Consider the following 57,682-nt stretch of genomic DNA (forward strand, 5'->3'; position numbering starts at 1 on the left):
AGCTGACTTTGGTGGTTTATGGAGCTGTGTTCCAGTTACAAAGTATTACACTCCTCAGCCTACTTGAGAAATATTACAGTAAGAAAAGTATGCCAAGTCAAGTGTTTTTTCTTTCTCAGATGTTTGAGGTTTGGGGAGTTTGGCAATCTAGTCTACATATACTTTGTAAACTTTGAGAAAGCTCATGAACATGTACCTCATAGTCTTTTGGAAGGAAGAATATAAGTTTATGAGACTGCTTCTGCTATGTGGCATTCAGCATGTGTATTTACAGAGCAAGAAGGGTATTCATTCAATTTGGCAGCTGTGCTCTGCCAAGGGAAACAATCTCCACTGTTTGTGATTTTCACGGATACAATAACAAGTCTTGTAGAGTATATGTTTTGTAATGTATGGGTTGCATCTCTGTTGTTTGCAAATGCTGATGTCCTCTTGGCCCCATCATACTATATCAACCACACAATAGCACAAGTAGTTTGCTGCCAACTTTGATGCTTTCAGGGTGCCCATTAGAACCTCTAAATTTGAGGTCATAGTCCTCTTCCAGAAACGACTGGGCTTTCTTCCAGGTAGGGGTTGTCCCATTTAGTGGAATTCAAGTAGCTCATGATCTTATTTATAAGTCAATATAGAAGTGCCTGTGAGATAGACCTATGAGTAAAAGCAGAAATACATTTTGTGAAAGGCATACTGAAGTGTGTTGTTAAAGTGGACAAAGTTTTTAATTTACTGCTCAGTCTGCATCTTCACCCTCACAATGGTCTCAAGTTCTGAGTCATGACAAAAGGAATGAGATTGAAAATTCAAGTTTTGAAATTAGGTTCTTGTAATGTGTTGCAGTGCCCTCTGTCTGTGGTAATGTTAAGGAGCTCTGTAATACAGGAGTAGCTAGAAGTGAAACCACCATTTCTGCAGATCACACGGTGTTGACTGAGTTAGTGTGGGCATGCATTTAGGATGCTCCTTGTGTGCTTCCAACAGAAGGTGTGCCAAACACAATCCACTGGCAAAAGACCCATGACATACTGGAAGGATTCTATGTCTTACTTGGCCACAGCGAATGATGGGAAGCTCAGAGGGGATCTGGGATAGGGTGGCCTTTTCTATTCAGCTTGACGTGTAACCACGACTATAACTCAAACCAGGAAGGTGGATTGTATATGTGTACGTATTTTTCTGACAGTTATTTTAAAGTGCTACACTATAGCAAATGGAGTATTGCACTACTGAATAGGTAAGGTGACCTGATAAAGCAATATAAAATTTCAGAACACCAGCCTAGCCTGTCTCCACCTAGCAGGACTGGCGTATCCTCATGTGCTATTCCTGAGGTGCGCGGTGTCCTCTCTAAAGTACATCTGAATGAGTTCTTTCAGTTCACTAATGCAATACAGGTCAGCTTACTTCTCCTTAAATTTAGGGACTTTGATCTCTAGATAGATAACAATTTAATTTGATCACAGTACTACAGTAAGCTTTAATAGAGTATTTTTCTATCATGGCAATCTTGTAACATGCTTGGATACTTATTTGGAAAGGAATAGAAAAAATTTTTATGTCTGTTAACCAGACCATCTTAAACATTATACATTTAATTTTCCCTAACCCCATCCAAATTATCAAGGAAAAATGTTGCAAAAATTACTGCTGATATCATCTTTGTTATTCCATCCTTCACTAATCATTACAATTAGCTGTCAATGCGCGTAAAGTGCAATTTAGTTCTTGGGTTATTATAACAAAAACTATCAACCTAAAAAACCCAGATAAAATACATTTTTCAGATTTTGCCTTTTGTTTCACAAGTATGAAATTTATTTTTATCTCATGAAAAATCAACTCACTCTTTAAGAAATAATGATGTCATCAGAAAAAAAAACATAGAGGGTTTAGGTTTGTCCATTTAAAGAGCCATAATGATATAAACTGCCCACTAATTCTAACAGACAATATATATTTAGAGCAGTATCACCCTCAGCCTACAGATGGGGGTTCTCTTTAAGTTTTCATTTCAATAACGTCATTCTTTTCAATGTGTACAAATCTGTAAAATGGGACATTCGTGTGTAATGGGTAAACCCAGGGCAACCTATAGGGGCAAGTAAGACAGTGATGCTATTGACAAAGTATTAACAGGCACATTCCTGTATAAGAGGCTCTGGTTTCAGACAGATTACTTAGCTTACATTTCACGCCATTCAGTTCATCCCATGTCTACACTTTAACTGTGAACCCTCTTTGAACTCATACTGCAAGCCGAAGGCTTTCTTTTTTGTAGCATGTATGCTGTATGTAGCAGGGAAAAAAATTACAAGGTACTTCAAAGCCAAAAAGATAAAACAATGAAAGTGTAATCAATAGTAAGGATGGGAAGAAACTGGTTGATCACATACAAGCCCAGTAATACTTAGCCACCAGAGCTGTCCGGTAAGTCTCCAAGTGTGAAATAATTAAAACGTGGTGAATGCTGGCAAATAAATACAGTAGCACACCATGAAAAAACAGGAAGCATTTGTGAAATGTATGTTCTATGACATTTCAAAAGAAACATGATTCCACCTATGTTGCTTATTTTTTCTGTGGTGGTCTTTTGGCTCATGAACCTTGTTTTGCTGCCACATGCAACATTTCCTTGGTTTTCGTCTGACTTTGTTGTTATAAAAATGTGTACAGCAGACTGCATGGCAATCTTTATAGTCCATAAACTCCAATTTGATTTCAAATTGAGAAATGTTCGGAGTTTTCATGTTCTCCTCCTGTTCAGGGGCATCCAGTTTTCCCCTCTAGTTCATACACACCGGGCAGTTCCAAATTGCCTCACTGTAACTGAGTGTGGGTGAATGTGTGAGTAGACTCTGAAAATGGACTGGTATTCCCCCTCTGGTCAGGTTCGTACCTTATGCTATTTTCGCAGGAATAGGCATGAGTGCTAAAAGGAAAAGTAGAATAATTACCAACAAACAATGCCATTTTGACAAAATTGTTGTATAAGAAAAATACAAGAAGAGCTATGCTGGTAGTAAACCCCTAAGGAAAGGAGAAGAAAAAATGAAAAGAAACTAGGCAATACCCCCCTGTGAGCCAGACTGCAGTCTAGATCATGCTGTAAGGACATCCATTCTGATATGAGATATGGCAGAAGACCAGTTCATAATATTTGTTTTGGAGGATTCATTGATTCTCATAGCTGAAGTCTAAATATTTATAAATAAAGAGTCATCCTTTCTCCAGCAAGATGCAAGAGCCAATTTGGCAACTAAAGCATCCAAAGAAAAAACTTCCTTGTGGAGAAAGTTGAAAGGAACAGAAGAAAGGTCCAGTAGGAGATAAATAGGAGGCGAAAAGGAAATGTTTGTAGCCAGCATTGAGCAAGCAAAATTGTTTTTTTTTAACGTGACATGCTGCATATGCTACCAAAACGCACCATTGTGCACATTTTTTCACAGGAAAATTTACTAAATGGGAAACTGATTGCCTAGTTACCGTCCTTTCCTGTTTCTTGATCCCTACAGATTCCTGTTAATTTCTTATTTTATTTCTACCTCCAACGCACCTTTCGGATTCCCAAGGTCATCATCATAATTGGAAAAGTGGGCATTCTCTTACCAGTACAAACACAACACACATATGATGGCTCAACAAAATGTCTATATATGACAGAAAATTGTTCTCACGCAAGACCTTTATTTAAATGCTAAATTATAGGTAGACGCACGTAGAAGCAATGTGTGAAAGCACTTCCAGACAGAAAACATCTCTTTTTTTTTGTCAATAATGCAAATTTCACTGGAAAAAAAACAGTATTTGTTTTGTGTTTTTTTTTTTTTTTTTTTGCATGAAGTGAAACACTGAGTTTCACTGTAAATTCAATTTTGCACTTGTTTTGCAAAGCACCTGTGGAGGGTAATATACGTACTCAGTGGACAATTTGAAACTTGGATTATTGATAATTCGGATTTCTAGATGTTATTGTTCTAAGTGTTATTTTTTTTTAAATGGCCTTCCAAGACAGAGTTAAATTGGGAGGAAGATCTCCCTGCCTTAATGAATTTAAAGGAATTAGTCTCAAGGAGTCTTTGCATAGCACAGCATATAGAGAAGAGGCTGGATTTTTGAAAGGAGAGAGGGAAATAGGGAAAATAACTTAAGAGGATGATAGCAAAGAGGAGAGAAGTATTGAAAATAATAACAGATGAAGCAGTGATTGTTTCTGCTGCCTCATAGATCTGTCATCCTGGTTTTACATCCTACAGCCTCCATTTGCCAGTATTACATTTACATGGAGTTCTCCTCATGCTTATGTGGGTGTTCTATCATTTACTCTGATTTTCCTCTCAGATCCTCAAAAGCACATAGATTGGTTTAATCTTAGGCTCATTTCAATTAATTGGGCCAGTGTTACTTTTAGGGATATGCTCACAATTCTTTTGTCAGTTATGTCACTTTAGGAATATCACACTAAGTATGGTATTTTCTAATAATGGACAGAGAACACTTCACAGTTGTGCTGGTTTACTTCCCACATCCCAAATATGTGCAGGACAGGAAAACTCTAAATGAATCCAGTGTAAATGAGAATGTATCTGAATGTACCCTATAATGGAATGGTGCTTCATCTACTGCTGGTTACTGGTTTATGCACCACACTGACAGCATAGGTTCTGACCAATGGCCCTGAACTTATTTAAGTAGACGTTAAGACTCCAAACTAGGCAAACTAGGCAGTCACACAGGGTGGCAAAGTTTTTTTGGATGGGGAGCTTTATTTAGTCATCTCTAGTAGACTTAGTCAGTGTCAATGCAAGGGGGGTATTTAAGTGATCTTTGATGCACAGCACATAATTTTCCCAGCTGCAACCCAAAAACACATCACCGATTTGTTGTGGCATCTGTGTATGATTCACACGCAATGCCATGAGGAACCCCGCTCTTCGATTTGAGAAGAGTGGGGCGAAACACATCCATATACAATTCACATTAAATTCTAAAGGGGAACATCCATCACCACCCACTCTTCAATCTGCAGTAATATGTGTAGAAACTGTAATGTTAGTTAAATTCGCTAATCATGGCACCACAGAGTGACAACATGTTGTATATTGATTGGTATATGTAAGAATTTCACTGTACTCTGTAGATATGATAAGGAACCTACAAACTTATAATCCTTTAAAAATGTATAGTACTTTCTTCAATTACAGTTCTGGACTGTACATAACTAAAGCTTGTGCTGAGGAGAACCTGCTCTGGATGGGGCATTAGTTAAATTTAGGGCACTCTCACAAGCACACAAGCTTGCTGGACGAGTTTATAGTCATCAGTCTTCTTGTCTCGCTGAAGCAATGCATAATATACACAACTGGAGACTACGATGAGTTAATGTTGCTAAAAAACTGGGTGGGAACAAATAGATGGCTCACTGAGTGTCACATTTCTAAACCAATCCAACGCTTCATTAAGGGGTGCTCAAAGTAGGGGCAGTGATTTTGAACTGCAAAGAGCAGCATTGTTCTTGTTAACCTGCTCTGACATAGAGCAAGTTTTTGTTTAAGTTGAACCGTCTGCAATCGAAAAGACATATGTGTGAGAGCACACTGCACATTGTAAAAATAAACATGACTTGTTACAAGGGAAAAAAACATTCTGTTGCATACTGAAGAGCCACAGGAGATGCAGATTTCAGTACTCAAAATACCGAAATCAGCACATCTGAATAACAACACCAGTAGAAGCAGAGATGTGGTTGCACAACATCCACCTTCTCACTGAATGTCTAAACGAATAACTAAAGAAATTTAACATTACTATCTAATTGGAAATGCAAACATGCTATGACAAAATAGCCACAGCATTTTAAAATGTGTATCCATAGACCACAATGCTGATCCAAGCTCTATTTACTGATGTTATAGTGATGCAGTAGTTAAAATGACAGAAAGATACCATAGCAGACAGAGGCAAACGTGTTGAGTCCAGTAGCTACTGTGGCCTATAGGTGTGTGTGTGTCTGTCTCCTCTGCGCTCATTACAACATGTAAATGCATTATTAAGCTTCACTTACCTTGTGCTACTGAGCTTCTGAATTGATAACAGCAAATTTTATTTTTTTTTATTTCTCTCTCTGTCAAGTCTTTTGTTATTTTTGTTCTTTGGCGCTTTCCCTGAAACTCTAGCAGTGGTTTAAAATGCATGAACTCAAGAAACTGGGGATGGGTGTTTTAGAACAAAGCCCTGTGGGCGTAGTGTTTGCAGCATCAGATTTTGTCGCTTTCACTACGTACTTGTTAAGGAGTTATCCGCAGACATGAATTCTTGTTTGAAAATCATGTCTGGTCCCATGAGACTACCAACCATCTGACACTTTTGTCCAACAAAACAGAAAATAAAGAGAAATATAGAGAGACAGCTAAAAAATCATACTGAAGACACAATAATGTGAAGTGGCAGTTATACTCAGTATAGCATTGTTGTGTACACTTTATAGTTTACATATTGTCTATCAAGGGGGAGGTCATGGAAGGGTAGCAAAGACTTTTATTACATTTACAAACTTTTTTGAACCATACTCACCTATGAGCTCGTGATCAAACGAAATGGGAGTTAGACATTACTGATACATTGCACTCTATATATGGCACCCCCATAAAACAGTTTGTACTTAACGGAGCTCACTTTCCTGGTTGAGGGTGTATTTTCGGTGGAGTATGAAAATTTTTCCAGTGTTCAAGGAATTCTGATCACCTTCTCTATTCCAGACATATGAGCAGCAGCTCTCACTTAAGGAGTTGGGGTTTAAAAATGCACTCAGAGCAGTTCACACCTCATCACCTTAAACGAAAGAATCTGTGCAGTGGCTCACTAGGAAAAGGGCTATATAAAGTAAAACATCGTTCACTTTCAAGTTAGGTATGAGAGTGCAAATAAACGTGTCCAACATCCCCAATTTATTAAAGCCCATATGGAGGCCAGGCCAGCGAAAAGCACACGCATCTGCTTTGGCCGGGCGTCGCTCCGCTTACTCCACTATTTGCACACACACTATGATTTGAGGCACTACTTCTCGCGAAGACCAGAAAGGGGAGTCCTTTCTTAAATAAGCACATAGATGTGTGAATCTGTCAGACTTCACGTTTCCAGGCCATTACGTGAACAAACAGCAGAGGTTCATGCCTCTGCCAGAAGGGCTTGTGTAACTTTGCTACTCCGCCAGGAACTTTAAGAATTCATATCCTCCGCCTTTTTCCACTCCAGACACCAGCCAAGCAAGAGGAAGATGTGAGACGGCTTCACCATCTCTCGTCCGTGCAAGCTTTTATTTAATCTAGCTTGATTTCTTTCTTTTCTTTACTCTATTTCCCTCTCTTCTCACCCACCTTTTGATATTTAGTTTTCCACTTTTTTATTTACCGCCTGATCCGCACTCATGCCGTTTTGTACAAACCCTTGTGGAGTCATCTGTTATCTATCATAGAATTTTCATTCGAATCGCCGTCAGCTTAGGAATGCACTGTACGCAGTAAACGTCTTACAGCGAGAAACAAAACACCTTTTACACCAAAAGAGCCCAGCACTATAAAAAGATGAAGCCAGATTTTGCAAACGTGTCAGTTTCTCTCTCCGTTCTGTTCTACTATATGACCTGCTTTTTCTCAAATGCTGATTGCCAGTCACAGCCGCAGCATCTCTCCAGACAAGGGAACCAACCTCCTGCGGGTCTTTATAGACAAAAAATCCAATGGGAGAACAACGGCAGGGTCTTCAGTTTGCTGAGCCACGGAGCTCAATACCAGCCACCAAGGAGGCGAGAGCAGAGCTCCAACCAGCCGCCTTCTCACCCCGTTATTTTACTGACCAACAGCAACGGCAGCAGCGCGGCATCGCAGCCTCGACCGTCCAACAGATCGAATCCTCAGTCCACCTACTGGTTTCAGCCCGGTTACGGCGGGGCCAACGGTCAAGCAAGACGGACGGTCAGCAGCCAGCAGGGGGGTGTAGGGAACCCCACAGCGGGCCCATCGAGTCGGCAAGACGGCGCCCCCACAGAAAACCAACCTGGGGACCAGTCACCCCAGCTAAGCAATCTGAGGCCGGTGGACCAGATGGCCGGGGATGATCCCTATAACCCCTATAAGTATACGGATGACAACCCTTATTACAACTACTATGACACGTACGAAAGACCTCGCCAAAGCGCCCGGCAGCGGCCCGGTTATGGCACCAGGTATTTCCAACACGGTGAGTCACTTTCACGTACTTTTTCATTAAATCTAACCGGATAAGAATTCAGAAAAAAATAGCAGTCCAATTTTAAGTCATCACCTTGTTGAAGAGTGTAAGGAGTTTTAAAAAGTGTACTTGTAAGCAAAAAGCAAGTTCTTGCAGGATTACAGAAAGGAAATCATTGGAGTAATTAAAAAGGTTAACGTTTCTTACTTATTAGCCAATCAAGTAATAATGTTTAATGCTTTCTTTCTTTTAGCCATATAGTAGACAGTTTTAATAAAAATTACATTGTTCACAAGGTTGCCTTTTTAGTTATTCAGATGCTTTCCATTACATTAAACACATTGTATCACTTTTACTATGTTTTTCATTTGGGCTGAAGTGGTAATATTTTTTTAAATATTGTCATATCGCATAGGTCTTCCAGATCTGGTGCCAGACCCGTACTATATACAAGCCTCCACATATGTTCAGAGAATGGCGATGTATAATCTTAGATGTGCTGCAGAGGAAAACTGCTTGGCAAGGTACATCCTTTTTTCTCTGATTGCATCATGCATTCCACTTTGCTTTTTTCAGCTTTCATGGTTAAGTTACAAAATAGGCACATTAGTACTGGGAATGATTCAGTCATCTTTACTGGACGTTACACACACAAAAAAAAACTGCACTGTGCTTAAAAGTCTGGTTTTGTCCATCTGGTCAGACGTCTCTCTTTGTTTTATCTTAAGAATTAAATATGATCCTTCCCTTTCCTTCCAGCTCAAGAAGCAGAATTCTTTTTTTTTTTGCCATTTAACTTTTTTTCATTTGCAGATGTACAAGTCATCTTTACCATCTCTGAAATCTATTAAGTGTATTTTCCTTATGATGGAAACTCATAAAAGGTGAACTTTGTTGAGCTTTAAAGTCTCTCAATCACCCTCTGTTGTTCAAACTTGTAAAAGCACAGTACTGCTGTATTTTGCCATAATGTACATGTTCATTGCTCATTAAAACTTTTATTACTCATCTGTTCTGTTTTTACACTTATTTACTAAACTCTTAGCTGAACTCAAGAAGAGGAAAAAATCCTTATGCATTTAAATACAGTAAGGAAAAATTTTTACGCTTTCAATAGAAAACTTGGCAAACTGAATTTGCAGCATATTTCATTGTGCTTGAAATATTAATGGAATATGCATATGTCCATTTTCTGAACCAGCTTTTCCAGGAAGGGGTCACATGCAGCTGGAGCTTACCCTAGATGATGTACAAGGTAAGGACACACTCTGGACTTGATTTCAGTCCACTGTAGAACACACTCATGCATGCATACAAGCACACTAACTCATAGTAGATTGGATTAAAATCTAAATTTAGCCAAATAGAATAAATTCAAAATGCCTGGTGAGAATGTGCTCACAGACAGTGATCTGGGCACATTAGTCCAAGGAGCAGCACAAAATACTAGACTAGTATGTATGCAACCCTCAATAATAGTCATATATGCAATAATACAGGGTATATGTAATTTAAGAATTTTTCCACACATGAGATTGAAACCCAAATCTTTTGCTCACACTTGCAGCTGGCAATACCTGGTCAATTTTAGCATATGTGACAGTCTTGTTTATCTGTAAGGATATTGTAAGAGCCATGCATGTTCTTTGCAGTTGCAACAGATGTAAAAGAGATGTGAAGTATTCTCTAGATTTCCTCATTTAAATATGAAGTTTGTTTGAAGCTGTTATAGTAGAACATCCTGTCAAAATTACTTATCAAAGCTTTAGTAGATTACCTATCTGGGATATTTGGCATCAGGAACAAAAGCAGTTAGCACAATGATGATGATGATATAACAGCAGAGGTGTTAGTTGTTCCAACCATAATTACCTAGGTTATCAACTTCAACAATTAAAAAAGTCACTCTACTTCAACGTATGGAAATGTTATTGTATGTGTCCCAGAACAGACATTTAATGCATTGATTTTCAACTCTTCATGATTTAGGGCTAAGACTACTTTAGACTTGGCCTTTCACATATGGCCATTTTGCTGATTTCCTGCCAAGGCAAATGCTGAGAAGAGCCAAACCACACACTGATATTAAATATATCACCAAAATGTTAGGGTTGCAAAAATTCAAACTAAGCATCAATTCACGTTTAAAAAAAATCTGTAGTGACAATGGAAAGGGAGAATTTATTCACATAGATTATTTCTCTTAGCTATTATAGTCTTGTATTTTAGACTAAATTTTTGCTATCTAGATAAAGTGGGTTTTGGGAGAAGTCGAATGTGGCTAGCATTGGTGGTGCTATTCTGTAGTGATTGTTTTGTGGCATTCTTTTTTGAAATTATTTATTTAATAAGATATAAACATTTTTCCAAAATTTTGTAATTTTTTTTTTCTTTTATGTAATGCACAGAAGCAGTGTTTTTTCAACCAAAAAATTTGTTGCTATGATAAAGTGCAGTCAGGCCGGTGTCCACTTATAACTTGGGCCACAGATTCAGTTCTGGCGTGGTATGCCTTCTATGTGAAGAGTTCATGTATAATTCCTCAGTCTAGAGGATATCCTTATATTCCAAAGTCATGTTCAATCATCCAAGATGCTTTTTTCCCATGTCCATTAACCACAGTTTTGGGTTCAGCTTCCAAAAATGTTGTGACTGGGATAAACAGGTCTGAAAATGTACAGATCGATAGGTTGTGAATTTTCTAAACTGCTGTTGTTTTGAGGGGTTACACATTTTATATGTTTATAGGGTTTTTATTGTCACATGTAGAGAGTACAGTGAAATTCTTATTTGCATGTGCTAGTCACCATGTAACAAGTCACCACCCTCTTTTGCCATGATCAGGTATAACTACCTTGCCTCAAAACACCTGTCTTATTTACCTGAAAAATCTCAGAGCACATTTGTCATAATCTGCAGTGGTACACAGATCAGTATGGCTTCCTCAGAGAACTAGACCTATGTCTAGTCTTTAATATCTGAAGTTCGCATATTCTTCCTTTGTCTGTGACAGTTTTTTTATAGTTACTTCTGTTTTCATTCCAAAGCCATGTAAGCGTCTTTACTTTGGCCCATTATGTGTGTATACATGGGTAGAATTTGTGATGGTCTGGTGGCCCATCTAAGTTTGCTACTAGGATAGGCTCTAGGCCCCTCTCCCGCTCTCTAAAACTTTATATTGAACAAAGCAGGCTGAAATGTAATATTACTTACTGGAGATTAATCAAAATTATCATTGATTTTTAACATAGAATGTAAAGAAAATTGAAATTTTGGTTTGGTTTCAGTTATTTTATATTCATCTAAGATTAAATTTTTGGCATATGTGACTCTTTGATCTTATCAGAATTTATGCAAATAATAATCCAAGAGCAAGCCTTTGACAGATTATTGGATTAGATCAAGTAGAGACAGTTTTATGGGTAACATGTTAAAAGTAAATTGTGGTACATAGATTATTTTTTAAGTAACGAGTGATGAAACACAATACTTGTTTTCTTGAAGTAAAATCCCTTTATTACTTAAATTTTTTTTTTTGTAAACAAAGAATAATGTAACTAAATCATTTTTTAAAAGTAATGTTCCCTCTGATTTTAGATAAGTCAAAATGAGGCTAGCTGTGTTTTCTTCTCTTAGGAGTAAAGCAACTACCAGTCTGACCAGATAATGCATGATACTTTGGGGACAGACTATTTGGTTGGGAGGCGTGGCTGGGGACAGGCCTATTTCTCCTTTTACCATTGGTTATAGGTGTTTCCAGACCTTATTTGCAATGAAAGTGTTTTCATGCCATAAACAGTGATTTAAGACAGTATTAAGACAGAAAGAATGTGAAGGTGTTTTTTGATGGTTTTATCAGTTTAGGATGCTCCTTTATACAATGGGCCGCCAGGTATTAAACACAGGAGTTGTTTTAAGCAGAAAGAGCGCTGATTATGTTTAATGAGAAAAATGTACAGTTACAGGCAGTTTTGAAATAGAGTGCCATATACTGTAGCTTTGAGGAAAGTGAAGAAAAGTAATTATCATTACTGTACCACTCTCAAGATTACAAGGTGCACCATGAAATGAAAACAAAATTTTCAAGTGAGGTAAAGATGATAGTAATTTGAAGTATTTGTTGTTTACATGCCTATGCATTTTATCTATGATACGGTGTAACAAAAAATAGGCAAAGTGTGATAGTGTGATACATTTATGATGTCTCATTTGAACAGAGGCAGAAGAAGAATAAAGATGAATTTAGACCCTGTATAGTATCTTTGAAAAAAGTTGGGATTCCCGATTGGTTAATGCAAAGGAATGCTGAATGTAGAGACAAACATGTTCACATTCTCTTAGCACTATAATCATATTTCCACACAGATAAGCACAATAACAAGACTGCTGCTGATGAGGGAGGATAATGCTAGACAGACTGCACCAAAGACACAGATTTTCACTGTGCTACAAATGTTTCCTCGCTTTGCTGCTATTCATGACAAAGACAACAGAATATTTCTTTCACATTTCCCCCACTGAAAAAGAAAACATATAATACATACAACAGTTACCACAACACTGATGTCACAGCAAAAGTACAATCAAATAGTATTAACAAAACCAAACTTTATTGGCAGCTGATAGAGTGAATACAACTATAGGTCTATAGGAGTAAAGCAGAGGGTTAGAAAGCCTAAGCAGTCCCAAGATGCTCTGTCAAGGTGTTTGTTCTAAAAAGGTACGTGAAAAGCTGTAGATTGGGACACCTGGGTGGTAATGGGCTACCTTCCACAGTTTGGGAGATAATACTGAATACACTCTCTGTTTTTAGCATGTCTGATGAGAGCAGGGGCAGTTAACAGGCAGGCAAAGCAGAACAGAGACTTCATGTCAATATGTAGAGAACAAAGACTCGAAGTATTGGAAGAAGAGCCCTGTAACAACCTGAAGATCAAGACAAAGGTTTTGAACTGAGTCATAGACACAACTGGAAGCCAGTGGAGAGAGCAAAGCAGAGGGACTGTATGGATGAACAGTGGAGCAGAATATTTCAGTCAAGTAGCTGTATTTCGATTGACTTGGAAAGGTCACATAGAGCTTCTGGAAGACATACTGGGAAAGAATTGCATTAGAATCGCAGATAGAGAACAAAAAGCCTGAGCAATGAGTTGAATAACATAGGTAATGAGGAGAGGTCAAATGTTGTAAAGATGGTAAAGAAAGAACAAAAGGAGTCTAAGAATTTTGGGTTTTAACATCTTTGGATGGAGTCTGTTTCATTTTTTTGACTTTTTATTTGTTTTTGTGGTGGTTTGTCTTTTTAATGATTATTCTAGCATGGCCATTTTATGTTTTTTTTTTTGTATGGGTGGCCATTTTGTGATAGCCTTTGCATGGTTGTGGGCATATTGCTTATGGTTACTGTGGCCATTGCTGGTCACATAACACAGAGGTCATATCATGTATTTTGTCATCACATCCTGCCAATTTAAGAGAGCAGCACACTGCACCAGGCCTCCAAGCATCAGATTCTCTTTAAAAACTTCAACAATTTTTAGTTTAGATAGCAGCAATTAAATGAGCTAGTGCAACAACCCATGTTTCACTCTACTCCGACTCTGCCTTTTTGTTTTGACTCTCACTGCTTCTTTTGTTTTTTTGATGCCTGCCTGAATGTTGAGTAAATGTCTCCCATTGCCAGTTCACTCTTTCAATCTTCTGGTCTTTTTTTTTTGTTATGTACGCCTCTGAACAACTGCTCCTTTCCTGGTGATTGATAAGGACATGGTCTGTAAAAAATGCAGGAAAAGGAATCATTCAAGATCACACCCAGATTATGCACTAGTATTCTTTGGCAACAGAGTGACATTGTAAAGGAAAATCCTTAGAGAAAGACCAGTGGATGGAAAAGCAGAAACTGAGTACAAGATATTGAACTTGGAGATGTTAAGCTTAAGCTTAAGACGTTTATGGTCTTTGCAATTCTAGCTCAAACATCAAACAATTTCTTTTATTGGCTGGTGGACAAACAATGCCCAACAGATGATGATCAGGTGTGGAATCTGAATCCAGGATACTGGATCCATGAAGCAGCGGTGCTAACTACTACAGTTATCAGAGATGAAATTAGTTCTTACTAACATTTTGCTGTACATTAAGAAGGTTTATTACTGTTTGTTTTTTGTTACCAAATGTTTCCATGAAAACTGAAACTATACAAAAAATGATTTCTAAATCATTGCTGATACCTTTAATATAGGTTTGGTTATTTAATTAAACTTTCTTAGTTGTTGCCATTCCAGCCATATTAGTGACATAATATAAAACAAATAGGCTGAACTGTGTTGACCAATCTAGTGGGTAAATGGCTAAAACTCACATGCTGTGCATAATACCTTGAGAAAAGCTAGAACAATGTTGCATTAGGGTTTCTTGGGGAGCAACATCTCCACCTTTTAGGCTTACAGCAAAAATAATGTAAAGATTGGCCTATGAACATCATCTATTGAAGTAATAAGAACATACCAGATTTTTAGTCTATAGAATAAAATTGTAATTTTAGTTTAGAAAAGAAGGAATACAAGAATAATTAAATAGCATTCTTAAACCCGATGAAAAGAATTGTCCACCCAAATATTATATATTTTTATATGTTGCTTTCCCCATGTAGGTTGTAGTGATGGCTGAGTAAAATGTGTAATTTCATATTTTCATTCAGAATGGATGCGGCAGTTTCTGATATAATAGGAGATCATCCAGTCATATGCTCACATTGTCCCAAACACATGTATTTTTTCAAAAATAATGTTAAATAAACTCCCTGATGAAAATGCTTCTGTGAATGACAATCGAACATGCTGAGACACGAACGAGCATTTGAATTGTAGATTTGCCTTCCATTGTTAAATTTATACTCACATCAGTGAGCCATAGCTGGAGAATCTTGAGATTATTTAGATAGATAGATAGATAGATAGATAGATAGATAGATAGATAGATAGATAGATAGATAGATAGATAGATAGATAGATAGATAGATAGATAGATAGATAGATAGATAGATAGATAGATAGATAGATAGATAGATAGATAGATAGATAGATAGATAGATACTTTATTAATCCCAATGGGAAATTCACAATTTAGCAGTACTCTGTGAAAATACATGGATGAATTGACCTTTTGTTTGTTGAACCATTTTAGATATACATAGGTCTGAGGCATCATTTCTTCCTCATGATGTTTCCATTTGCTGTTCTTTACCTTTCAATCTTTAAATTTACATGTCTCTCCTTCAATGATTTTTGTGCATAACAAGGGAAACACAATGTTAGCCAATGAATAACCTGTTACTGAGCTGGACACATGACCAGTGAATGAGGCTGGGAGATGGGTCTTCAGATAAAATACTAAAGCATGTCATAGTGAGTACCATTTTCATTCATGAGAGGTTTTTCCAGAAATGGTTACAATCTTTTAATAAAAATAAATGTGCTTGGGATATTGGAAGTGTATAACTGGATAACTTCACATGAATTATGACACACAAGTAAGGGGAATTTTTTTCATTAACTTTTTGATATTGTTTACTGTTGTTCAACATTGGTTACTATTGACCCCTAATACAGTTTATCAGAAAATGTATTATTTCCATTATACATGAAAGCATGAGATTAACATTTTTTCTTGGCTATCATTACAAACTGCATCAGATAAGTAACATATAAAAAAACTGAGTGGAGTATTCCTTTAATCCCATTTTGTACTGCTGGGGTCCATTGCTTATCGGACAAAATCAGGAACTAATCCAATACCCGGCACCATTCCATCACAAGGCCCAGATTTGAATTTACAGAGAGCCAGATAAGACTTGCCAGTTAATGTAATCTGCAAGAGTTTGGGATGTGGGAGGAGAAAGAAAATACCTTGAGGAAAACTCATATAAACATGGAGAGAACATGAAAAATCTACACAGACATTAGCTAGGTACAGAACTATAGTCTGGGACATTGGGTTCATGAGTTAGCAGTGCTAACTATTTTTCCTCTGTGCCTCCCACACAAACTCATAATATGACCTTAAATTAAAGCAGCAGTTCCTAAACTATAATGAGTAGTCTACAACCTTAAAGCTTTGACCACAGCACTGAGTGCCAGCATTGCATGCAGTGATCAAGCTGGTATTTCAATCCAGGCTTCTGGAACTGTGAGACAGCAGTGCTGGAAAATTGGGAGTATACAGAGAAAATCCCATGGGAAGAACATTTAAGACAGTAGCCAGAGAAAAGCTATCAAAATGATTGTATGCTTTTGGGAATTATTGAATGAATGAAATTAAATGGAGAATGTGTAAATGAAAGATAAAAATAATTTAAAGATGGAGAAATAAATAAAGTTTCAGATTGCATAGAGTGCTTTCACTTTAAGCACAGATCCCACAACAAGAACAAAAAGCAAAAAGCAAAGCCATTAATAATAATGTGGTGAATTTACTTTTCTGAACTGAGAACAATATGAGGCTCCAGCAGACCCCCGTGACCCTGTGTTCGGATTCAGCGGGTTGGAAAATGGATGGATGGATAAATACTGATGTACTATGTATGGTATTCTTGGCTGGCATAACATTTTTGTTTACATCAGTGCTCAAGATATAAAGGATGGACTACTAAATAAATATCAGTGCTGGACCACCAATTACACTATGTAACTGATTTTTCAGTTCATTATTAAAATAAACTTCTGATCTTATTGAAAAAATATATTAAAAAGATTAATTATTAGCAAAGATTAGCGCTATTACATCATAATTCAAGTACCCTGCATTTGAATCCAACTCCCATTTGCTGTTTGTGAGGAATTTCCACATTTTCTCCATGTCAGCATGGGTTTTCTGATAATCCAGTTTTCCTCCCACATCCCAACAGTGTGCTTTTTATTTGTTATGGTGAAAGCAAATTGGTCTCTTGCGAGTGGGAATATGTATGTGCAATAGTGGACCAGACTTATGCCCTATCTAGGTTGGTCTCTGTCTTACACCCAAAGCTGTAGTGATATTCTCCAGCCCTCACTTGACACCTAAATGGTTAAAGTCGGTTTAAAAATATTATAAAATTGATTATCTCCTGCCTTAATGAGGTCAATGTGGGCAGGGTTAGAACACTATGCGACATATTGACTGTACAATTGTAGCCCTCTGCAAAGTTTATACCATTTTCAGTTATGGTTCTTAATGTATACATCTGCAGTTTAATTTTCAGAAACAAACTATCAAAAGCCACTTTCTAGAACAGATGTTATAGCTCTTCCTACTGAATTTATAAAGAATGCTTCTGCTTCTATGTAAATATACTGGTATCAATGTATAGTGTGTCCTTTTAAAAAATGTGTATGTTTGACCTATATATTTTTCACAGTATTTATCTCTGTATTGCAAACACATGTTCGTGAAGTTGATTGGTATATCTAAACATGGGAGCCATATGTGCATGTCTGTTTGTGTGAGTGTGTTGTTCAGTGTATTGTTCATTGGACTACCATCTAGGGCTGATTTTTGATGCTGCGAAGATTGGGTCTGACACTTATGACCGTGAATTGGCGTAAGCTGGTGATAATAATGGATGTATGTAGTTTCCCTGAATCTTTGGAAATCCTCTGACAAGAGAAAAATAAACGGAAGCAAATATTTTGTTAAGTAATTTTAGGCTTTCGGGTAACACTGCTTGTTTAGAAATTTTTTATGGCTTATATGTTAAGAGCAAATCATAGGTTGGCTGGTTTGCCTGTGTAACATAATACTTTGCCTCCAGTTCTCATGGAAGTAAATTTGACCAAGATGGTGCATTCATTCTTGTGAAACGGAGTTATGCATTTAGATGTTTTAGAAGAATATTGAGGTATTTCAGAATTTACCTCCTGACAGTTGAAATTTACTTCAGGTTAGTGTGAATAATCTGTTTATATTCAGACATTTGCCAATCTCAGAAATATACAGTAAATTTCTTAAACAGCAGCTATTGTTTGTGTTCCTAGCTAAGTCTTCTATTACCCTCAATCAGTTTGTAAAGGGATTTAGACAAGTAAACAGAAAGTTAGGATTGTATTCTGTGGTTATTAAAAAGAACACAATTACTTCTCTGCCTTGATGTCACCAGGGTGCAGTACCTACAGAACAACATATTAATACTAAGTACTCCAAATATGGTATAAAAGGCAACAAAGAATGTAGCTTTCAAGCCAGGAAGAAAAGACAAAGACCTTTAAGTACACATCAAAAGGTATGTCAGAGATGCCTAGAATCAAAGGTTTTGCATTCCCAGAGATGGATTTCCATGAAAAGTCAGGGTATCTTCCTTTTAGCAGCATGTACATCCTATATGTGATTTCAGAATGAATTTGCATGTTCTTCTCTGTTCTTCTCAAACATGTTTTCTGATTAAATAATATCTTTAAATGGCCACATTAATTAGTTGGCTGGCATTCATCTCAGGTTGTTTTTTTCCTATTGTTTATATAATAGGGTCTTGATTACTTTCACCATAACCAGAATAAGCAAATAATCAAAATGAGGACATGGACACGATATCTAGCTTTTGTTTATGTACCATGTTTGATTACATATGCATCTTCAACGTAAAGATGCTTAATTAAAGGAAGACTTGCTTTCATAAATGTTAGGTTTCTGTAACACTGGACTGGAACCAAATTTTTAAGGTTAATAATTTTGTAATATAAAACTATTGGTGTTTTTAAAGTTTCACCTATTTTCATCAGCAAAAAGTATTCAACAGTGTATTATGGACTATTTCTAGTATAGTATGTAACTATAAAAAATCAATAGTTATTATGCTTTCAACAGTTCAAGCAACCTTAATATTGGTTTAGTGATGACTGCTTATGGAGAAAGGGGCTAAGCATTTAGTTTGGTAGAAAACTGTCTTAACGTAGAGGCAGAATTTCAAAGATTATAGTTTCCTCTGTGCTTAAGGGGCTTCTGGGTCTGGGACAGTGATTGCATGATGAACATTAGAGATTTCTGCCGAGGTTAAATAGTTAAGACTGATTTGGGGGTTATATGTTGCAAAGGTCCTATTTTAGCTGCTCATTGTGACTGACTACAGTTTTTGTTGCCCAAAAAATGTAAATGTTAACAAACTAAAAAATATTATAGAATTATGAAGAATGATTTTTCCAGGTCATTTAACATCTAGTATACAGTAGTGTCAATTTATGTGGTTTTTTTTTATTACTTTCAGCTCAGCCTATTCATCGCAAGTCAGAGATTATGATACACGTATGCTACTGAGATTTCCTCAGCGAGTAAAAAACCAAGGAACATCAGACTTCCTGCCGAGCAGACCACGTTATTCCTGGGAATGGCACAGCTGCCACCAGTAAGGAAAAAAAAAATGATTGTAATGTGTCATTAGGTTTAGTAAATTGCATAAAGGAACAGTTATACAGAGCAAGGAAAATTCCAGTAATAACTATTCTTTCCCATAATTGAGCATATCACTGTTCATGAACTGTAATTGCTACATGAACTATAAGTGTAAACCTTTTTTTTTGCTGTTAGTCATGCATTTTTGAAACTTTGAAACTGTATTCTTGGGTTAAATCCAGTGTCTACAGTTACTAAGAAGTACTCATGTCTCACTCCTACAAAATCAACTAGAAATACTTGAATGTCTCTGTAGGTCTTGATACAACTATCTACAAGGACATTTATTAGACTCTTTCTGCTTGTTAAATACTGTAAATTTTCCACTCTTTTCCAAAAGTTGTCAGAATGTTTTTGGGAGTTGTACTAAGAACTTTTAGGAAGAAAGCAAAAGGAATTTGTAATCTCTGCTTCCTTCTTATCTCATAGAATCTTTCATTGTCTTGAATTGATGTCTCACGTAGACGTTCTAGTGAAACAGTCGGAGGATATTAAGCTGGTGTTGTGAGATCTAAATCATCATTTGTGTAGATGACAAACATTCATGTTTAAAAGCCTTAACAATTCAGAGTTTAATGTACTATTTCTCCTCCAGGCATTTCCACAGTATGGATGAGTTCAGCCACTATGATTTATTGGACGCCAGCTCACAGAGAAGAGTTGCTGAGGGGCATAAGGCAAGCTTTTGCTTGGAGGACACCTCTTGTGACTATGGCTACTACAGGCGATATGCCTGCACATCCCATACACAGGTACAGTTATGCAATTTTGCAATAATTTTGATTGGAGTTTAAAGACTGCTACAATCTGAAAAGAAGTGTATAGCAGTAATGGATTTAAGAATATTTTGTGCTACAATAGGAAAACATTGCAAAAAAATAAAACTGTTAGAAACATGCCAATTAGATACCATAGGATCATACTTTTCTACCTGATCTCTTTGTCTGTTTTTACTTGGTCCTATAAACGTTTCTCATTCAGATCTGGTAGGTAGGTCCAAGTCAAGTCAATGACAGTATACAACGTTTGGTCACCAAATCCACTATAATAACATAACATAATTCTCAAATCCACTAAATCCAATTTAGGGTATTGGGGAGGCATTGAGGTTGAGCTTCTGTCTATTCCAGCACCACTAGGTTCAAGGGCACTGGGCTCCCAGCAGAACAAGCTGGGCTACACACTTTCATATTTGTGTTAAATATATGCCTTTGCAATAAACTGAAGCATATGTAATTATGAAGTAATCTAAACAAAACCAGATATGCTTTGTATATGTGTAAATTTGACCATGTACAATTACGATATACTGAAAACTGCTTAAACACTACAGGAGAGCTTTACTATAACTTTCAGTGCCAAATTCATGTCAAGGATGAGTCCAAGCAGACTGATTGAATAACGATTGGCAAATATCTACGAGGTTGTTAACAGAGGCACATATACTTATCAAGCACACAGAATAATAACAACCAAACACATAAAATGGAAGCACCAATGAAATCAGTAATTAATTAGTCCTATAGATCAGTGGTCCCCAACCTTTTTGATAGCAAGGACCACTTTATTAGATGCAAATTTTTCCATGGACCGGTTGGGGGGGGGGGGGGCACTTTTATACACAATTTACATAACATTTCTATTATTATTAAGTTATTAAGCAGTTCGCATACGTTTGCAACCCGAGATGTTTCTTCTTTTTTTGCATATAACAAAGACATATGCTTTACATTTGCCATTCCTACAGATTGCACATCACAAACATTAACACTGTTATCGTTTTTTTCGTGTCTGCCGTTTCTATAGGAGGGTGACAATAAGTTAAATTCCAATGGATGTTTTTCAAATGTTGACAAGCAATAAACAAAAGGTAGGAAAGTTCGAAGAAAGAGATTTTGTTTACAATGTTTCTGTTTGGGGATCGTTGTGCAAATGTGCACAGCTGAGCTGCGACAACAGATCTAACTGCTCTGTGGATGATTTGTTCAAGCATTTCAAGGTCACTTCATTGTAATGAAAGCATCTGCTGAATGTACTTCGTAGTAACGCGATTCTATAGGCTCGTGTCATATGGGGAAACTGTCGGGACCATAAAAATACTTTGTTGTAATACTCTCTCACCTCGGTCTCTCTCCTCTCTCTGCGCCGCTGCAAAGCCCCGCCCGCCAAGCGTTCTGAAAAGTCTGAGTGAGTCTCCGTTGCCGGCAGTTCTCTCGCGGCCCGGCTGTCAGACGGCTGCGGCCTGGTAGTGGGCCGCGGACCAGGGGTTGGGGACCCCTGCTATAGATAACAGAGTAAGCTGTAAACAAATCCTTGGCCATAATAAGAGTGATGAGACTAAAGGAACCATAACACATGGTGGCCCTGTCTATGTGACTGTTATGATTCTTGTTACTTCTTGTTATTGAAGTCATGTTGTGTAACATCATCAGTGAGACTTAACTTAAGCCATTGCCACAAGTCAGACCTTATCCAAACTTATGGATACAATCTAAAAACTTTTCACAAGTACTTTATTAAAAGTTATTCTGGTTCTTTATTTTTTGTGTTAGTCTTTTAAGACTTTAAATTTTGTTTCTATATTGAATTTAGATGCACAGTTGTTGGCTTTTTGGTTTTGACCTCTACTTTGTTTTGACTTAATTTTCATTTCCTGGTCCTTTTTTCCTTTGCCATTGTGGCTTGCCAATTCTCCATCTATGACAGTACAGTATAAGTGGAAAAAGGATGGTATGATGGTTGCAACAAAGCTCTTATGTCTGTTTAAACTGATCAGGGAAGGCCAGAAGTACAGAGATAGACAAGAACCAGGTGGTTGAAATTACCATGCAAATAATTGAAAAGTAATTTGTCTTCTTGAAAAACACTCCGATTGTAGGCCTTCTTCAGTTAGATACCATAAATCTTTCCTGTCCAATAAAAATAAAAAAAAATGCAAAGAGATAAAAAAATTAAATTCATAGAAATAAACAATGATCCGAGGAAATAACAATGGGCTTTCACATATGCATGACGGTAGAGCACCAGCTTAAGGACAGGTTATGTCTTAAATGCACATACCCTTAAATCACATGACTGTAATTAATGTTGCTGGGCAACTCAACAAGATGGTTGCAGAAGTCAAGAAGCTTATGGAGGTTGTGGTCAGTAGCATGCATGCATATGGGTGAGGGCCAAAGTTCAAAGATGATCTTGGCACAATCTGGCAAAACGGTAAGTGCTGACTCCCGCTATACCTTTCAATTTTATTACATACTAGGGAGGCTTTGCCCTCTGCTCACTTTGCTCGCCAACTCCCCTGGCCTGCGCTACGCGCCAGCCACTTCGCGTCTCTGCCGCTCGCGTATGTGGTTTTCACTTTCACCAAACAACAAATCTTTTAATTTTCATGGATACGCCTCTTCACTGGGAAGAAACACTACTTTTCCCTGATGGCAACACGAATTAGACGATCTACAAGTCTCTGACTTAAAGTTTAAATCTGAACAATATATTCAATCTCTTTTCGCTGTTCCATTATTTCACCAAGTAATAATTTCTGTTTGTTTGTGCTAATGCGATCTTTACTATCATTTTTCTGAGACTTTCGAAGTTTAGTACTTTCATTATCTAAAACCTGCTCTGCATGTGTATTGTGCCAACGTTTTTGAATTCTTTACGACTTTCTACTTTGTCATCAACTTTTTGTGTTTTATTTCTGGCCCCGGGTGTGGTTAAATCTCTTGGCACAAAGTCTTGTCTCGTGGGACATGAAAGTATCTCTCTGAAAAAGTCTTGCCTTATCCCAGGCTAAAAAGTCTCGTCTCATCCCAGGATTTTTTTTATTATAGTACATCCCCCAAATTTCGCGGGGTTACGTTCCTAGAGCACCCGCAAATTGTGAAAAACTATGAATTTTGGATGTCTATTTTTATAGTTTAAACCCTAAATATGCCCCCAAAACACTTTAATTTAATTTCAAACTCAGCTTAATAGATTACCTAAAAAAAAGAATGTAAAGGTAAACCCATATACTGCACAGTACTGTACTGCTATGTCTCCTGCAGTGCTAGAATGTAAAATACCGATGTTACCGCTATATGTACTGTAATTCATGAAAGCATGTTTTCATTGCCAGAAGCCTTAGAAGGTGCAGGGCATTTCGAAGGCATCTTGGGGATTTAAGCCTTAAACTGCCACATACTTGGGGGTTAATGGATCCCTGGATGCCAAATACTTTTTGCTGCACTTTAAGTTAACATCACAATTCACAAAGAAAAGTGAAATTATAATGGAACACATTTTTTTATTCATGCAAAGAGCGTCACAATTACTGCAACACTGATAATTTTACACACTGCTAATGAACTGTAAAAACTATTTAAAAAACTACTGGAACAATATGTACAAGGTGTAACTGACGCCATGGATGAAATCGCCGAGCTAACTGTGCTTGAACTGGCTGCACGCAAGCACACAGAGGTAAGTGCTGATGCTGGCAGGCTAGTCTAGTGCAGCGGCTCAGGGACAGTGAGGCTGCAGTGCTGCAGGATGTCACGCTTGGCTCACAGAGATTTACACAGAAATACAGGAGATTGTAGAGACAGGAACTTTATTCAAACACTTCAAACAAACATGTCTCTTTCAGAAGTAAAACGAGCTCAGTATGCAGTTAGTTCTCATTTAAAAGAATAGGCAAATATCATAAGGGAGCACAACAGGAGCGGGACCCGCAACAGGAGAAGAGGATATCTGGGGGAGGAGAGAGAAACAAAGCAATCAGCCAAAAAGGACAGGTGCTGTTCAGGCACTCAATTACAATGCTACAATAGGTTCAATCAGTGTATTTGGAAGACTAACAAAATTGAGCAAGTTCATAAATTATTAAAATGTTTTAAAATTTAAAAAAAATCTATTAAATGAATTAAAGTGTATTGAAATGTATAGAAACTACAAAAACAGAAAAGAAAAAGCTGCAAAAAAGTTAGTTCATTAGAACTTTTTTTTTTTTACATAATCTAATAATAGTATTGAAGTGGCAAAATGCCATGGTGAGTGTTATGACACTGCAAGGTGTGCAAAGGAGAGAAGGATCAAGAAGAAAACCACAGGGAAACTGAAAGCAAGCAAAACCACAGGTACAAGATGAATCGAAGACACACTGATTTCAGAACCAGAATTTATAATGGAATAGTTGCTCAGAATGGCAATCTTTTATATGATTACATTCTTGACTTCTGGGGTAAGGCCCCCAAAAATCTCACATTGTATAGTATGTAGCAGAGTTTTTGCTGATTGTGACAGGTACCTACTGGGTATGCACAAATATACTTTTGGTTTTACTGCATCATGAAGGAACTCTGATAAATAGACATTTATATGTGTACTGACAATAGTCACGTTTATGTTTCGCATAGGCTGTTAAATTCAACCGAATTAAAAGTGTTTTCCTCCTGATTTTCTTTTGTATTCTATGTCTGGTGCATCACGTTGCAGTGTCCATCAGTAGTCAGCAAGCATTGACGGATTCCAGTTGCCCTGGTATTGTTTCTCCATCGTAGCAATGTCCTGGTGAAACCTTTCACCATGTTCGTCACTGACAGCACCGAGATTTGCAGGGAAGAAGTCCAAGTGTGAGTGGAGGAAATGAATCTTGAGTAAAATGTTGCACTTTATTGTCTTGTAGTTTGGGGCTCTGTAATTGCCCAGAAAATTGTCAACAACATCTTTGAAGGCTTTCCAGGCAATTTTTTCCAGCCCAACTAACAGATCTTCAAACCGCTTGTCACTCATAACATGTCTGATCTGGGGACCAACAACAATGCCCTCTTTGATCTTGGCGTCAGTTATTATTGGGAACATCTGTCTTAAATAATGACAATCTTCACCTTCCTTGTTCAGTGCTTTCACGAAATTCTTCATGAGTCCCAGTTTTATGTGAAGAGGAGGCAAAAATATCTTTGCCGGGTCGACAAGTGATTCATGTGCCACATTTTTCTGTCCTGGAACTAACTTTTTACAGAGTGGCCAATTCTCTCGAGAATAGTGCGACTCTTTGGCACGGCTGTCCCATTCACAGATGAAATAACAGTACTTTGTATAGCCAAGCTGCAGTCCTAGTAACAGAGTAATGACTTTAAGATCTCCACAGATATTCCAGTTGTACCTGCTGTATTTTTGCATGCTTCAGCAACAGTTCCATATTCTCATATGTTTCTTTTATGTATGCTGCATGGCCAACAGGTACTGAAGGATAAACGTTGCCATTGTGTAGCAGAACAGCTTTCAGGCTTAACATTGACGAATCAATGAAGAGACGCCACTCTTCCGGGTTGTGATCACAACCCAAGGCTTTGAACAATTCTTCAATATCACAACAGAAACAGAGACTGTCGACTTGTGCAAAAAAATTGGTTATATCATGATGTCGGCCTCGGAACACATACATTTTTGTACCTGGTGACAGCAAACACCATTCCTGCAGTCTCGAACCCAGCAGCTCAGCTTTTGCTTTTGACAGACCCAAATCTCTGACCAAATCGTTTAATTTGGACTGTGTTATCAGATGTGGATCGCCTGATGAGCACAGTTCAAAATCTGAGTCAATGTCACTGTCAGAACCCTGCATTGCAGTTTCTTCATCTGGTTCGTCTAAGGTCCAATCTTCTGGTGGTTTCGGAATTGGAAGACTGTCATCATGTGGCACGGGTCTCATTGCTGAAGGCAGATTAGGATATTCAATTGACTTCTTGCTCTTGGTTGAGAAACCAGACATATTAGTCAAACAAAAGTAACAGTCCGTTACATGGTCTTTCTGTTCTCGCCATGTCATCGGAACAGCAAACAGCATCGTCTTTCGAGTGCCTTTGAGCCAGGCTCTCAGACTGACAGCACATGTCGCACAGCAAATGTGAGGTGCCCATTCCTTGTTTTGATCACCAATTTTGCAGCCAAAATACAGATGATAAGCTTTCTTCACAAGAGCAGTCATCCAACATCTCTGAGGTGCAAGTGTATATTCGCCACAGATATAGCAGAATGTATTGCGGCTATTACGACATTGACGAGATATATCGCCCGACACCAAAACGTCTATAGCATCAAGCTTACTTACTGTTATATTGCTACAGATACTATACTTTACTATACTGATACTATACATACACACTGACTATCTATATTAACCAAATGAGCAGGATCGTTGTATGCAAGCCACCTTTATAGCATGCTGAGACAGCGTCAAGCTCATTCAGACCTGCCCAGGCATGCCCAGGATGTCAAGTTCCACAGAACAGCTTCTGACCTGGCCTGATTCCATGCCTGGACATGCCCAGGCTGCACAAACCATTGTTGATAAGTCACTTACGAGAGCTAAAATGTTTGGATACAAATATAAGAAAAAATTATGGCAAAACTGAAGAGTTCTCTGAAACGGTATGTGATGGGTAAATTTTGATGTGATATTTGTGATCAGCACCCAAAAATCTATAAGATACACCCAACAGTGTTCAAGAAGCAAAATCTAACCTAGCAGCAGTGATGGCAAAGTTCAAGTGTAATAAGAGCCACTGCACAATATTGATTTAGTACAGCAACATTAAAGACAATGGACATAATGAAAAGACTAGACTGAGCAGCAGACATGATGCAATATATAGACCAACCCTGGAATAAATTCTGATTAAATCCATCCCTCCATCCATACCTTAGCTTTGCCATCTAATCATCCAGTTCAGGGTAACAGGGTTCATGGTTACAAGAATTACATCCTGTACTGGTGCCACTGGCAAGCTATTTGCGCACAATGGATGATGCATCAGTCCATCTCAGGACATTAATACACATACCCATATTGATTCATATGGAGCTAATGTAGAGCCGCCCATTAGCCTAACCTGAATGTGTTTGAGATGTGTGATATAAAAGATGCTCATATAGCAATGGAATTAATATGAAAGTGCATATTTAACTACTGCAGTACTGTTTTGCTAAAAGTGAATCTGACAGCAAGTTATCTATATGAAAAATGGTAGGAGCAACCGCTCCATGATGGCATTCTTTCTAAATGTCAGGTCTAGATCTTTCAGTAAAGCAAAACCAAGAATAAAATCAAATGTGTAAAAAGGGAAATTCTGTTTGTGATTGTGGTCTTTATAAAATATGTCAAATGTGAGGTGAGAATAAATCATTTTCACACATTTTCAGGAAGAGCCCTGGAATTTTTATTTGAGAATTTCTATAAGAAATATATTGAAGGATTGTGTACCAATGATTTATAGGAATATAAAGATTTAAATGAAATCTTTAGGCTTATAGATGGACTCAGCTTCTGGTCTTGTTCATTCTAGTTCACATCTGTCTGTTCTACCTTTACCAGTCAGCACTGCTGTTAATAATTCATTGGCCAGGAAAGTATTTCTATAAATGTTTGTGAACATGAGAGATGATCCCTGCATTTCAAAACTAAAAAAGAATAGACTGCATCATAATCTAAAGTCTATTAAAAATATTCATTATTTGTTCTTTTACAGGGATTAAGTCCTGGATGTTATGATACCTATAATGCAGATATTGACTGCCAGTGGATTGACATTACTGATGTAAAGCCAGGAAACTATATACTCAAGGTGGGCAGATGTCAAAAATGAAACAAAATAAGTAAATAATATATATATATATATATGTAGTACATGCAGAAATATCATATAGTTGGAAGTAACCGTATATTTATTTTTCCTTTTCTAGGTTAGCGTGAATCCTAACTATCAGGTACCAGAATCGGATTATAACAACAATGTTGTAAGATGTGACATCCGCTACACGGGTCATTACGCATATACATCAGGCTGTAGACTTTCAGCGTAAGTGTTTTATCATATGCATATACTGTAAGTGTTCAGCTTGTACTGTTAATAACACTTGAATATAAGTCCTCATGGAATCTCCTGTACCCAGAAAACTACCAAAAAGACAAAATAATATAAAATATGACATCTTTACTACACAAATGGCTGCAGGGAGCAATGTACCAAAGGGAGAATTCAAAATATAAAATAAACAAAGGTAAAATAAAAAAAAACACACTCTGCAATCCCAGTGCCCTCCTGAACAGGTTTGAACCCCTGGACAGTATATTAGGTCAGCCACAGTACCACAACAAGCACTCCCTTTAACTCCCAGTTTCTATCACTTCAGTCCAGATCTCGTCTCTCTTCCTCCTGCCAGTTGAGTGCTTGATTCATTCTTCTTCCATTTGTACACTTTAATAACATCTGGTTATTAAACCAGGCAGCTTTAAATTCTCCTACAGGGTCACTTCTGATTTAGTCCTGGAATCACCTCTGTGCCTTCTATTTGGTCCAGAAACAGCAGTCCACAAAAAATATCATGTTTCAGGGTGGCCCATCGCCCCTGAACCTTCCATTAGTGTCAGAGGGATATCAACGTCTTATACATTTCCTTCTCTGTATTATGATTAGCAGATTTTATTAATTTATTGCAGGTTACCCTACACTGATTTAAGTAAGTTATACATTTTTTAGGGGTTTCGTAACCTTCTGAGAAAGTAAAACATTTTATAGTGTTATACTTTGATGCTATTTTGTTTTGTATATGGGCATCACCATTTTGTAAGTTCAGCTGTGTAGACATGGTTCCCAGTTCCCTTGGGCATGTTTGAGGAGGTCTGATGTCTTTAATTCAATGGATGATAATTAACTTTCCTGGCTCTAGAACTTTTGCTTTTGTTATCTCGATTTTTTTGTTAGAGATTTAAACTTCATTATTAACAGGTGTAAAGAAGTACAAGACTCGCATAAAGGTTTGGGGTTTCCGGCCCCGTATACTGTCAAAACTATAACGAAATTGCACTGTTAAAGACATGCGTCCAACCAAAGACATTCATCCCTTCGCAGAGGGGAACTTAAATAAGGTGGGACCGGAAACTGGTGACTGGAATGCTGGGAGGAACCGAGGAGCGTTGTGGGTAATGACGTCATCAGATCAGGCCAGAGGAAGGGACGGAAACACGGAAGTGGCATCTTGAGCACGTTTACGGGGTTGTTGCATCTGGTTTTCTGCGGGAATAAAAAAAGAAAAGGTTAGTGCCCCGTCTCCAACCCCTGGCAGGCTGTACGCTGCTCATCGGGTCTTTCCGCGGCCCCCTAAGCGCGCGTGCGTGACACGACCCCCCCCTCCAGCCCAGACCCGCTGGGTCGGGCGGCCCGAACCCAGAGGTCGTGGACCCGGGAGAGAGCATCAGCATTGGCCTGCAGGTTACCCCGACGATAGGTGACGGCAAACTTGTACGGCTGTAGGTCCAAAAACAACCTGGTGACCCGGGGGTTCGTCTCCCGGTGAACAGCCATCCACTGGAGGGCGGCATGGTCTGTCACAAGGGTGAACTCCCGGCCCAACAGGTAATACCTCAGGTGCGTTACCGCCCACTTGCTCGCCAGGGCTTCCCGTTCCACCGCAGCATATCTCGTCTCCCGGTCCAGCAGTTTCCGGCTCAGGTAAACAATAGGGTGTTGACACCGTCGATGCTTTGGCTCAGCACGGCACCAAGACCTGTGTCCGAAGCATCGGTCTGGAGGTCAAAAGGGAGAGAAAAGTCATGGTAGATTACGCAACCCGATACCCGGAGGCAGTTCCGTTGCGCTCTGCTACTACAAAAAATGTCGCACGGGAACTAGTTATCCTTTTTTCCCGAGTAGGTATACCCAAAGAAGTCCTTACGGACCAGGGTACACCATTCACTTCAGATACGTTCAGGGAGGTTGCTAAGTTACCATGACTAGTATGTATTTAAAGCCACGGCTTGAAGACAGCAGGGGGCCAACAAGATCGACTCCGATCCTTTCAAATGGGACATCGATAAGGGGAATCGGAATGAGTGGAGCACGGTCCCTTCGGGGTATCTGCCGTAACTGACACTCGGGGCAAGACTGACAGAAACGGCGGACCTCCACATTGATTCCGGGCCAATAAAACCGGAGCTTAATTCTCTCCAGTGTTTTCTTGGCGCCGAGATGGCCGCCAAGGAGGTGGGCGTGTGCTAGCTCACAAACCTCCCGCCGGTAGGTTCATGGCACTAGCAACAGCTTCCGTACCTCGCCTTCATGATCCGCCACTCGATACACCAGATCATTCTCCAAGACAAAGTAGGGCCCCGAAGGTATGGGAACACGCGGCGTGTTGCCGTTAACTGACACAATATCATTTCGGGCAACCTTTAGAGAGTCATCATTCCATTGCTCTCATTTGAATGAGGCTGGGGTGGATTTAAACTGACTATCCACCCAGCACAATGGATCCAGGGGGCTGACGCTGACCGGCTGTGCCTGAACTTCCAGTTCAGGGTCCGTCACCAAAATATTTTCCCCCCTGGAATCTACGTCATCAATGGTTGCCGTAGAGCACGGCGTGAGGGCCGCGGGGACGGCAGCCTGCCCGTCCATAATAAGACCCAATCCGGCGGTGGGAGTGACGACGGTCTTACCGCAATTGCTATCAGACCAGTCTTGTCCTAATATAACTGGAAAGGGGGGATCGGGGAGCACGGCAACGGAGCCGTCTTGGTTCGCCCTTCCAGGTTATACAGCAGTTGGCGGACCTATATGACTTAGTCTTGCCATGCACACACGTAACTTTCACCCACCGGGTCATCCACTGTCGCGGTAAGACAAAACGGCGAGCAACAATAGTAATGTTACTCCCGGAATCGAATAATGCCACCACCGAGTGTCCATTAATTAACACCACTCCCGTGTTAGGAACAGCCAAGGGATTAGACAGAGCACAGTACCTTTCTCCTTTAACCCAGGTGCAATCCATCGGCTCCACATTTTGAGGACAGGCAGGCAGGGTATGCCTGACTTCACCACACTTGAAACAGCGGGGCAAAACCGGGGTTCTCTCTTTGAGCTTACCTGGAGGTTCCGCACTGCGTCGGAAGGGCTCAGGGTTGGCGACACGTCCCTGTCGGGTACCACGAGCAGACCTCTCAGCCGCCCCGCCTCGGTTCACCGCTAGCTGACGCTCCAAGACATCCAGGAGACTTTTCATGTCTGTAAACGGGTGTCGCCGGACCTGCTGGGCGAGATATTCTGGCATGCCATTAATAAAGCCCTCACAGGCTACTTGCTCGACTATATGTCGGCCTTGATTGACGTCTGGCCGTAGCCAGCGTCCCATTTTGCTCCAGAACTCAAAGCCCTGGGCACGGCCGGGGCGATCGGGGGTCATACCTCCATTGCCTCCACTCACTCGCCTGCTGGTCCGACGTAATGCCGTATCGGCTTAGTATCTCGGCTTTCAGGAGGTCATACTGGGCGGCTTCCTCAACGGGTAGGTCATGATAGGCCTTCTGCGCGATCCCCTTCAGATACGGCGCCAGTATGGACGCCCATTCCGCGCGTGGCCACTGGTTGCGAGAGGCAGTCCTCTCAAACGTAGAAAGGTATGCCTCGATGTCATCGGCATCTGTCAGAGGCACAATAGGAGGAGGAGGAGGCCGCGCGGGCTCCGGTCTAGCTGCTTCGGCTGCTGTGAGCCGAGATTGTGCTTCCGCCAGTTCCTGCTCGGTGGCGGCTTGTTTCTGCTGCAGGGAGTGCAGCTGGGTCGCCAGGTTGGTTAGCATGGTATTCAGGTCCTGTCCTTCATTCATTTTTCGGACTTCTGTATCCTGCCGACTACGCCAGTTGTAAAGAAGTACAAGACTCGCATAAAGGTTTGGGGTTTCCGGCCCCGTATACTGTCAAAACTATAACGAAATTGCACTGTTAAAGACATGCGTCCAACCAAAGACATTCATCCCTTCGCAGAGGGGAACTTAAATAAGGTGGGACCGGAAACTGGTGACTGGAATGCTGGGAGGAACCGAGGAGCGTTGTGGGTAATGACATCATCAGATCAGGCCAGAGGAAGGGACGGAAACACGGAAGTGGTTACGGGTGGATCAAATGGCATCTTGAGCACGTTTACGGGGTTGTTGCATCTGGTTTTCTGCGGGAATAAAAAAAGAAAAGGTTAGTGCCCCGTCTCCAACACCTGGCAGGCTGTACGCTGCTCATCGGGTCTTTCCGCGGCCCCCTAAGCGCGCGTGCATGACACAGGCTTGATTTTTGGTTGTGATGTTGGCTTGTTCACTGACTACATTTCTTCTTCTGATCCTTATAATTAATCAATCTTTACTGTCTCACTCTGTCAGTACACTTAGACTGTATGCTCCCTAGAGGTTAAGAGATATTTCTTCGCTGACTTCTCTGTCTCTTTCTGTAATCTCACCTTCTGGGCTGCCTGCCGAGCATTCTAGGCATAAGTTACATGATTAAATCTTTACCTGTCTCTGTCACATTCTGGTGTCTCTGCTACTACCCTTCAAGGGCACACTGCATTTCTACACTGGCATAATCCTCTGACTAACCTTCTATATGTCTAAGTCTTTCCTGGAGATTGCCTGCAGGACTTGACACAGTTCTGTGTCAACCTGGTGTTGCTTTTGCCTCTTTGTTTAAGCAAATGGAGATAAGAGGTGACATGATTTCAAATTATGAATGCATTTAGTACAATAGATCTAAACTACTATTTTAAAATAAATTAGGTAGATGGAAACTTGTTAAAGGTAGGTTTTGCAAATAAAGTTGGAAAGATTTTCTTCACACAGAGAATCTTAAACACAAACAATTCATTACCTAGCAGTGTGGTAGACAGTAAAATTGGAGACCTTTAAAACCTGACTTTTTGTAGAAATTAGGTGAATAGGATTGGCAAGCTTCTTGGGCAGAATGGCTTCTTCTTCTGTTCTAATATTCTAATGTTCTAATTTTATATATTAAACTTTTTTAGAACTATGGCTCATCCCAGCAGAACAGGCTGAAAGGCAGGAACCAACCTTGGACAGATGTCCGTCCATCACATTGCCCACTTACACATATACACCACTAGAGTCAGTTTAGAGTCACCAGTTCATCCTGAATGCAGATCTTTGGGAATGAGAAAGGAAAACCCATGCAGACATGAGAAAAATGTGCAACCTGTATATGCTAACCATTGCACTACTGTGTGACCCCAAAAATGATTAATTATCAAAATAAAAGAATTGTTTTATATTATTGAGTAAAGTTGAAATGCAAATCATAAAGGTCTATTTCAGGCTAAATTAAGTTTTGCTTGTGTGGCTTTGATAGGGAGGATTCAGAGTAAGATTAAAGCTGTGACCATTTCCGTTCTTCAGATTACGGTTAAAGCTGAGTAGGTTTCATTTCAGAGTAATTACCATACATATTTGGCAAGAAATGGACAATGCAGTGCCAGTAAAAATGTCTAAAATGGGATCGAATTGCAGAAGACTGATTTGATTTCATTCAGTCTTTGCTGCCTCAGTGCCAAGATGGTGTCTAGCAGTGATCAAGGCCAAGGGAGGCCCTACTAGTGAATAAATCAAGAGTTTATTATTCTAAGGACTTTAAAATGGTTTCTTCAGGGTGCTTTCAGAAGAAAATGAATATGAGTTAAAACATATAAAGCATGAATTTGTCATCTAATATGTGCAAATGTGTATCTTGTTGAGTGGCCGTTTCATACCATGGAATCCAAGCTTTCAGACAAATACTTGTGAGATTCTGCCTCTCTTCCTTTATTTTATGGGTTCTACACCTAAATGTTCCCAGAAATGCTTAACAACATTCATAATTCAGCTGCTCTTGGCAAAAACTAAACAGAAAGTCACATTTATTTGGAAAGGCCTGCATTGTGCCTAACACAGAGCAAAAGGACATTGGACCAAATTTTCTTCTCTAGAGAAATCACCTGACATATCACTTACAGCAGTCAGAAAGATAGATTGTGTTTCCATTCTGCGGGAAATGCTTTGCAGTGATCTCATGAAAATAAGGTTCATGGAATTTAATTTCGAATAAGCCACCTGCTTTTGTAGTTTTTTCTTTTTCACATTTTTAATTATATAAAGAAAATGCGCAATTTATGTAGCTACTAAGTCATTTCGCATATAGATTGTGATTGTGAGGTCATTTCTGGATTATTGTAGCTTCCATCCAGAATCCTAACTTCTGGGATATTCATTAAACAGTAGCTGTGTCCTAGAAAAGTATATGAAAGAAATAAGAATAGCATCTTTATGGGAAAAAAAGTTTGAAAAGAGTAGTTACATTCCTACACATTCCTACATAATAATAACAGTCATGATATCCGCACACCTCTTTGGTTGACAAATTGGATCAAAAAGCATCCATTCTAACATAGATATGAATTTGGAGAATCAAAGTGGAATAAGGTGAATGTGTACTATATGTGTACGTGAAGAGGTAGAATCACTGAGGCTGTGATCAATCTGTAACAATTTACATTGTAATTTATTGCCTGAGTTGTTAAAACTGCAAAACATTAAATCTACTTTATGAACAGTACTGTGATGTCACCAACCCACATATCACAGGCTACAGGAACACTAGTTCAACACTTGAATCCACCTGTTTTTAGAACTCAGCAGAAGGTCACAGACCTGTTCCAGTATATTTTAACCATATGAGATAAAACTATAAGGTAAACTGAATCAGGGTTTGAAAGGAAGACTTGCTAAAAAATATGAAAAGAAGTATCAAGAAGAATCAATTATTCAGGCTAAATGTGGAGAGAGCACTGACTCATATTTTTGAAATTTTATGTTTAATGGAGAAAGGCACATGGCCTACAGAAATACATGTGTCTTTATCAGTCATCATCAGAGCCATTTTTACATCACACACAATCACAGAAAGTGCGTGCTGTACACTGTATCCCTGTTCCAATTACATATTTTTATCTACTGATTGATTTATTAAATAAAAAATAAAAAAATGCAATTTGTTTCATGTGATGGAGCCAAGCCTACAGTATGGTATTAAAAATTAATCTCAGTTGGCTATGGTTTTCGAGAAAGTTAAAATTACATGCAGCATTTAATCATCCATCCATCCATTATCCAACCCGCTATATCCTAACTACAGGGTCATGGGAGTCTGCTGGAACCAATCCCAGCCAACACAGGGCGCAAGGCAGGAAACAAACCCCGGGCAGGGCATACACTAGGGACAATTTAGGATCGCCAATGCACCTGACCTGCATGTCTTTGGACTGTAGGAGGAAACCGGAGCACCCGGAGGAAACCCACACAGACACGGGGAGAACATGCAAACTCCATGCAGGGAGGACCCAGGAAGTGAACCTGGGTCTCCTAACTGCGAGGCAGCAGCGCTACCCACTGTGCCACCGTGCCGCCGCAGCATTTAATCATTTTCTGTAAATTGCATTCTACATTGTAGATAGTAAACATTGCATCAAAGTTAGAGAACTTCATAAAATTACAACATCATCCCTTAGATTTTACCAAGTTTCATGTACTTTCAATGCTGAAATTACAAATGTGACTCTGGTTTCATTTTCACTCTGTCACTGCAAAGTTCACAAGACCTGTCTATGTTCACACTGTTGGAAAGCCAGATATGGGGTTTTTCTTTTTAGTACGTCCTGTTTAATATTATGTCTCTATTGTGAAATACTGAATGGGCAGATACCTTTAAAACTAGTATTGGGGTTTAGAGTCACAAACGAGGTAGGGCTTATGGGATTTGTAGTTTTTGTCTGTTTTTTGTCATTTTATATGTATAAACCAATAGTCAAGTGTTCTGGGTAGACATTTTGAACTTCACAACTCCAACTAGCATCTTCATTGCATCTTCTTACGCAACAACATTCTTTACTTGAGTATTATAGTATGCTACATTACAGTAGATTACTGATGAAACACATGCAGGCATTTAGGTAAAAATTTGATTCAGATCTTTTGTACAAACAATAAACATTAGGTAATTGACAACAATGACAATTCATTTATGTTAAGAGATTTCATATTATATACTATAAAGATAAAAAAAACTATTGTAGATATTCAACACAAGTAAGAAGCATATAGACATGTTAAAATCCAAACACCTGGTGGCAATAAAAACACATATCTTGAGAAACAAAAATTAATGGGAATCAGGATCACAGTATGAAACGATGCATCAGGGCTGTTTGTCCAGCTTTTTCACAGATATTCCAACATTACACAAGAGATATTACTAATGCCTGCTTCCTAGACTGAAATTCTACTTGAGAAGCACCCATTGCACAATTATCCAATCATTTGGTACAGCAAGGTAATAGATACATAAATAGTGGCAGTGAACAGTATATCCACATTAAGCTCTGCTTTACATGTACATTCACATCTGTAGCCTTTATAGGGGGACTACATACAACTGATGAAAAACACGAAAAGAAATATTGTACTTGAGTGAATGACATAAACATCTAATAATGATAATAATATTTACTCAGATTTAACACAATTCTTGCTGATTACCTGTTTCAATTCATAAGAATACCATTTCCTGTAAATTTGCATTTGCATTGATCATCAACAAAAGCCAAGTCTCTAGGAAAAGCAGTAATTGATCTATGGCAGGAATGTTTTATTCATGGATAATTGTGTATAATATGTTCATGAGTAACCAGCTACAGTGATCTGATAATGTTATTATTACTTATTATTTGCCTTTTTGTAAGCCAACTTACAACATTTGAGATACAACTGACTACATTTCTTTTGTGTTTCCAGTTGCAATATAGGCATATGAAGTGACTTTCTCATGGCTACACAGTTTAAATAGCAGGATTTGAACCCACAGCCAAATGGTTTGAAGTGCAAGGCCCAAAGCCTTAGCCACCACACCACAAAAAAAAAAACATTGTGTACAGAAAAGCACTTAGTCAGTTACATTGTACTTCTGATACACCTCATTAACTGACGGCAGTATAAGTGATGCCTATTGTGAAAAATGGTAACACAGCCAGTATCTTGATAATCATAACAATGGACTGTCCCAGAATTGTTTCTGCCTTTCACCTGATGTTTTCAAGACAGGTTCAGTCTTTTAGAAACCTTGTGCTGGATTAAGCTGGATGAGGAAATGGGGGCAATCTAAAACTAAATTAGCTCAGGCAGAATCAAATCTTTTATAATTTTATAAAGCAAGCCTATCAAGTTATTATCTTCATGGAGAATGTGTTAAAAAACAACTAATTTATATTTTACATTTTTTAGGTATTAGTCTTCTTGAATAATGTGTATGAATCTGTGCCAAAGAATGAAGCAAAAACCACCAGAAGAAATTCAACATGGACACATTTTACTGCACAAGGACTGCTTCTTTGTAGCAAAAATCTGCAACTGGATTTCAGCAGAAAAAATTCAATATTTATAGTACAAAAACTTTGGTTGTTAAACATTATAGAGCTAAGATATAAAATGATCAAAAGACATGAAGAAATATTTCAATTCTTTTTGTGTTTGTTTTTTTTATTGTTTATGCTTTCATGTTTCAGTATTGATTATAAACTGCTTTCTTACTTGATGCGATATATGTGATCAAAAATATAATTATACGTTGTGTTATAGTAATCTGAACAGTATGGCAGAACTCCAGAAAGGAAAATCATGAAACAACAAGTTACTCAACTAAGCACATTTTTCAATAAATCTTTAAGGAAATACTTTAAAAAATTTAAATAAATAAATGCACAACAGAAAAGGATAATGAATTTGGTAAAATTGCTTTGTCTATAAAATTTTACTTTAACTAGAAAAAGTTAAATATAAATCATAGGCTTTTTTAAAAATTTTGAGCATGATACAAATTTTGTTCATTTAAGTTGGCTCATCTGGGTTTATAATTCTGAAACTTTGGAAAAAGACAGATGCATATTGCTCTCTTGAACTATTCAGTAAAGTCATTTAACAGGGCACAAAAACCACTTAAGCAATGTATGTGACCACTTTTTCATAGCCCATTAAGTGAAGAAATACTCAACATTTTAATAATTAAATTACAGTACTGACATTCATGTCTTATAGAAAACACATTCATAAGGATATTTACAATAAATTCACAACTTATGAACATGTTCAAATGTATCTGCATCAGTGAATTTAGATCTTCATGAAAATGCTACCACAGGAAAAAGAAGGAAAAAACACTCAATTACAAAATTTTATATCCATCCAAAAAAAAGGAGTAAATATGGCTGCCCTTATTTTTGCAGTCCATTCTTAACATCCTGTGTTCATAGGTGCTATTCATCATTTAATACTTGAAATACCTTTTCAAAAGTAAGATTAAGTAAAAATTGTATTTTTTTTCTTCTTTTTTTTGTTTTACTAATGATGGGGATGATTGCATCCTAAAACGTAACACCACTAAATATTTCAGCTCTGTACACACTTCTGTTTGTCTCATTCCTGTCTTCTAAATGTTTAAAAGCATAAATGTAATTCTTTATTTCTTTACATAAACACTTTTTAACAATTGTATGGCATTCACAAATAGTAGCTTTGTACTCCAATTGCACTTTTATATTCTTACAGTACGTTTCTGTATCTATATTTAACGTTTGGCTTGAATAAATGGTTTGAAGAGTTCTATGCATATTTATTTGTCATACATATTTTTCAATGCTGTGAAAGCTTGTCAGATGATAAATTTTTCACATTTCTTAAAAGGAAAGCACTGACTATGGGATATGGTTTAACTCTTTTGACCTAGAAATCAAATTTCTGATATATTCTGATTTAAAAAAAAACCTGTTTGGACAACTACTCAACTGCAAAATGGTAAAAGAAGGTTATATGCAACTTTATGTTTTTTAATTTATTAAACTGCTATGACTCCAGCAAAATTAATTCAGAATTATTAAATATAGTTTGTATAGACATTAAATAAAGAGGAACTAACTTATGTTGAACATATGTACATTTTTTTCAGAAATACACCAAAATCTTCCCTAGAAAGCATAAATGTAACTTGCCCACTCATTTTTATTTTTTAAAGCATATTTATACTAGCCAAATGTACTGTAAAAGTTTCCTAAAAACATGTTCTAGTCCAAAAACGGACAAATTTACTATAATTTAATTTATTGTTCTAGTGATGTCACTTGTTCACAGCTCCACAAGAGCCTGTATTTACTTGCTCCACAATTTTTGTAACTATAAAATTATTTAGCATAGCACAAATAGCTATTACTGTACACTACTGTGGACTTTCATTTATCCCATCACATAACAAAAATAACTGTTCCTCTTCCTGTTTTTGTCTGTTTACTGAGGCACCTCTTCTCTGAATGAGCTTCATGGACTGATTATAGCCCATACAGTCACTTAAGTGATCTTTCTTGTTTAGTGTTCAATATCTATGCATCTGTCTATGCATCTGCAAGTCTGAAATGAGCCCATCTCCATGTGCATCCACATGAACCTCAAGATTTGTGCCTGCAGGTTTCCACTTATTCTTCTGATGCATGTTATTAATTTATTAGGTTTCTATTTTAACAGTTTTCAATATGCCATCCTGAGCTGTGCTTCTCTTACAGATACCAATAAAGCTTACCTACTGAAATATGTACTGTATGAGTTCACATGTATGTGACGGGTAGGTCACATACCTGTATATGTCTATAAAGTTGGAGCCCAGCTGGAGGACAAATCATGGCAAGCAATTTGGGCAAACCCAGTCTTCATTGATGACTTAAAAGCAAAAAAAAAAATACTAATGACATTAACTTTTACATGATAAAATTGTCAGAACACCTGAAAAACAGTGATTAGCCTGGGCTCTTTAAGGATCACTTGTATTGTGAAATACACATAAATGAGGTCTGCTGCTGGTGCAAAAAATAAAAACAATTTTTAAAATAACCTTTAGATTACATTTTCTTTTAATAACTGTGTATGCAATCGTGAGTCCCAAAACTTGTGGATATGTATCAGAATTATGACTCACATAAAAACCCACATATAACCTTAACAGATGTCATTAATGTTTTGCATTTTTGGCAACTTATGAACCTGGCAGCAGGATTCAGCTTTGGAAGAAAAGCTAAGACATAGTAATACATGCTGTGTCCTACAGGGGAAAATACAGTTGTCCAATTAACCTAACATAGAGATTTTTTTATTATACTGGTCAGTTTTGTTTTACTTAACAGAGACTTTTGTTTTATAAAAACAAATACTGCATTTATCTATATTCATTCATCCATCCATTTTCTAAGCCTGCTTATTTCACTGTGGCAGCCCTGGGCACAAAGCAAAAAATCAGCCCCAGTTAAAACAGCATTATAATGAGGTGAAATATTAACTCATAGGCTTGGCAATCAATCAAACTTGCAAGCTCAAACTCCATACAAATAGTGACTAAGCCAAAATATGTATCTAGGAGTTAAGAGGCATTTGCTCTAACCACTGTAGCAATCAACATACACGCTCTGTCACAAAAAGTGGTTGCACCCTAAAGCAGCAGTTCATTTGCATTAACATTTGCATAAATAACAGCAAACTATTAAAAAGCAAAAGCAATATCAAGCCTAAAATTATGTAACTGCTTCTCCAGAAAGAGACTGGTTTACAGAGAACAAAAGAAGACTAAATTTAGAATCCCACAAACTATACATGTTCTTGTAGAAATGGATCAAGGTGAAGATGTCACATAGAAAGTGCTGGAACATAACAGACAGAGGTGGTCTGATATTGTGCCAGTGGGAAATGGAACCAGGAAACAGAAGGTTGTAAATCAATGGCAGGATCTCTTTGATGTATTACAGAGTGGGCAAACTGACTTTAACAATTAACAGAGCTGTACAGTTAACACAGGCAATTGTACACCACGTTGTGACACCCACAGATTTGGTGGTGTGCCATTCTAGAACATTGCATAAATTACACCATCGTCCACATTCACTCAGTGTGCAAATTCAGTCATCCTCAGTCACAAGAAAAAAGTGGGCTCATGACTAAAGGTGACATCAACAAAAATAATCATGATTATTCATTTTGCTTGGATTGATCATAACAGTTGTACAAAAAACAAGAAATCAGAGATCAACTAAAATTTTCTTTAATTCATAATGAATTAAACATATATATTTTTTTATTTCATACTTTAGTCACAAGCCTACACTTGGAGAGAAATAGAATGGGGAGGAGTATAAAAAATCCACAAGATGGAAAATAAAACAGTAGAACATCCTCCAGGGACGGCTGATAACTAATTAAAGCTGATACTATTGTGGTACAAGTTGTTTTTGGATAACCTTAAGGCAGAATAGTTTGCTGGAATCCCAGAGAGTTTTCATTACGATAAATGAAGCGCAGGAGTTTTCTTATTTTCTTTTTCTGAGTCTGAAATCTAACTAAAAAAATCCCCTGATAATGATTTGGTTTTCCCTAATGTGCCTACCATTCTAAATAAAACTTCTTTTCTTGTGAAAGACATAATGCCTCTGGGCAGTCCTAGCAGAAACAAAATATCTTTTTAGCACACAACTGGTAGAATAGCAGAGGAAGCATCCTGATGTTAAGAGACACTTGTGAAATGAGTCATACATGTTTTTTTGGTTATTTCAAATATGATAGCAGTGATGGTTTGGTTATTTGCATTGCTTTTTTTGGATGTTATTTCAAAGCCATACTTTTATGGTCACTGATATTGTGTGGTTGTTTTTCATGACTGAAAGTATTTTGTTTATGGTGACAATGCTTGTTGCAGGTTACATGGAGGACACCACACCACAGTGACAAAAGATACCATCCAGGTTTTTGGATAATTTAAATAAATCAACAACAATGTGAACTTTTGTTATAGTGATATAGACTATTAGTCTGAAACTTCTGTGCTTTATTTTCTTTGGCCAATGATTTTTGACTTTTGTTTTTGTTTTGGTTGATAGCTCAATTTGACTTTTAGTTTCAGAACGTGGCTTGTCTGATTGACATTTATCTTCCTAAAATTCCTTGCCTATCTGGCTCCTGGTCGTCTGATTGACATTTATCTTCCTAAAATTCCTTGCCTATCTGGCTCCTGGTCCTTGACTAAAAGTTGTATTCAGCTTATGGCCCTAAATTGAATAAGCACATACAAATACAGTTTACAGTATGTGGGTCTTGCTCACTCTAACTTTAATGCTCAAAATGATTTCTCAAATAAATATTGGTAGCTCATGCCTCAAATGTTGTGTGTTCAGAATTATCCAAAGTAAAAGAGGCAAATCTGGAACAACATGTCATTATTGTTTTACGCAACGGCAAGAAGAAGAACAGAACCTGAAGTGTAGTCAAAACCACAAATGAGCCAAAAAGATAATGACAAAACCTTTTTGAAATAAACCCTAATTGTGAACCAGAAATCAAAGTCAGGGAGAAAACAGGAAGTTCGGAAGCCAGAAATTTGAGAAGGAAATACACACTAAGATTAATAGTGTTTTTATACAAACCAAGGATACAGAATGAATCTTTGCAGTGGATTCAAAGGGTTTGGGTGATGATGTACAGTAAGGCAGGGTGACATCCAAAACATCTGGTACTGCCAAATTAAGCTCCAAACCCCCAGTAATACGCAACTGAATTGAATTGATTTAATAATGCTTGGATGGATTTTAATATACACAGTAGAGGAAAGTCTGATAAAAGTGCCAAAGTTGTTTCTGTTTCTGGCGTGCAAGGAATGCAGACTACAAGTGTAAAAAGTTATTGTTCCTTTGTACTGAAAACAACACAATTAAATGTACATTTAGGGTCAACTGTATTTCTTTCTGTGGTGTTTTCTTGAGATAGTCTAGTTTCCTCAAACATCCAGAAGACATGCATGTTAAATCAGTTGGTGAAGGCTCAGTATAAATTAATTGGTGTGTTTTCAATTAAGCAGAATCAGAAAATAGATAGAGGATTGATATAGCAACTTTCTTTGTTAACACCTTCAACAAATGCGTTGTTGACTATATGGCACAATATTTGAGAAATACGTTGTCATGCGAACCCCCTGTATTATTTAGCAATCTCACATTCTTGAACAGTCCTACCAGAATGATGCAACATTAAAAATATGGCCAAATATAGAAGTATACAAGGCAGAAAATGCAACCCAGATCAGACTCTGTATATCAGCATGTATCAGCAGACACCGACATGGATACATTTGCTGGTGCCGCTCAATGAAAAAAGAACCCACATTTACCTGTGAAATAACTTGAAACTGACAAAAATAAATGGCATATATATCAATGTTTACTCTTATGCAACAAAAGACAGACTTTGCTTTATAGTTTTGATTCAATGGAAAACTTCAAATAATAACAAAAAAGAAAATGGCATAGATAAAAATGACATAAACCTGACATTTTGTTACTCAGTCTTTAGAGGTAATCACTGCAAACAAGTGATTTGTGTAGCTGTCAAAGAGACTTCAGCACCTGTCAACAGGCCCACACTTCCTCTTCCAGCTGTGTCAGGTTTGAAGGGTACCTTCTCCAGGCTGAATGTTTTTGTTCTTTTTATAGATATTCTATAGGATTCATATCAGGGCTCATAGAAGGCCACTTCAGAATAGCCCAGCGCTTTATCTTAGCCATTTTTGGGTGCTTTTGCCTTGAGAGTTGTCACAACACTCTGCACCTGCACTTGGTGTGGAGCACTGTGCAAGAACAAAGTAGTTTGTACTATTGTAATTTCTGAGATGTAAATAATACATTGGCCACCTAGCTCTGTGAAGAGGATTACTTGTGTTCTGTTGTGTGTATTGTACTTACCCCATCTTTTCTCACCCATTACATGCCCGTACTTTCTGGAAGGGGATCTCTCTCTGAATTGCCTTTCCCAAGATTCCTTCAATTATTTCCCTACAAGGTTTCTTTTTGGGAGTTTTTTCTTATCTTCTTAGAAAGTCAAGGCTGGGGGCTGTTAAAAAAACAGAGCCTGTTAAACACATTGAGGCATTCCTTGTGATTTGGGGCCATATAAGAAATAAATTGTTATTGTTGCTTTTAGCTCTGTCTTTAGTCATTATCTGGTTGGAAGACACATGACTTGAGAAAGAGACAGGAATAAGTGTGTGTTGTGCTTAAAGCAAATCTATTGTTGGTGCTTCCGGTTTCTAATTAGATTATTGATTGTTTTTTATTTTAATTTTGATTTTTGCTTTATGTCTTGGTTTTTATTAACAATTTCCAGGTTTCTGACCAATCACTATGTTTTGACCATGTCTTTTCTCTCAATCAGCCTCATTAAATTTCCTCTGCTTACTAAAATCATAATAGCACTAATGCAATCTCATATATGTTTTCTGATAACAATATTAGGTCTCCCGGGTCTCACACAGTCAAGTAGAGTATTGGAGTGTTTGTTTCCTGATGTCACAGACTTGACTTGATGGAACAGTTTCCTGAAAGAGGTCCAACTTCCTTTTACATAGTTTCCTTTAGACTGTTTCATGTGAAGCTATTGAATATGGCTTATAACTTTCATAATTTCTCTAGAGATAATATCTACGGGCACAGTTATCTGATCCAGGGTAGCTTGGTGGAAGATATATGTCTTCTGATGATGAAGGACATTTCTACAGTCATATTTGCATGAAGTTTTTAATGTAATAGCTTTGTATTCGATTTTTACTTCAGCTTTTTACTGCTTTTTAGATACCCACTGTATATTTTGATTATTGATTACTCACTTTCTGTTGTGTCTTCGGCAACGTCACAGTTGGCACAAGAGTTAGATGCTAAAGTTTCCTTCTTGAAGGAATGGCTGCTTCTCTGCAGATAGGTACTCTGCTAATGGTTAATCAGCTTCTTGGTTTCAGAGGAAGATATAGAAGGTTATTTTGAAAAGTAAAAACAGAGTTTTTCCCAGGGCTAAAATGCCCCAAAGAGAGTGCCCAGAAAGAGTCTCCAGGGAGTTCAGTGAGTTTGTCCAGAGAATCCAGAGAGATGGATGCAGCACTTTTTTGACTGAAGGTGCAATCTGCTATGATTGGATTAAAGTCACTTTCAGTTACAAAATCATAGGCAAGTTATTCTGTCCATCACAGTTGTCATTTCATGAGTTAGAGGTGCTTGTTCGGTGCCTTTTAGCCTGAAAGGGTCTTTGCAAAGAGTCCTCTGCAAAGATGACAGTGCAACTCTGATTTACACCTTTGTTATCAGATGAAGTCTGGTATGAAGAGTTTAGAAAGTAAGTGAAGGAAGATGCAGCTCAATGTCTGCATCTCTGTTAAATCTATTGTCTTAACAGGGCTAGTGTGCCCCTAAAGCCTAGCAGAATAGGCAATGTCCACTTGTTCTACACTGTTAAAGAAGAATATCCTGTTACACTGGCATTCATTTCTATTTGGAGTTAGAGGGCCCAGGATACTTTAAAGAAAGTTGCATTTGGTGAAAATGAAAACTAGGCAAATATCTTACTTATCTTGCTTTGACTGAAGACCAACAGAATGTTTACATTGTATGGCCTTAACATCCTCTGTTAAAATGTAGACTTTTCTTTTAAGTTCTTTAAGACTGCATGTCCACAGAAATATTCTGCATTGCACATATTGAAATTCCTGGAGTCTCATGTATAAAACCTTGCTTAGATTCCATAATAAACTTTTGCTTTCGCTTGAAAGGCAAAAATGGCACAAGAACAAAAAAAACGGATTTATGAAACTGTATGTACACCACATGCCATGCCAAGTTCCTTTAGAAAACCCAAATCAATTTAAAACTATGCATGCACACACTCATGTGCTTTTAGCCACTCCCTGTCATTGTTTGTCAGTAGCCATATATGGCATAAGAATGGTTTGTTTGAATATTCATGATCTAATCACCATATAAATTTGCCTGTGTTCCCAAGGAACTTTTTACTACAAACCATGGAAAAACAGAGTAAAAAAAGTCAGGAGTGGTCTCCCCTAAACTTTCTTGTATAGGAGTAAACCACAAGACAATGATTATATTTTTATATTATGTACATTAAAGAACCATCAACAACAAATCAAATCAAATTAATAATATATTGAACAATTATTATAAAAGTAAAGTTGAATAAATCAGACTCTGCAGCTACATGAATAAAACGTAAAGTACCACTTCCGGTTAATGGAAATAGCCCAAAAGTTGATAGAAATCTATGTTTTGTATCTAATACTCGTATATAAAATTTGGATGACCTCAGTGAAAGCGTACTCAAGTTATCGTGTGTACAAGCACACACACACACACACACACACACACACACACACACAGACATAATTCCAAAAATTTTTTTTCTGACTCAGGGAGGTCTAAAATGTCAAGATTTATCAAAATCTTGAAATTGAATTTTTGTCGGATTCCAGTATTTTCCCTATAATTTGTATATGAGAAAGTCAGGTAGATCTAAAATGTCGAGATTCATCAAAATCTCGATATCGAATCTATGGACAATTACAATACTTTCCCTATACTTCGTTTACTTTGTATACAACACACTGCATACCCTTTTATAGACACAGTAAATGGGCTACACAATAAATAAACATAATAGCTAGAATACATAATAAAAGTAAGTAATATTGAGTGTATGCATTAAGTGTTATTACCAACACTGAAGACAATTGTATTGAGAGAACATGTCAATTACCTGTGATATAATTAGTTAAAATATATGAATGTGACTGACATGTCATCAAAATGTGCAATGAAATGAGATTTTCTGTTCATTTCATTGCATTGCCTCCTGGAGTCGCTAAAATAGAAACACCAAAAAAAAATATGTGTAGGAATTACAGATGCAAAAGTGCAAGATTTCATTTCAAGTACAAAGATAACATAGACTACTTAAGATGAATAATCCATATTACTAACCGAGAATGCTAAACCGGATGGACGCAGGGACATCCGGCCATGGGCCGTAGCCACAAAAAGACGTACTGCGCAGGCGCCCCAAGAAATGAGGGGCCGCGAGAAGCGGATGAGGGGCCGCGAGAGGCGGACAAGACCACAGAAAAAAGGAGTGAGCACAGAAAAAAGGAGTCAAAGAAATGAGGCGGCGCGAGCACAGAAAAAAGGAAAAGGCACAGAAAAAAGTAGTCAAACGCAGGCAAAGCACGAAACCCATTGCACACGAAACTAGCACACAAAAAAAAAAGAAGACGCTCGCGCACAACAGCAAGGCCCCCCCCCCCCCCCCCTACAGGCACCGGACGGGACACACACCAAGAGGGGGATTTAACAAGCCCATGGAACACAAAAGAAAAAGAACAGAAAACCACCCCACACACCCTACAAGCAACGGACGGGACACACAAAGAGGGGGATTCAACAAGCCCCTGGAACACAAAAAGAAAGAAGACGCTCGCGCAACAACAATCCTCACCCACCCAAACACACATCAATAAGAAGTGACACCCAAAGCCACATATCTAAAGGAAACGTCCATATTAAACATATGTCATCTCAACACCTTCACACTAGGCAGCATAGGTGGATCTCCTTACAATAAAGCACTATTAATCGTTCAACTGCAGAAAAGGCTCCATATTAACAGTGAGTGCGATCCTCATTATTACTTAACCATATTTCGCACGCTGAGGAACAAACAAGTCATGAATACACGGTCACGGGTACAAAACGATTCGGATCGGATAACGGGACCAAACACACGAACACGAATGAAACAACAAAATATACGGGGGCGCATACAACGCGCTTCGGAAACTCACGGGAGAAAAAATGTCTCGGATCAAAAAACGCAAAGCTCAAGTAACCCGGTTACAGAGACGTGCCCAAATGGACAGACACACTGAACGTAGACGCATACAGCGCGCGTCTCAAAGTGCTGCATCGAAACAAGCACGATTTCAAAAGAAAGAGCTCGCGACTCAGACATACAAAAAAGGGAGCGAATAGACAGAATAAATGAACGAAGACGTGTACAACGCGCATATGACCTGCCAGAAAACAAGCAAGCAAGACTCCAAAAGCAGAAAGCACAACTGACCGACAAACAAAAACAGAAAAGGCTCGATACAAACAATGCACGCCGTAGACTGAAACGGACTTTTGGCAAAGCGGAGGCGAATCAATTAAAACTACAAAATAGCGCGTCACAAATAATGGACATGCAACAACGCGGCACTCAAACGCCACAAGCAAAACATGCCCGTCGCGGACATCAACGCGAGACAACGCGTTCAATAATGAGTCGACTATTGAGGAAAATTCATTGGGATTAATGAATGTCATTTGCAATCATTGTCATTCACTTAACTTCCCAGAAGAAACAACTGGCAATACAAATAATGAATTTACACGTTGTTGTCAAAAGGGGCAGATTAGACTGCCTCCTTTACATTCATATCCTGAATATCTACAGAAGCATCTAACTAACGATGTGCCTGAAATTAAAAACTTTATGAACTGCATTAAATCCTACAATAGTTCATATGCTTTTGCATCTACCGGAGTACATATCAGGCCACCAAAAGGCAATGGCCCATACTGCTTTCGCATATGTGGTTAACAAAACGCACTATATTATGTCCAAAAAATATTAATGTTAATCACATTAATAACCAGGTCATTTCATTACTTCCTGGAGAGACACGGCTCTTTCTAAGCTCTGACAAAGTTGACTCTGATGACAACAATGAACATCTGAATTTCCCCTTAGAATATTTGAACACTATTAACCCAGACGGATGACCACAACACAACCTTACCCTTAAAAACGGTGTTATTCAAGCAACAGTTCTTACAGAATCACATGCTAACAATACTGTTCTCATTCCTAAAATTGACCTTACGAGTTCTGACCTGGATTTACCTTTTACATTGAAACGTGGACAGTTCCCCATTAAACCTGCATTTGCCATGACCATCAACAAATCACAAGGACAAGCCATGGACAAGGTTGGCATCTACCTCTCTGAACCCGTTTTTGGACATGGACAACTTTATGTTGCCTTCTCACGTGTTCGACGTTCATCTGACGTTAAAGTTAAAGTTATAAATGATCAATGCCAAAGAAGACTCATTCAAAGACAAGACACCATCTTTACTACTAATGTTGTATACAAAGAAATATTCCAATAAAACATTACTCTATGCCAAACACTCTATTTTTTATTTATATAGGCGTCATCAAAACCTGCACACTATTCTATATCTAATTCATACACCTCACTCTTTGTCATGCCCCAACGCCAGGGGTTGGCGAGCGAAGCGAGCAGGGGGCGGAGCCCCCTAGTTCAATACTAAGAGTCATCAGTATAATTGGCTAAAATCCCTAAAAAAAACTGGAATAGGATTGTTGATATTGATGGTCTGGCAGTCAACTTCATACAGGCACATTGTGTTAAAAGGAACATTTGAAAGACGTGACATCCTTGCCACAATGTTCTGACACCACATTTCTACAGTCATCTGTAGTCCCTGCTAACCTGATGATGTGAGAAGACAGGCATAGCAAAGACCGACAACTCTCAAACAGTGGAATGGAACACAAACTGCACCCTCAGTGCTCACTTACTGCTCAAATTTTCACTTCACCTCTCTTCCAAAGCTTAGTTTTCCTTGAGTCTTAGACTCTGGATTTTCAAGGGATTTTTTTACCCAACTTCTATTCTGGCAAGCAATCTCTCATCACTCAGATTTAAAGTCCTCCTCATGTGTGTCCAGCTGTCAGCATTCTTTATCTTTGATAAACCAGCCACTGAACCATAAGCAGACTCAGTCAACATCCTAAGTGGCTTCAAATTAAGCAATCTGAAGGACAACACATTGGTTAAAGAGAGTGCATAGTGCTGTGCATCCCCCAAAGGATTGTGTGTTTTTGCCTGCAGACTTCCTCTGCACTTTCAACTTATCATGTTTGTTTGAATGGTGTCTAGTAGTATGATACAACTCTCACGGCAGCCATGCCTCTCCTATGCCACTCTAGTAACACTCTTGTGACTACTTCATAACAAAAATCCTCTGTCGGTTTTTTTTTAAAACCAGAAATCCTTACAGCTTCTGTGTGGAACATACTGTATGAAACTCCTGTGACAAGAGACAGCTGTTACCCCTCCTCCACCAGTTGTTTCCTGTCACTCTCTTGTAACTGGACTCTCTCTCAAACTCATTTGTGAAACATTCTGCATTACTTTCTGCAGCTTCTTTGGAAAATTCCCCTCTTCTCTGTGAAACTTCTTGTGCTACTCCCTATAGCTTTCTCTCTTTGCAACAACTTCATTACTTCATTGGTACTCTTTGGACTGTCTCCCAAAAAATGACTCAAAGTCCCATTCAATACCCATCACAATCCTTACCCATTTCACATGCTCTTTCTGGTCAGCCCAAGATTCATCAATCGCATTGAGCCAGCCAAGTACATGACCAGTGGCATTTTAGGCCTGAACATAGTGGGTCTACACAGACCAGGGAGATAGATGACAGAGAGAGAATCAAGTTCACAAAAGGAATGAAGCCATCCTCACAAGCTGTGCAGGGTGTCTCTGTGAGTGTGAATGTGATTGAGTAAAAAAAGGGGGGGGGGGGGGGGGTTGTAGAGGGAGAGAGAGAGATGATTAAGCATTTAAAAAGCAAACCTTGCAAGACTTGCTCCCTTGATTAAATCGGCAAATGGACTTTGGGAAAGTGAGTGTACTTGATGTTAGTTTCGACCCAAGTGATTTGTGTGTGGCTGAGCAGGCAGAATAAAAGAGCAGGCAAGGGATGTGGCATAAAAAAGCATCAGATGAATAATGTAATAGAAAAAGGTTGTATAGTGCAACCATCAAAGGTCACTGTTAAAAGATATCTCAAAAGTAACATCAAATACTAAACCCCAAAAGCAGAAATACAAATGAATATTGATAAATTTCCAATTTTGCTCAACAGACAAAGTACTAAATGGTATTGTACATAAGTATTGACATGATACATCATAGAGATAAGAATTACTTCTGAATAGTGAGCTGCACAAGTTCACACTCCCTTTCAGCTGAGTCACAAATAATCAACCAATGAGTCAATTCAAAAGGGATCTAGCGTTTAAGCCTGAAAGTAGAAACATTCAACACAAAGAAAATTTCACATACTCTAAAAAGAAGTACTTTACTAAATAAGAAATTGCATTGAGCATATCATGAAAAATTGGAAAATAATTATTATGATGACTAAGTTGGGTTTACAATAAATATTTTAACAATACAATAAATTACTGAGGTGAGTTTTGTAATTATATAATTTTCACACAATAGCATCATCTGCTTGGGGAAGGAAGGAAGTGTCCCACTTGTCCTGAATGCAGAGACCCCACTGCATGTGACATAAATGATTCAAATGGGTTTAACTGTCCCAAATCTTCAATACATTTATTAAATAAATACATTTATTAAGAATCTTTTGTGGAGTAAGTGGGTTGCATTAATTTTATTGGTGTATCCATTATAACCCTGTTCTGTTTCTTTGATTTCAGCTGTAGTGACAGTAAATGCTTTATAAATATTATGTGCATTGCCCACTATATGAAACTGCACCAAAGTCACCATACCAGAGTCATTTATAAGTTCATGAAGTTTTAAGATCACACTTAATGTGCACTTGACATTTACCAGATACTGACAGAGATCTTAAAGTGAATATGTGGCAAATTGAAACGTTTTTAACATGGAGTATAGAAGCAGGAGTATAGGTATAGAAGTATAGATTAGGGTAGAGTAGTGGCTCTTAGGCTAGTGATCTGTGGTGGCAATTGGAAGATTGCTGACTTGAATCCCGTAAATGCCAGAAGTGACTCCACTCCGTTGGGCCCTTGAGCAAGGCCCTTAACCTGTAATTGCTTTGCCCTGGGTATGATATTAATCTGCATCCAGCCTTACAAGCTGGTCCTCCAACTTACAGGGAAAAAAACCTGGGGGTTGGTGGCAGGATTGGCACTCCAGCCACCATAAAAACCCTCACACTGTTTCAGTGTGGTGCTGAGGTGTCACCCGCTGCACTCAGGTACCAATCCATGTGGTTCGGCGTTAGGTGGGTGTGGCAACGTTCTATCAGTGCATGCTCCCAACCTCTCTCTCACTATAGAAGAAGCCACATGTTAATGCTGCACCATATGGAACCATCAAATATCCTCCACTAACTCTCTTATTATTTTTAAAATTATACTATAGGAGATGCTGGTAGGGTGAATGTCACCTAGATCAAAGGTTTATAGATGGACGCTGGTTAAGAACACATTTTGTAATAATTCAGGAAAATACTTCTTCACACAAAGATCAGTAGATACATAGAATAAGTTGCCAGTGTAGTTGAAAGTAGTAGTTTGGAGAACTTCAATTCGCTAATAAGTTAGCTGAATAGAGATTGAAAATGTAGTATGGGATGCAGGAACTTTTCATATGTACAGAATTAAAAGATTGATATAGCAGATTCATCTACCAGTTTTCAACTGACTTTTTCCCAGTTCTAAGGTCATTGGGAGTTAGACTCCATCCTATTAGCATGATGTGGAAGGCAAGATCACGTGCATACAGACCAATATGAGGCCAATTGCTAGTTGCTATTTAACCTAACTTGCACAATTTTGGATTACAAAATTGGAATACTGAGAGGAAACTCAGGTGAGTAAAGGAAGAACAGAGAAACATACACACGGCTATAATTCAAACCCAGTCTTCTGTAACTGTGACACTGAAGCACTAATCACTGTGTAACACAGTAGATTTATCCTGTAGGATAATCCATTTCTAATCATGGAGTTAGTTATTGTGACTAGACATAAAAAATATAGATCCTCATAAACATGAAATTTTATTAACAATTTAGTACATACATAAAGTCAAATCAGTCAATAAAAGTCCATAGGGGCTACAATTATTATAAGTTCAGAAACAAAGAAGGATCTTATTTTACAATAACCAGAATTTCAGCAATGAATACCATTTTTTTAAATCTCACAAATCTTGAGCATTTGAGGCAATGAAAGAGAAAAAAACTCCAGGGCAACTACCAACAAAGAACAGCTTGTCTTTGTTTATTAGTCTTTTAGATATGCAACCTAGACAGCTAAATGTAGTAATTAATGAAAATGTCTGCATTAGATTTTACACTAGACTCTCCATTTTTGCTATATTTTTTTCATGTGCAAGTTGATCAGTTGGTGTGTTTAGGTGTAGACATCAGTGCCAGGACAGGCTCTAACTATGTGCAATGCCAAACTGGGGTTAGCAGGCCAGAATATGGAGTGTATAGACCTGCTTTGGTAAATAAAATATTCTTACCCAATCAAAGTTGACAAAGCTAGATAATATTTCTCAAAATGCACATTACTCTACACAAAATAAATAATCTATTTCAATACAACTTCTGTATATATAATGTATCAACTCCAACATGTAAAGAGAACAAAATTGAATAATAAAAATTGTGACTTAATAATAACAATTATAATTAAGTTTAAATTAAGGCTCAAAAGCACTTTTGGAATGCTCATTCAGAGAAGCAGGAAACACTGTGATTACAAGGAGTTTTTCAGCTCCTCCTAGGTATTCCTAAGCCAGGTGTCTAGTTTTCCTGAATTCACTCCGAGTGGCTCAATATATTCTCTGTGGGAGACACACAAGATGCTTAGTTGCATTAGCTGTCCAAACCACCTTATCTGCTCCTCTGAATCAGTGACTCTTATCCATGGCCTTTCTGGGTAGTCAAGCTTCTTTTCATATCTTACAGAGTGAGTATGGAATCACTGTATAGCAGTTTAATTTCTGCTACAATCTCATTACAGCAGTCACTCTTAAAGCTCATGATCATAGCTTGGGGCAGAGATGTAGATTGACCAGAAAATCAAGAGTTTTTTCTGAGGGCATGTACACCTATAATGGCTCAGTGCATCATCATCAATATCTCTTTCTCGTTTCATAAGAAAGAGGCACCTGTCATGTAGTTTCTTCTTTTCAATCATGACTCACACATCCTGTCACTATGGAAACACATTGGGATCAGAAGAGACTGCCTTCATTCTAGTGGTGCCCAGGGATCATTTAAAAATATAAAGGCCATTCAGCCATTCATGAAGCTTGGCATAGGAATTTAAGCAAAGTAAAAGTAAGAAAACTTGTGAGGAAAGTCACAATCAATCAATAAATAAAGAGGTCATTAATGAGAGCTGCTAAAGCTATTTCTGTGACATGATAAACTTTAAGCCTAGATCGCTACAAGATAGGCTGGATACTCGCATTTATTGTACTACTGGACTCATCTGATTCAGTCATGCACTCAGATGTGTTATATTTACAGTATGCTAAAAATGTGAGTATGAACTTCAACCAGTCACTTTTTAATTAGTAGTGTTATCTAGCAGTAGATAATATGTTTGCAACTGTTGAAGCTGTTGAAAAATGTTAGGAACAGAGACAGGTTAGATAAAGCATTAGGAGACACGCATACATCTATTAGACAGTGTTCTTCATAGTGAGGTAGGCATGCTCTGGCAAACAAAGGAATTATTAATTTTGGAGCTCAGTAATGAATTTCCTTATTTGAAATGGTGTGACTGGTGCACTTATCTTTCCCACATTACACTCAAAAGATTTAAATGAATATTGCCAGGTAAGTGATTTAGTATCACATGAAACTGAACTAGAAACGAGACTTGGTTATAAAAAACAACAACTAAATGGACTATCATTGTCCTATACAGTATATACTGTATAATATACACACAGACACACACACACACACTAGCCACTGTATTAGGTACACCTGTTCAAGTGCTTGTTAACACAAAAGATCTAATCAACCAATCACAAGGCAGCAACTCAATGCATTTAGCCATGTAGACATTGTCAAGAAAACCTGCTGCAGTTCAAACTGAGCATTTGAATGGGAAGAAAGGTGATTTAAGTTACTCTGAATAAGGCATGGTTGTTTGTGAGTCAGGCTTGTCTGAGTATTTCAGAAATTGCTGATCTACTAAGATTTTCACGCGCAACCATCTCTAGGGTGTACAGAGAATGGTACGGAAAAGGGAAAATATCCAGTAAGTGGCAATTCTCTGGGCGAAAATGTCCTTGTTGAAGCCAGAGGTCAAAGGAGAATGTCCAGACTAGTTCGAGCTGATAAAAAGGCAACAGTAAATCAAATAACCACTTGTTACCACTGAGGTACAGTGCATCCGGAAAGTATTCACAGCGCATCACTTTTTCCACATTTTGTTATGTTACAGCCTTATTCCAAAATGGATTAAATTCATTTTTTTCCTCAGAATTCTGCACACAACACCCCATAATGACAACGTGAAAAAAGTTTACTTGAGGTTTTTGCAAATTTATTAAAAATAAAAAAACTGAGAAATCACATGTACATAAGTATTCACAGCCTTTGCTCAATACTTTGTCGATGCACCTTTGGCAGCAATTACAGCCTCAAGTCTTGTTGAATATGATACCACAAGCTTGGCACACCTATCCTTGGCCAGTTTCGCCCATTCCTATTTGCAGCACCTCTCAAGCTCCATCAGGTTGGATGGGAAGCGTCGGTGCACAGCCATTTTAAGATCTCTACAGAGATGTTCAATCGGATTCAAGTGTGGGCTCTGGCTGGGCCACTCAAGGACATTCACAGAGTTGTCCTGAAGCCACTCCTTTGATATCTTGGCTGTGTGCTTAGGGTCGTTGTCCTGATGAAAGATGAACCATCGCCCCAGTCTGAGGTCAAGAGCGCTCTGGAGCAGGTTTTCATCCAGGATGTCTCTGTACATTGCTGCAGTCATCTTTCCCTTTATCCTGACTAGTCTCCCAGTCCCTGCTGCTGAAAAACATCCCCACAGCATGATGCTGCCACCACCATGCTTCACTGTAGGGATGGTATTGGCCTGGTGATGAGCAGTGCCTGGTTTCCTCTAAATGTGACGCCTGGCGTTCACACCAAAGAGTTCAATCTTTGTCTCATCAGACCAGAGAATTTTCTTTCTCATGGTCTGAGAGTCCTTCAGGTGCCTTTTGGCAAACTCCAGGTGGGCTGCCATGTGCCTTTTACTAAGGAGTGGCTTCCGTTTGGCCACTCTACCATACAGGCCTGATTGGTGGATTGCTGCAGAGATGGTTGTCCTTCTGGAAGGTTCTCCTCTCTCCACAGAGAACCTCTGGAGCTCTGACAGAGTGACAGTCGGGTTCTTGGTCACCTCCCTGACTAAGGCCCTAGGAAGAGTCCTGGTGGTTTTGAACTTCTTCCACTTACGGATGATGGAGGCCACTGTGCTCATTGAGACCTTCAAAGCAGCAGAAATTTTTCTGTAACCTTCCCCAGATTTGTGCCTCGAGACAATCCTGTCTCGGAGGTCTACAGACAATTCCTTTGACTTCATGCTTGGTTTGTGCTCTGACATGAACTGTCAACTGTGGGACCTTATATAGACAGGTGTGTGCCTTTCTAAATCATGTCCAATCAACTGAATTTACCACAGGTGGACTCCAATTAAGGTGCAGAAACATCTCAAGGATGATAAGGGGAAACAGGATGCACCTGAGCTCAATTTCGAGCTTCATGGCAAAGGCTGTGAATACTTATGTACATGTGCTTTCTCAATTTTTTTATTTTTAATAAATTTGCAAAAATCTCAAGTAAACTTTTTTCACGTTGTCATTATGGGGTGTTGTGTGTAGAATTGTAAGGAAAAAATGAATTTAATCCATTTTGGAATAAGGCTGTAACATAACAAAATGTGGAAAAAGTGATGCGCTGTGAATACTTTCCGGATGCACTGTATGCAGAAGAGCATCTCTGAACACACAACACATCAAACCTTGAAGTAGATGGGATACAGCAGCAGGACACCACACTGGGTGCCATTCCTGTCAGCTAACAACCGGTGAATGAGGCTACAATTCGCACAGGCTCATCAAAACTGGACAATAGAAGATTGGAAAAACATTGCCTGGTAAGTCTCGATTTCTGCTGCAACGTTTGGATGGTAGGGTCAGAATTTTGCATCAACAACATGAAAGTCTGGATTCATCCTGACTTTTATCAATGGTTCAGGCTCGTGGTGGTGACGTAATGGTGTGTGGGATATATTCTTGGCACACTTTGGGCCCCTTAGTACCAACTAAGCATTGTTTAATTGCCACAGCCTACCTGAGTATTGTTGCTGACCATGTCCATTCCTTTATGACTGAAATGTACC

The 57,682-nt window shown here is 38.3% G+C and overlaps 1 protein-coding gene across 1 annotated transcript; it reads left to right on the forward strand.

The window, feature by feature from the left end:
- Positions 1 to 7,074: 7,074 nt before the first annotated feature.
- LOC114654618 (protein-lysine 6-oxidase) lies at positions 7,075 to 39,144 on the forward strand. Its single transcript, XM_028805253.2, has 7 exons — positions 7,075 to 8,235; positions 8,642 to 8,750; positions 19,460 to 19,597; positions 20,240 to 20,396; positions 28,155 to 28,250; positions 28,369 to 28,484; positions 37,772 to 39,144. Exons 1-7 carry the CDS (start codon positions 7,581 to 7,583, stop codon positions 37,776 to 37,778), a joined length of 1,278 nt encoding a protein of 425 aa, XP_028661086.1. The 5' UTR covers positions 7,075 to 7,580; the 3' UTR covers positions 37,779 to 39,144.
- Positions 39,145 to 57,682: the final 18,538 nt, after the last annotated feature.

This window comes from Erpetoichthys calabaricus, chromosome 7 (assembly GCF_900747795.2).
Source record: "Erpetoichthys calabaricus chromosome 7, fErpCal1.3, whole genome shotgun sequence".
In the NCBI taxonomy this organism is placed as follows: Eukaryota; Metazoa; Chordata; class Cladistia; order Polypteriformes; family Polypteridae; genus Erpetoichthys; species Erpetoichthys calabaricus.

What these genes read in the sequence shown, in the direction of transcription:
- LOC114654618 (XM_028805253.2), top strand. Translation starts at nt 7,581, where the DNA reads ATGAAGCCAGATTTTGCAAACGTGTCAGTTTCTCTCTCCGTTCTGTTC. An exon ending in GAATGGCACAGCTGCCACCA is followed by an intron (nt 19,598 to 20,239) that starts GTAAGGAAAAAA and finishes TTTCTCCTCCAG; the next exon opens with GCATTTCCACAGTATGGATG. An exon ending in CCTGCACATCCCATACACAG is followed by an intron (nt 20,397 to 28,154) that starts GTACAGTTATGC and finishes GTTCTTTTACAG; the next exon opens with GGATTAAGTCCTGGATGTTA.